We start from the raw sequence: 60,948 nt of genomic DNA on the forward strand, positions 1-60,948 counted from the left end.
CTTTAGAACATATGCTAGTTCATTCCTGGATTTTAAATTTGTGCCTCTTCTCTCAATTATGTAAAGTCTGTATGGTTCTGAGCTCCTTAAAGTTTTGTATAATAGACCAGGAACATAGTACCATAACTTTTTTGGAGATGGCTCCTTCTGGAAGAAACTGACTTGTGGAGACACAAAATTTTGCTCTTGGAAGCCTTGGTGTAATTCTTTAGAATTGTTTCTTTTCCTGCTCTTCAACACAAAGACACTAGATCAACAAGTTGGTGCTAAAATTCAACCAAAAGTTCCCAAATTCACACCTGAAATATGCCAGATAATCATTAAGAAGCTTTTACAAATAAGAGGCAGTCAATGTGGTATAAATAAACTGCTGATAACGTGACAGTGTAGCATAATTACAACTAATAATGTTATATACAACTAAAATAAACAATCTAACTGATGAGAGCTTCCTCTGGTCACTCTGGTTTCCTTCCACAATCAAAAACATCTGGAGTTGGTCCCCAGGCACAAGACTGTGGCTGCTCACCGCTCCTGGTGGTTGGATTGTGTCTAACTGTAATTAGTTTGGGTTAAATGCAAATTTCACTGTATGCATGCACAATAATAATAAAGGCACTTCTCCTGACTTATCACACAGACTGTTTGATAGGGGGAAAATTTTAATTTGAAAGTTTTTAGTCATTTTTATTTTTGTGCTTTCATGTTCTTTTTGTTTAATTTATAATATTTTGTGATTAGACATTATGAGAACTTGGGAAGGTTTTACAACCCCTGGTAAAAATTATGGAATCACCAGCCTCAGAGGATGTTCATTCAGTTGTTTAATTTTGTAGAAAAAAAGCAGATCACAGACATGACACAAAACTAAAGTCATTTCAAATGGCAACTTTCTGGCTTTAAGAAACACTATAAGAAATCAAGAAAAAAAATTGTGGCAGTCAGTAACGGTTACTTTTTTAGACCAAGCAGAAGGAAAAAAATATGGACTCACTCAATTCTGAGGAATAAATTATGGAATCACCCTGTAAATTTTCATCCCCAAAACTAACACCTGCATCAAATCAGATCTGCTCATTAGTCTGCATCTAAAAAGGAGTGATCACACCTTGGAGAGCTGTTGCACCAAGTGGACTGACATGAATCATGGCTCCAACACGAGAGATGTCAATTGAAACAAAGGAGAGGATTATCAAACTCTTAAAAGAGGGTAAATCATCACGCAATGTTGCAAAAAATGTTGGTTGTTCACAGTCAGCTGTGTTTAAACTCTGGACCAAATACAAACAATTTTGGACACTTTTCTTATCCAATTGAAAGGATGTTTGGGGATGATGAAATCTTTTTCAAGATGATAATGCATCTTGCCATAGAGCAAAAACTGTGAACACATTCCTTGCAAAAAGACACATAGGGTCAATGTCATGGCTTGCAAATAGTCCGGATCTTAATCCAATTGAAAATCTTTGGTGGAAGTTGAAGAAAATGGTCCATGACAAGGCTCCAACCTGCAAAGCTGATCTGGCAACAGCAATCAGAGAAAGTTGGAGCCAGACTGATGAAGAGTACTGTTTGTCACTCATTAAGTCCATGCCTCAGAGACTGCAAGCTGTTATAAAAGCCAGAGGTGGTGCAACAAAATACTAGTGATGTGTTGGAGCGTTCTTTTGTTTTTCATGATTCCATAATTTTTTCCTCAGAATTGAGTGATTCCATATTTGTTTCCCTCTGCTTGGTCTAAAAAAGTAACCGTTACTGACTGCCACAATTTTTTTTCTTGATTTCTTATAGTTTCTTAAAGCCAGAAAGTTGCCATTTGAAATGACTTTAGTTTTGTGTCATGTCTGTGATCTGCTTTTTTTCTACAAAATTAAACAACTGAATGAACATCCTCCGAGGCCGGTGATTCCATAATTTTTGCCAGATGTTGTAGAAAAACACCGTCAAATAAATCCTGTTTCTGCTCCCAGCCCCCTGCCCTCCAGTGATCCTGCACCACTCTCTGGACTGTGGTTCTAAACAGGCTTTGGTCTCCTGGGCTAAGCATGTGGATGCCACAAACGTCACAGTCCATGCACATTCCAACCTGGGACACTCAGCTTACTGTAGTTCTGGCACTAACAGCAGCTGCATCCTGAAAGATCTGCAGTGTGGACACACGTACACTGTCCAGGCTGTTGCCAAAGATGAGCAGTGTTTGAGCAAACCCAGCCAAAGTCTGCAGATTGTCACAGGTATGTCAGAGCGGTTTGGCTTCTATAGTTTGTATACGTCATGTCGGTGACTTGTGAGCATTATATGGTCAAATAAAGCATTATAAACTCAGCATTTTAAGGAACGACTGCCATCATATTCCCCATCTACCAGCACCGTGTACTCCTGCATATGTGAAATACAATTATTCCTGTGGGACCAGCATCACTTTACTCAGCTGGGACAACGCTTTGGGCAGAGAAAGCTTCTATGCACAAATCAGTTCTGGAAACTACCGGGATTCGTGCAGCACCACAGAGACCCACTGCTCCATCACCTCCCTGCTGTGTGGTCACCAGTACAATGTGACGGTCACAGCCGTGGCAGCACACTGCAACAGCAGTCAGCCTGCTGCAGCTCAGTTGATAACAGGTAAGAGAATCCTGAACAATCACTGAGCTGATTGGTAGCCAGCCAGATTATTTAAGTTTCCTTCATTTTCCCGCCAGCTCCATGTGCTCCCCAGAACGTCAGCGCCTCCTTAGTGTGTAGCAACAACACAGCGGCAGTGAGCTGGCTGCACAGTCCCAGTGCCAAGTCCTACAATGTAAAAGCAGTTGGCAGAGACGGTGACACCAAATATTGCTCCACCAACAGCACAAGTTGTCTTCTACCCAACATGCATTGCGCCCAGAGCTACGTGATCACCGTCACACCTTTCTCTGACAGCTGCCAGGGCTTCAACAGCACGCCATTTATATACGTTGCAGGTAAGGAGGAACTGACCTGCTAAAATGATTTATTACTGACCGAATGTTGATGCATTTCCTAGAACTACCACAATCATTTTCTTCGTTTCTTTGTTAATGTGTGTCTTATTGGGGGTTTTAACACTCATCCTTTTGTGTTTTCACATCTCTTGCAGGTCCCTGCCCACCCACCAGCGTTCAAGTGTCTCTGCAGTGTGCCAGTAATGTGGGCCATGTGACCTGGACCCCTGCTGCCAAAGCAGACCTGTATGCGGTTACAGCTGTAGAGCATGCTGAAGGCAAACACAAGCACACCTGTACCTCCAACGGAACGAGCTGCTCCCTCACTGACCTCCACTGCGGGGAGACGGTTGAAGTCACAGTGGTCACTATAGAGAGGGGCTGCCAGAGCAAGCCCAGCACCCCAGTCACATTCAAATCAGGTCAGAGCATGGGCACATAGTCAGGGCACAGTCCTGGTGAACAATGATGTACGATGTGAATGGCAGCTTATGTGCCACAAATGCCCAAAGGTCAGGTTTTCATTTCAGCTAGACACCTCAAATTGGTTATATGAAATGTGCCCTTCAGTTAAATCATCTGGTGGAGTGGATGTGTAGAGTGTTTCAGATTGTCTCTGCATACTATATTATATGTGTTACAAATCCTTAAATATTGGTGTTACAAAATATAAATGAACAAGAAAATTTCCATGAAAGTATACTGTACACACACTGTATCTAATATACATATAAAGTAGCAGATCAACACAATGTATTCATTTAATAAGTAATTTCATTGATGTCATTTGATAAAAAATAAGTTTAAACATAAAACAATTATTAAAATGAACTGTTATGACATTTTAATTATGTTTATTTAAAAAGTAATTGATTTTAAATGTTAAATAAAATACATTTTAACATTAAATAATTATTAAAATGAGCTGCTATAACATTTTAAGTACATTTGTTTAACAAAAGGCTAAATACTTTAATAAAAAATAAATGTATACATAAAACGGTGTTTTAATATGAACTGCTATGAGATTTTTTAATTACATTTATTTAAAAAGAATTTTCATATAAATATTTAATGAAAATAATTTTTTAACATGAAACAATTATGACATTTTAATTAACTTTTTAAATTACATTTTATATGCAGAAAAGGAAAAGGTAAAATGATGTGATAATATAATGAACATATAGCTAAGCTGTTATGAACAATATTAATAATAATAACAATGAATAACACCATTATGTAACAGTTATTAAAATTTTGTTGAAATCTTTTTAAAGTCAGTAAAGATGAATTATTTGATTATTGCTATGTAGATGTCTTCTTTCAAAAATATTTAAATATTCTTTTTCTCTTGCTTGCAGCCATCTGTCCGCCAACTGGAGTGACCGGCGTGACAAATTGTGCTACCAATGACATCACTGTAAGCTGGAGCCGCAGTAATGAGAGTGGCGTCACTTACTTTGTGCATTCTCAAAAAGAGGGCGGAGCCAAAGCGAGCTACTCTACAGTCCAGACATCTTACGTGACCACCGGGATGCAGTGTGGCAAGCTGGTTATGTTTACGGTTGCTGTGCAGGACTCTGAATGCACCAGCAATCTGAGCCAGCCCATAAATATCGTAACAGGTAATTATATCATCTGTGTCGCTCGATGAGTCGTGTCAGGCAGCAAGTAAAGACAACTAACAATCACTTACTGAAAAAAGTCAAACTCCAATTACGCCAACTAAACTGATTCATTTTTATCAAAGTATATTTATAATATGGTTGACATAAATTTTTAATTTAGAAAAATTATAAAGTTCTCTCCTATTTTCAGTGTTCATTTACGCTTGCATGTAGCATTAGCTGTTACAATAATTATTAATTAATCATATTCAATTTTTCCTAAATAAACTGACATCTGATACTATTTGTTACGACGGCATTTTAGGGCCACATAGAATTTTTTTTTAGACTTCGAGAATGAAGTCATAATATTACGAGAATAAAGTCGTAATTTTAAGACTTCGAGAATAAAGTCGTAATTTTACGAGAAAAAAGTCGTAATATTACGAGGATAAAGTCGTAATATAATATTTTGACTTTTTTCTTGTAAAATTACGACTTTATTCTCATAATATTTCGAGTTTTTTTTCTCATAATATTACGACTTTATTTTCGTAATATTACGACTTTTTTCTCGTAATATTGCAGCTTTATTCTCGAAGTCCAAAAAAAAAAAAAAAAGAAAGAAATTCAATAAAAAAACTCTAAAACCCTAAAACCCTAAAACTCCATCGTAATTTGTAAATACTTTTCTTCCTACTTTATTTTTTATCTGTATGTTTCTTACGTTATGCACTAAAAAAGAGAATTGTTGGACCAGTTTTAATAAAGCACCTCAATTTGTTTGCTCCAATGAACAAGCAATGCTTATACCAACGTCTTAATTTGGAAAAAATAAATTTGAGCGTTACCGGTTGAAGCAATTTATTTGATTTTCTGTTTTTTTGTTTTGTTTTGTTGAAGCACAGATATTATAGTGTTTGTTTTCTCAATCTTTTCTGACAGTTCCATGTCCACCAATCAACATGACTTCCAAGGCCGACTGTGGCACTAACTTGGGGACGCTTACCTGGAGCCCGAGTACTCACGCTGTGTCCTACACGGCTACAATGACGGGGACCCAAGGCCATGTAGCATCCTGTACCTCCAACACGACATCCTGCTCGGCAAAACTGGAGTGCGGCCATCGGTACTCAGCAGTGGTGGTGGCTTCTAGTATGATGTGCAACAGCAGCGCAGGAGCAAGTTTAACTTTTAATTCAGGTAAATAAAGCCACTTACCTCTGCAGTTGTCTGGCATCAGATTGTCAGTCAATCATCTCATCTTCTTGTTGTCTTGGCCACAGCTCCGTGTCTGCCTAGCAACGTGGCATCACGGTTGGACTGCAGCGCTAACACCTTTGCAGTGTCTTGGAGTGGAAAGACCAGCAATGGCAGCTCTTATACCGCAATTGCCATTGGCAGAGACGGCACCCGTGCAACCTGTAACAGCTCCAACACTAACTGTGACATCCAGAACCTGAAATGTGGCCTCACGTACAGTGTGGTCGTGACTACAGCTGTAGTGGACTGTGGCACCATTGGCGGCTCTGACTACATGGTGCAGTCAGGTACCAGAATTTAGGAGAGGAGCTGTTTGTATTATCCCCCTGCCCAATGAAGCTGGAGGGGTATTATGTGATAACCCATCCATCCAGGCATCCTTCTGTAAATTAGGGATAGACCAATAATTGGCTGGGCTGATGATGTAGGATTATTGGATGATGTACATCAGCCAATAATCCTTCTGGGTACTTTGTAGGGATAGACCAATAATCGATTGAGCCAATAATAATCGGATTAGGTGATAATCCCCCTGGGTGTTCTGTAGGGATTTGACAGATATTCGGCTGGACTGATAATTGGCTGGGCAGATAATTGGCCAGGGGCGATTATTGGCCGATGTCGATAATTGGCATGGCTGATACCCAGCCAGTATTGGCCGAGCCGATTATCGGTCTATCCCTGCTGTAAATGTTTCATTTCTGCACCTTAAATAAAAAAAACAGCTCATCTGATTGAAACCTTCTGGATGGTGTATTGGGGAAGGCTTGAGTAAGGTTCCTTCTGAAAATGGCGATCATCCCTTATCCAACATGGCCACCATTTTGAACTTTGGTGCATGCAATATTTTGTGGTGTATTGATAGAGGTATCCTTTTAAAAATGTCAATACACCACATACCAACCGTAAAGCAGCAATCTTTCACTCTATTTATAGACCATACAGTCTTTAAAGCAAGAGTCTTTCACTGTTGAAATTATTTCCAGACTTTGTTTTCACCTCCACTATAAAACTATACACCAGGGGTAGGCAACCTGTTCCAGAAAGAGCCATGAGGGTGCAGGTTTTCTTTGCAGCCACTGACTCCACCAGGTGATTTCACTGATTAACTGATTCCATCTGCTCAAAGTGATATTAATCAGTAAAATCACCTGGTGGAGTCAGTGGCTGCAAAGAAAACCTGCACCCTCATGGCTCTTTCTGGAAGAGGTTGCCTACCCCTGCTATACACCAACTGAACACAGGGGCGGGGTCATGCAGAAGTCTTAGATTGTCAATCCGTTTCCCATGCAATGCTTTTCATTAATACTTCTGAAACTGTTATTCTTATTTAATGGTAATCATCTAAATTTGTTCAAATTTGTTTGTAATCAATTGAGATATATGGAAAAAAAATTGTTTCAACAAAAACAACAAACCCTGGCCCCCAAGTGTACACCAGTGCTTGAGCTACACTCCCATTTATGAACCAGTTGCGGTTACAACGAACCACCAGGTGGCGCCAAACGCAATCCCGTTGTTAAGCGCTGACATAATGCATCACGTGATAAATCTGTTTCCGGGTCCAAAGACCTCCAAGCTTACAATTAAAGTTACGTCTGTTTGATCCTTTTAAGGATTTACAGTTTAAGTTTAGTTTGTGTTTACATTGTGCGCAAACCTCCGTCTCTCCCTTCTCCGCCTCCACCTCCGTTAACCGCATTCGTCTGGTTCTATGGTTAAAACACTTAATAAAACTTTTTTCTTTTACTTTACATATTTTATTATGCACAGGTAAAATATGCATGTATGTTTGTTAATAAAAAATTATTTATTACAATAAACAGGAAGTTAAAGTGCAAACTTCTCTTTCTCCCCGAATGACATTTAAGCGATTGCAGCTCACAGCAACTCCCATTGAAAATAATGGAGAAACAACATGAGCGTCTGACATTTTTACATAAATCAAACGCAGTAACAACGTCTACAAACCCAGTTAATATATCCAGGAGAGTTTTAGGCACAATATACAAAGAGTTTTATGTCGCAATGTTAATCCTGTTGTCCGTGTGCAACCTGATCAGATCGTCTCAGTGCAGTTCTCAATGATAATGACAGAGCCAGAAGTTGAAAATCACACGATGCGTTACGTCACACTTACAACCAGATACACATCTGTTTGCTATGATAGCTAATGGTGAGTGACAGTCAGATGTCCCCCAGAAGCTCTCAGCTTTACATTAACACCTCATTTGTGTGAACTGACCGAGTAAAACCACGAGATTGCTTGGTTTTATGCAATGCCTGATGCTTCCTAGCATACATTTTTCATTGTCTATTTTAACCTTGCAAAGCTTAAAGGGACAAACAAGAGTCTTGCATCACATTTTTCATCCCTTTAATCATTCTGTTATTTTAATAATATCTATCCACCTTGTCGTCATCAGGCCCTTGCAAACCAGAGATGTTGACTGTGGCTTTGGAGTGCAGCACAAATGTTGCAGCAGTGAGATGGGAAAATGCAGGTTTAGACCAATCCCATGTGGTATCAGCTGTAAACAGCAGAGGGGTGCCCACCACCTGCATCTCCAACAGCTCCAACTGTACCTTCAGCCAGCTGACCTGTGGGGAAGTCTATGCCATAAGTGTGATTGGGAAAACAAAAAATTGCAGCAGTGATCCCACCGTTGCCCCTGACCTCCACACAGGTAATTATGTGTGAACATGTTGCAAGCTTTCGTACATAGGTCAGGAATTAAAGTGACACTAACATGTGTCTCTCTCTCTGCTCCATTAGCACCGTGTGTTCCCACCCATCCCGCAGCAATCGTGGACTGTCAGTCTGGCATCACTTCGGTGACATGGAATGCATCTCTAGGTGCCACAGGGTACAGTGTCTACGCTCGGGGCAGTCTTGGCCACAACGATGTCTGTAACAACACTGACACTAAGTGCTACTTCCCGAGGCTGGCGTGTGGGCAGGACTACACCATCACGGTGGTGGCTCACCACTCCACCTGCCGCAGTTTGGCCAGCAAACCCATTACTGCTACTACAGGTAAAAACAAACACATCTGCCAGTAAATGTTCTTTGCACTGTGATAGTCAGGGCGTGAGTACTTGAACAGTTTTTTTTTTTTTTTAATTTTGCCTCTGTGCACCAGCACAATAGTTGACTTAAAACAATGAAAATGTTCTTGTAAAACCAAACCACAAACAGATTTTTACACATGAGAAAAAAATCGGTGATGATAAGCAGAGGCAATTTTAGACTTCCAGATTTAGGGGTGCTTAGCACATTTTTAAAATTTTTTAAAATCTAGATGTCCAGAAATACAATTTCCCATGATTTCAGAGTGAAAACATTGCTTGTAAAAGCTGCATTCATTGTCAGAATGCTAAAAAACAAAACGCATATTAGCAATGGATAACGGCCCATAACTTAGGAGCAGGTCTGAAATATTCAGAGGCTGAGTACAGTATATTATCCTTGTTTTTATATTAGTCTTATGAGCCTATAGTTATTGAAGATTTTTTATTTCATCTTAACAGAGTATTATGTCATAGTACTTAGTACAGAACACTCACCCTGGTATCACTTTTCAATTCAGTTTTAGGCATTACTTAGATTGTGTTTTAGTTTTGGCTATTGATTTATTTATTCTACACACTGATTGATGTCTTGGTTTTTCTGGCACCACGCACATCCACGTCGTAAGTCAGAAAAATACAGCAGTTGCAGTTGTTCTGATCAGTGAGGTTTAGTGCCGTGTGCAGGATGACCTGGTTTAGCACAGCTACAGCAGCACTCCACTATAAGGCTGGATGGAGAACACAGATGGTACACTGCACATAAATGGGTTCAGGATAAGAAATATATGAATATGAATTATTTATTGAATTAACAGCAAAGTATAGAAAGGACAGACAAGATCTAATGAAGTCCTTAAAAGTAAGACAAATAAAAATGTGTGACTTAAAAGTCAGAATTCATACCAAAACACCAATAACACAAGTAAGACACCTCCACAGTCTGATGCACATATTCAATTTACCCTTAGCTTCACTTTCCATCTTTTGCTATTCTCAATGTCCATATCTACTATCACATAAGGTCTATAGAGTGCACAAACCTCACCTGAAGCTTTTTTTGCTTTTGAAAAAAATACTCTGATATCCATCACTGCACATACATATATATATGTATGTATGTATGTATGTATGTGTGTGTGTGTGTGTGTGTATATATATATATATATATATATATATGTATGTATGTATGTATGTATGTATGTGTGTGTGTGTGTGTGTGTGTGTGTGCTCAAGCACCCCTAAAAATAGGCTAACTCCGCCCCGATGATAAGAACAGTGCGATCTTGTCTGTTATTCATCAAAAAGTCGCTCTTTGCATAACAGCAACTTGTGTAAATAAACATGCACTTTATGTTCTTGATGATACTATTCCCAAAAAAGTCTGGACGATTTTGCAGCTTCAAAATGCAATACAAAAGATGGGGATCTTTTGTAAACTTAGTTAAACTGCATGTAATTGCTCTTACCTTTCTTTTCCATAGATGGCACTAATACTCCAGCAGGCGGTCCATAACTATGAAACATCTCCTTTGTTTTTTCAACCGGGGTCACCTGGATGTTGAACTGGCAGAGGTTTTACACCGGATGCGCTTCCTGAAGCAACTCCACATTGCATGGAAAAGGGTGGAGGGGTGGGGTGACCTTCCACAATGAAACCAAGTGCACTAACCACTTGGTCACCAGTCACCACCCCTACACTCAGAAAAATGGCTCTTTGGATGAACTCAGTTCAATTATGTGCAGGATTTCCAGCACAAACTCAAATAATGTGCATCCATGCAAGATAATGTCATTTAATTGAGTTGGGGCTACATATATTTATTAGTTGGAAATCCTGCACATAACTGAATTGAGTTCATCCAATGCAACAGTTTTTTGATCTGAAAATCTTAAAATTCAGTTTTGAAAGCAAGTGAAATTATGATTTTTTTTTTTTAATGTGACATCACCGTGATCAGATCTAAGCAGAATTAAAACTCAGAAGCAGCAAATTTATTGAATCAAATGATTAAATTTTTCAGCAACGCCTTTACTCAAACTGAGAGTATTTAACGTGGTCATTTTTTAAATTTGTTATATCCAATATACAGAGTACTTGGCAATGTTTTTTTTCTTCCCCAAACTGTGTTTTCTTTTAAACACTGATAAGCCTCTGTCTCCTGGTCTCCTTCTATGTCCAGCTCCTTGTCCTCACACTGATTTGAAGACCTCCTTGGATTGCAGCACGAACGCAGCAATGGCGTCGTGGACGCCAGGCAGCGGGATACTCCATTACAACGCCACCGCTGAATCTTTGTCTTCCTCCCAAAAGTTGAGCTGCTCCACAAACGGCTCCAGCTGCAATATCAGCTCCCTGCACTGTGGGGAGAGCTACAAAGTCAGCGTGAACGGACAGGGACGGAACTGTGAGAGTCCTGCTCGCTACTGGTACACAGTCAATACAGGTAACGTATTAAGGTTGGTTTGTATCTGTAACAAATGAGAGGGGGGTGGTGCTGTTCACATTTATATTTAAGGAGTTTAAAGCTATAGTTTGAAGGATTTATGGGTGTTAATTAAAAGAAATCCAACAGAGCACTAATAACCATATGTTAATTAGTGTATAATTAATTGCAACAGTAATTACCTGAAACCCCGTCGCCAAAGAAGTGAAAACATGAGGGGAATCAAAATCATGCCCGGAGAATACATACTGCAGTCTACAATCTCACCACTAGATGACACTAAAGCCAACACACTGTAGTTCTAGCAGTACCAGCAACTTCAGAACCACAAAAGCATGCATCAGTAAAAGTATATTTACACTTGTCATAGGAGCACTATCTCTGTTTAGCGATATAATGAGGTATGAAACAATCATATTTGCTTGGTGGATTTTATGATTTGTAAAACGTACAACAAACTATGACGTGTTAAAATCCCAAAGTCAATTATTTTAGATTTGATGAGTTCTAAAGGTGTTGTTATGTGATATCTGATAGTTCTTGTTGGAAGCAAGACATATACAGGACACACAAAATGTAAATTCCCGCTGTCCAAACATGTATTTGAGGCATTTAAGGAAAGTCCACCATGAGACATGGATGCTCTCTCCAATTAGAAGAAGAATTTGACTGATTTTTGTCTCTCTCTTGCAGCACCCTGCCCTCCCACCCTCAAAACAGTCAATTCGTCCTGTCAATCAAACAACATTACGGTGTCATGGGAGGTCTCACAGGGCTCCGTGACATACATGGCTGTGGCCAAGGACTCAGAGGGCCACAAAATGTCCTGTAACACCAGCACCACCACTTGCCAGATAACTGGTCTCCTCTGTGGACAACATTATGAAGTTTATGTTGTTGGCGTCAATAAAAATTGTGTCGGGTCCAAGAGCACCAGTCAGATGATTCAAACAGGTAGGCATTTTGTTACAGGTGACAGATAAATTTGACATAAAATGCAATAGGAACTGTAGTTATAAAGTTTATCAGAAGTAATGCGAAACAGCTGGTGATGCCTGTGGCACATGAAGGGCTGATGATCTGCCCGAAAAACAAACAAAAAAGTGAGGACATGGGAAGAAACACCAGACAAACTACAGACTTGAGTGTTAATGACACAATACAAGGCAGGTGCGTGATTGCAGTGAGACTCAGTTGTGGAGCCAAGACAAAGTGCACACTCACGAACAGCACAGAGGAACATAACCACTGCACGGAAGCTAAATGTGATTCGTTTGTTTCTTTGCAGCTCCATGTGTGCCACAGCATGTGCACCACCACCTCGACTGTTCGTCCGGTGACCTCAACATCACGTGGGAATCGAGCGGTTATGCCGTCTACTTCCACACCACCGTGCAGAGCACCAGCGCAGACATTAAGACCTGCAAAACAGCAGAGCACCACTGTGTGATACCCCGCATGCAGTGTGGTCTGACCTACAATGTCACAGTGCTGGCCCACGATGGAGTTTGCAATAGCTCCCGCAGTGCCACACTGCAGGTCACGACAGGTAAGACAGTATAATTACAATATAATTAAGTGAAAGTGAAAGCAACACCTTTTTTTGGGCATGACTTTATTTTTTTTTATTTTTTATCTATTCACCCTTATACATCCTTTTTGTTTTCTTTTGCTGTTACTTTTACTTAATTTACTTTTGCAGTGATGGTTGTAATTTCAGCTTGAACTTGTCAGAGTGGTGGAGGGGAGTGGGAATATTTGGGCCTGATTTATATAGAAGTGCAACACAATTCAGTTTTCTTAAATTTCAAAATCATGAGATAGGATGCATTGCAAGAATAAATTTGTAGTCCTTTCAACTGAAGAAATTTGGTGGGGACACTCTTTGGGGCCTGTCTGGTTATGGAAGTTTGGGCTTATGGATTTAATTTCCCTGGGTTCCCCAAGAAGGGCAAAAAAGAAAGAAAGAATGAAAAAGAGACAATTTTTATAAATGAATTGCTGAAACAAACAAACACAAAACTGTCCTGTAACTTTGCATAAAGATTCTTTGGGAGGCTGCCTACAGACAGAAAAAAAAATTAATTGTCCTTGAATTGTTCCAAGGGGCCCCCAGAGCCCCACAAAAGGGCAAAAACTAAAAAAAGGAGAAAAAACAAAGAAAAAGAAAAAAAAAATGTTCACACTGTCTGATTCATTGCAGAAAATCTGTTCATAGATTTTAATTTTTATTTTTTATTTTCTGAAACGGTACAAACACTCCTTGGGGGACTGGGACTGTCTCATCACGTATTAGACTTTCTCATTTAATCCCAGAGGTGCCCCCCCAGGGGTTCCCAAAAAGGGCAAAAAAAAAAAAAAAATGCAGGTGGATACATACAAATGACTTCATGTCACTTTCTCAATATTTGTTCAAAATTACTGATATCTTTTCTTTGTCCAGTGGCCTTCAAGGTCTCTTGACCCTGTTTTTCTAAAATTTAGTCTAAAGCTCAGCTCCAGTCTGGAATAGAAACCATTAAATTTGGGTTAAGTCCAGATGATGGTCAGAGACAGAAACTCTTTCATGACTTTTATGGAAGATTTGGGTTTGGGACAGTCAGAATCAGAATCAAGTTTATTGGCAAGTAAGTTTTCACATACAAGGAATTTGCTATTTTTGCTGTGTTCTGTGCAAATAAACACAAGTTCAAGACAAGACACTTCATCTGCTTTGTCTCAGTCCACCTGTCTGTAAATGGGTACCGATCTTGCCTCGGGGGGGGTTTAACTTGTGAGGAACTGATATTTCATCCAGGGGGAGTCGCAGACTCTCATCTGCTTCATGAGACAGAATCCAGGGATGCACCAATGAGCCTCAGGGCCTATACAGGATGTAAGAAGTGGAGCGTAGGGCGATTTGGACCGTGACAGATTCAGCCCCCAGCTGTGTTACGATTTCTGTTTGGTGCTTTGTTACAGTCAGACTTGAGTTTGACATCATGCTCGTACTGACTGTCATTTCCTCCTTCACTCACCTTCCCTCCCTCTCAGCTCCCTGCCCGCCCATGTCCTTCCAGCCCACTGTGAACTGTCTCACTGGTGTTGTCAGTGTGACCTGGCAAGACAGAATGGCGGGAGTCCTGTACATGGTTTCAGCAGTGAACTCCAGTGGTCAAGTGCACAACTGCAGCAGCAGCACCGCGAACAGCTGTAATCTCAGCACACTGGAGTGTGGCACAGAGTACAGCGTCACCATCACACCATCCAGAGATGGTTGTGTGGGCAGAACCAGCCCACCCAAGACATTCAAGTCAAGTAAGGATCAATACCGTAGTGATGAGTAAAAAACGGTTAGATGAAACCGAAATCATGAAGACTTTTAAGCAGGATTTCCCTCATTGAGATGGGGTGGATTTCTGATTGGCAGGTCCTTGTGTACCCCACCTGACTGGTGTGGAGATCGACTGTCTGACAAACTCAGCCTGGGTCATGTGGGAGGAGTCTGCTCCGGCTGAAGGTTACGTTGTCCTGGCGACAAAAGACGGGCTGTCATCATCCAATGCTACCTATAGTTTTTATTGTAACACCACAGAGGACAGGGTGTGTGATCTGCCACCGCTGAAGTGTGGCGAGAACCTCACTTTCACTCTTCAGGCTCGTAACGGGTACTGCACCAGTGTGCCCAGTAACGCTGTCAAGACTGAAACTGGTAAGAAAAAAAAAAATGCAATAAAGAGCTTAAAATATTTACTCACGTACCCATATAAAGACGATTACATCAGTTTTACTTACAATGAAAATATGTTACCACTAAGGTGAAAATGATAGTAAATACCACCGTGCAAACTCTATAGGCACATATACAGTCAAGTCCATAAGTATTTGGACAGTGATGGAATGGTTGATGAATGAAACAGTGATGATGATGAGACTTTCAGTTTTAATTAATTGGACGTCACGTCAACCACCATTTAGGAGTTACAGCCATTTTTATACCTGGTGCTTTCAATTTCAGAGCCCATCAGAAACAGATTTTTTTTATTATTGTTATTTATAATTAATCACTCAGACAGCCAACTTATTTTTTCTAAAGTCATGGGATGGACTGAAGTCACTGAATATGTCTTGGACATCATTTCCATCAATTATTAAGACAAATAGTGAGGTACTGTTTGGAGGAGGCAGTTCTCAAAAATGGAATAACTGTGCAAAAATCAGACTAGTGAGGGAAGCCACCAAGAGACCCATGACAACTCTGAAGTCTTTACAGGCTGTTGTTGCTATGACTGGAGAAACTGTGGGCTGTGCAACTACTTTTGTCTGTTGTATCACCATGCACACAGGTTTCTGGAAGAGTGGCACAGAGAATGAACAATTCTAGGCTCAGTTCTCCCGTGCACTGTAAAACCTAACAAGTTGACTTGACTTTGTTAAAAAAGGAAATCGATTGCCTGGAAAAATATAAGTAAGGAACAAGTATTTTTTCATGTACAATATTTTTAAATGAAAAAAGCATTTGTTAATTACTTTTTCCAGGCAATCAGCTTTCACATTTTTTAAAAGTAAAATCAACTTATCTGGTTTTACAGTGTGTGCCTTCTGGCAAAGCGTAGGTGAAATTTGGCTTCTTCTTTTAACGAAACTCCTTTTGTATACCACTCCAGCAGGAAGCTGTATATAACTGAGGTTGCAACAGACAAACGTTTTACGATGCACAGTTTCTCCAATCACAACCAGAGGAGATTATAGTACCTCCTTCAGAGTTACCTGGGTGTCTTGATGGCTTCCCTCATTTGTGTCCTTCTTGCATGGTAACTCAGGTTTTGAGAACTGCCTGTTTCGGACAGATTTACCATACAGAGCCATACATTTAGTATTATCTCTGGACCAAAGCAAAGTGTGGGTTTGGGTGGTGGTTCATGTTCAAAATAATTATCACATAAATATTACGGATTATTTGAAAATCACTGTACACATTGAAGCCCAGAAGCCCCAGCAGTCTTAATATTGATCTAGGGGCACTTTTCTTTCCTCAGCTCCTTGTCCTCCTGAGACCATTGAGCATGCAGTGGCTTGTGAAAATGGCACAGTTGAGATGTCCTGGTCAGCAAGTCCAGGCGCAGTGACGTACACAGCCACACTGGAGAAGTCCAATGGGGACCACACTTGCTGCACCACATCTGACACCAGCTGTAAACTCACCGACCTCCCGTGTGGAACCGCATACGTTCTGCTTGTCATAGCTGAGGGACGGACCTGCAACAGCACCCCGAGCTGGGGAATCTTAGTCGAGACAGGTATTCGACTTGCCATACAAAGTCCTGTTGTAGTGCACACGTTGGTGAAACACTCTCAAAGAGACCCTTGACAAGGAGGAAGTACTTAAAGAAGTAGGAAACTTTTCAGAAACGTTCCTGTCTTTAGGACCAAAGAACCTGCCACACTTGAACCAGTGCGTGCTCCCAGACCTGAAGTTAAAATTGAAGTCTTTCAGCATTTGGTGTTTTATGTTTGCTCAAAAAACACACAACATGATACAGTATCAAGAAAAGTCCAAAAGTGACCAAAAAATAAAGAGGATCTGGAAACAGATTTACAGACATCCCTTGCTGTAAATTCACACATTCTTAATGCTACGTGAAATACAATTCAACTGCAACAAAGGCACTTTCAATTTCAATTTATTTAGTTTATATAGTGACACATCGCAACAGAAGTAAGTTGTAACATTACCAGCCCCCAGGGTCCCAAGCACACAGGCGACAGTGATAAGGAAAACCTCCCTCTGATGATACTGAGGAAGAAACCTCAAGCAGACCAGACTCAAAGGGGTGACCCACTGCTTAGGCCATTCTAACAGTTTTATAAAACAGAACACAACACAACAAAAGAAGATGCATTTGATGAGAAGTCTATGCAGGCGTCCAGTCCACAGGCAGGGGTCATCCAGCAGTGCTCATGCCACTCAGTGGGCCTGTTCCCATGACATGTTTCACATTCCACGTCCATTTCAGAAATTATGAAATTATGCAGCACTTTTTGCATGAATTACATAATTCCAGTTCAGGAGTCTTAAAGTTGGTTCTAACATGGTTCTGTATGATTGGAAATAAAGATTGTAACTTATCTCACATTCAGTTTTCTTCAGAAAAAAAGATCCAGAGAATAGCTCTTTAACAGGAACTGTACTCTGATTATGGCAAACAATTCAAAAATAGCACACTCTGCCAAAACCCAAAATAACATTTTTTCCCCCAACGCAATGTCTTATAACATTTTTTTGAGATCAAACGTTTACTTCCACCTCCCGAAAATAATGGTAGCTATTTAAGACCTGGTTTGTGATTTTCAGAAGGTTTTATAAATGTACATTTATTTGAAAAACGGCCAATATTTCCATCCATCCATCCATGCATCCATCCATTTTCTTCTGCTTTATCCGGAGTCGGGTCGCGGGGGCAGCACCTCAAGCAAAGCCGCCCAGACCTCCCGATCCACACACACCTCCCCCAGCTCCTCCGGGGGAACCCCAAGGCATTCCCAAGCCAGCCGAGAGATGTAGTCCCTCCAGCGTGTCCTGGGTCTTTCCCAGGGCCTCCTCCCAATGGGACGTGCCCGGAACACCTCTCCAGCGAGGCGTCCAGGGGGCATCCGGAAAAGATGCCCGAGCCACCTCAACTGACTCCTTTCGACGTGGAGGAGCAGCGGCTCCACTCTGAGCTCCTCCCGAGTGACCGAGCTCCTCACCCTATCTCTAACGGAGCGCCCAGCCACCCTGCGGAGGAAACTCATCTCGGCCGCTTGTACTCGTGATCTCGTTTTTTCGGTCATGAGCCAAATCTCATGACCATAGGTGAGGATCGGAACGTAGATCAATCAGTAAATCGAGAGCTTTGCCCCCCTACTCAGCTCTCTCTTCACCACGACGGTCCGATACAGCGACCGCATCACTGCAGATGCTGCACCGATCTATCGATCTCACGCTCCATCCATCTCTCACTCGTGAACAAGACCCCGAGATACTTAAACTCCTCCACTTGAGGCAAGGACACTCCACCGACCTGAAGAGGGCAAAGCACCTTTTTCTTGTCGAGAACCATGGCCTCGGATTTGGAGGTGCTGATTTTCATCCCGGACGCTTCACACTCGGCTGCAAACTGCCCAAGTGCACGCTGAAGGTCCTGATTTGACGAAGCCAACAGAACCACATCATCCGCAAACAGCAGAGACGAGATTCTGTGGTTCCCAAACCAAACCCCCTCTACACCGTGGCTGCGCCTAGAAATTCTGTCCATAAAAATAATGAACCGGTGACAAAGGGCAGCCCTGGCGGAGGCCAACGTGCACTGGAAACAGGTTTGACTTACTACCGGCAATGCGAACCAAGCTCCTGCTGCAGTCGTACAGGGACCGGATAGCCCTTAGCAAAGGACCCCGGACCTCATACTCCCAGAGCACTCCCACAGGGTGCCCCGAGGGACACGTCGAACATCTTCTCCAGATCCACAAAACACATGTGGACTGGTTGGGTGAACTCCCATGAACCCTCGAGCACCCGATGGAGCGTGTAGAGCTGATCCAGTGTGCCGCGACCAGGACGAAAACCACACTGCTCCTCCTGAATCCAAGGTTCGACCATCGGTTGAATTCTCCTCTCCAGTACTCTGGAATAGACCTTACCGGGGAGGCTGAGGAGTGTGAAAAATGGCCAGTCCTTCCATTTTACAATATATAAATAAATTAAAGAAAAACAATCCCAGATGGAAATTAAAGAAACTGACAAACTCATTTGAAGCTACAAGTAACTTCAGCCACACCTGTTCCTAATTTCCACCATGCATGTGATGAGATTATCCCCTGTAACAAATCCAAACATGTCCAGCAGGTGGCAGGCTCCTAATTTCTATTATCTGTCCAGCATCCACCCACCACCCAGCAGGTGGCAGTGTTCAGCATAAGAAAAGCAAAGTTTCTTGTTGATCTGTTCCATCAAAATTCACAAAATTTTATTTGGTTTAATTTGTCATTATACGTTTTATAAAACCAGAGATACACAAGATAATAACATTTATTCTTTTTGAGTCTGAAAAGTGTGAACTTGTTAATTTATCTATCTGTGTATTCATTCACTCATTGCGTTGAAGCCTTGGAAAACATAAATAAAAATCTTTTACAAATATCCAACTTAAGTTGCTTTATCTGGATGTGACCCAAAATTTTAAACAACACTTTCCAGGAGAGATCAAACTTTTAGCACTATATTAAATGGGTTTGATAGTTTGAGGAATTGTGCAAAGAAAAGAAAAAAAAAATCCAACAAGTAAACCAATGTGTGAAATCATACCCCCACTTTCAGAGGGAATGAACAAAAGTCAGAAAACATCTGGATTTTAGGAGAAGGAATGTTTCTCCAAAACATGTCAAAGCAGTTCCTAAGTGACTGTGTCCCCACAGAGCCATGTGTTCCAGAGGAACTCAAGGTCAGTCTGAGCTGCATCACCAACGTGGCCTCCATGTCGTGGAACTACAGCGCCCGAGGCCTGAATTACCACGTGATGGCTGTGAGCGATAACGGCCACACGGACGAGTGCAGCTCCCCTTTTAACAGATGTGACCTGAGAGGCTTGCAGTGTGGACGGTACTACAATGCGACGGTGGTGGCAAAGGGCTTCAGATGCACCACCAAACCCAGTGACAGTGTGTCCATCAAGACTGGTAGGTGGAGCTTCATGCTGAAATAGTGTCCAGAAGTTAAAAATGATTGAATGAATAAAGAGGATTATTAATTATTGCAGCTTTAAAGCATTAAAAAAAAATGTATGGAACACCCTCACACGTTTAGTGTCTCTTCTCACCAGTGCCATGCACCCCGGCAAACTTCTCCTCTGTGACGGACTGTGAGGCCGGTTCTCTGGTTATATCCTGGAGAGAGAGCTCAGGAGCAGACTCTTACCTCGCCACAGTGCACGACAGCATCGGTCTGTCCACGACGTGCCTGGCAACAACCCAAGGCTTCTGCAGCGTGCTGGGAATCCACTGCGGCCAGATCTACCACACCACTCTGGTGTCTTCTGACGGATACTGCGACAGCCCACCTACACCTGTGATGGACACACATTCAGGTAGGAAAGAGGAACACCTGGTTGATGCAGCTCATGGGCTGTGGATGGAACACATACTGTAAATTCCAGAGTGTAAGTCATGCGTGTTTAAAAAATGCCTCTTGAACAGGAAAAAAACTCGCACTAGAGTATATGTCACACCTGTTTTTCTATTATTACATCTTTAATTTGGGAGTTTCATGCATTGCTATGGTGTACTTTCTATTATTGGTATTTATTCTTTTATTATTAGTTTATTTTGTTTAGTGTTTTGATTCCTGGGAAAATCCTATATAAATAGTCATAATAATTATAACAAATGTGTGATTTTTCAGTATACATGTCGTATCGAAGTATATGTCGCAGCATCTCCCAAAGTAGTAAAGTGCAACTTATATTCCAGAAAATAAGGTATTTAGCGATTGATGCACTCGTCTGTACAAGATCTCATATTTGCAGACTCGTAGCAAAAAACATCAGGGGTTTTCTCTTTGTAAATGTGAATAAAAAATTTATGAAAAAGTATTTCACCATCTCTCTATCAATTAAGAAAATCATTTGAGTCCTTCAATCAGAGACTCTGCAGAGTGCTAGTTCACTGTGGGAATAGTTTTGTTTATTATTGTGATGCCCTGCGATAAACTGGCAGCCTGTCCAAGATGTACCCCGCTTCTCACCCAGTGACCCCTGGGATGTGCTCCAAGGCCCCCATGACCCTTAATTGGAATAAGCAGGTATAGAAAATGAATGCATGAGTGAAGGAATTATTTTATTATCATTTCAAGGCAAAAGCTTTTTTTTTTTTCCCAACATTTTATTTATAAAGGGACCATGTACAATAAAAACATAAATGTTTCCATTTGATGCATTGTACCAGAGTTAGCTTAAAGCTAATTTACATCTGCAGTCCCTTGACAAATCACAGTTAAAACATAAATAATAAAACATCACAAAAATATAAACTCAAAACTGCAAATCTATAAATCACCCACACAGACATATACACTCACATCCACACAAACACATTCACACAATCCTATTTACATAATGTTTCAAAAAAATCAGTGGTTACAGAATTGAGTACCTTTCAGAAAATTTTTCAACTTGTTCTTGAAACTTCCAGTAGAATCAGAGTTCTTGATGCCGTCAGGGAGAGCATTCCACTGAGTCGTGGCTTTCACAGAGAAAGCTGACTGACCAAAAGCAGTACGACGGAAAGGCACAGAACAGTCTCTTATTGAAGATATTCTGGTAGATCTTATGGACTGCACCGGACAAATATTAACAAATTCACATAATGGGGAAGGAGCCAAGCCATTCAAAATCTTGAATGTAAGACACAGATTAGAGAACAGTTTATAGTTCTCAAAACTAAACAAATCTTGCAGTGGTGATATTGCATAGATTTTTTATCTAAAGTTTTTAATGTTTGTTTATATAGAGATTCCAGTGGCTTAATAGTTGTTTCTCCAGCCTGCCCCCAACATGTGATACAATATGACAAATGAGGAAAAAATCATAGCATGCATAAAGGTCTTTGCAGCATCCATTGAAAGACAGCCTCTAATATGTCTAAAACGCATCAAATTATATCTGATAGTTTTGGTCATTTTTTTCACATGACTTAAAATTAAGATTTGAATCAATTACAACCCCTGGCAAAAATTATGGAATCAACGGCCTCGGAGGATGTTCATTCAGTTGTTTAATTTTGTAGAAAAAAAGCAGATCACAGACATGACACAAAACTAAAGTCATTTCAAATGGCAACTTTCTGGCTTTAAGAAACACTATAAGAAATCAGGAAAAACAATTGTGGCAGTCAGTAACGGTTACTTTTTTAGACCAAGCAGAGGGAAAAAAATATGGAATCACTCAATTCTGAGGAAAAAATTATGGAATCATGAAAAACAAAAGAACGCTCCAACATCACTAGTATTTTGTTGCACCACCTCTGGCTTTTATAACAGCTTGCAGTCTCTGAGGCATGGACTTAATGAGTGACAAACAGTACTCTTCATCAATCTGGCTCCAACTTTCTCTGATTGCTGTTGCCAGATCAGCTTTGCAGGTTGGAGCCTTGTCATGGACCATTTTCTTCAACTTCCACCAAAGATTTTCAATTGGATTAAGATCCGGACTATTTGCAGGCCATGACATCGACCCTATGTGTCTTTTTGCAAGGAATGTTTTCACAGTTTTTGCTCTATGGCAAGATGCTTTATCATCTTTCCTTTCAATTGATGGGATAAGAAAAGTGTCCAAAATATCAACGTAAACTTGTGCATTTATTGATGATGTAATGACAGCCATCTCCCCAGTGCCTTTACCTGACATGCAGCCCCATATCATCAATGACTTGAAATTTACATGTTCTCTTCAGGCAGTCATCTTTATAAATCTCATTGGAACGGCACCAAACAAAAGTTCCAGCATCATCACCTTGCCCAATGCAGATTCGAGATTCATCACTGAATATGACTTTCATCCAGTCATCCACAGTTCACGATTGCTTTTCCTTAGCCCATTGTAACCTTGTTTTTTTCTGTTTAGGTTGGCTTTTGTTTAGCTTTTCTGTATGTAAATCCCATTTCCTTTAGGCAGTTTCTTACAGTTCGGTCACAGACGTTGACTCCAGTTTCCTCCCATTCATTCCTCATTTGTTTTGTTGTGCATTTTCGGTTTTTGAGACATATTGCTTTAAGTTTTCTGTCTTGATGCTTTGATGTCTTCCTTGGTCTACCAGTATGTTTGCCTTTAACAACCTTCCCATGTTGTTTGTATTTGGTCCAGAGTTTAGACACAGCTGACTGTGAACAACTAACATCTTTTGCAACATTGCGTGATGATTTACCCTCTTTTAAGAGTTTGATAATCCTCTCCTTTGTTTCAATTGACATCTCTCGTGTTGGAGCCATGATTCATGTCAGTCCACTTGGTGCAACAGTTCTCCAAGGTGTGATCACTCCTTTTTAGATGCAGACTAATGAGCAGATCTGATTTGATGCAGGTGTTAGTTTTGGGGATGAAAATTTACAGGGTGATTCCATAATTTATTCCTCAGAATTGAGTGATTCCATATTTTTTTTTCCCTCTGCTTGGTCTAAAAAAGTAACCGTTACTGACTGCCACAATTTTTTTTTCCTGATTTCTTATAGTGTTTCTTAAAGCCAGAAAGTTGCCATTTGAAATGACTTTAGTTTTGTGTCATGTCTGTGATCTGCTTTTTTTCTACAAAATTAAATAACTGAATGAATATCCTCCGAGGCCGGTGATTCCATAATTTTTACCAGGGGTTGTACTACTCCAAGATATTTAAATGTCAATCCTCTCAGCCTTTATAATGATTTCATCGCTCACACACTGGTTGGTTTTAGAAAAAAGCATACCTTTTTATCTTATGTTAAGGCTGAGACATGACTGGTCAAGCCACTCCATAATCCTTTCCATAGCAGCTGTCAGCTTCCTAGCTGCTAGTTCAGCAGTTTTTGCATGTGTGTATAAGACAGTATCATCAGCATACATTTGCAGATCCATGCCCTGACACACCTGTGGCAGATCATTAATATAAAGACTAAAGAGAAGGGGGCCCAAAACAGAACCTTGTGGCACACCCATTGTACACTTAATGTTATCAGAGAGAACATCCTTAACTTTAACACATTGCATCCTATCAGATAAATAAGAAGCCATCCATTGCAGCGTTTCTGATGAAATATTAAAATTTGAAAGTTTTGAAATAAGAACACTATGATTTACCGTATCAAATGCTTTTCTCAAATCCAAAAAATACGGCACCAACTAACACCCCCCCCCCCCCCCATCTAATTTAAATTTTATGTGCTCGATGAGATGTAAAACAGCTGTTTCAATGGAGTGATTGGGCCTAAAGCCAAACTGCAATGGATGTAAACAAAATTTACTATCTGCGAGCTGCCCCCCGCGACTCGACTCCGGATAAAGCGGAAGAAAATGGATGGATGGATGGATGAATGAAGATATGTAGTCAGTTGCTTCATTACAACCTTCTCAGCAACTTTCGAAAGCACTGGAAGGATACTTATTGGTCTGAAATTACTCGCTTCATGACGGTCACCAGACTTAAAGATAGGAGTGACAATGGCTGACTTGGAAAAACATTATGTTTTATTGATAAATTGATTAAGGTGGCACTAAAGTAGCCTGGTGTTTTTAATAAACATGGTATCGAACTGAAAAACATCCCTACAGTTGGAATTCTTTAAAGAACTGATAATTTTATTAGTTTAAGTATAGCATCAATAAAATGCAATTTCCTCATAACACATTTCATTGTTTGATGGAAATATGACCTTTGACCCCAAATAATTTTACACCGGTTAACTTGGAACTTCAAACACTTGAGTGACCTTTGGCATTGTCAAAGTCATTCTGGAAATCTGCCTGCAAATATCTCCAAATCAGGTTAAAAAATGTAGTCCTTGTTCATGACCCAGTGACCTTTGCCAAAATGAACCCTTTTAGTGCAGTTCAGGGGTCAACCTTCATCCACCTGTCAGGTTTGGTATTAAGTGACCAAATGGAAGGGGAAGGCCAACAAACAGAGAGACAAACAGGAGCTTGACCCAGGGATTGACCTTTGGCAAATTTGATCTTGGTCTCAGTACTTCTGGAACTCACCTGCATATGTGCACCAGGTTCACTGCAAACATGAGTGAAAAGTAAAATTACATTTTTATTTCAAAGGATTCAAAGGATTCAAAAGAATTTTATTGTCATATGCACAAAGGACATGTTCCCTGCACAATGAAATGTGTTTACTGCATTTAACCCATCCTAATTGCCAGTTAGGAGCAGAAGTCGCCTTTAGGCGCCCGGGGACCAGCTCCAGATGTATATCCTGCCTTAGGTCAACAGCAGGACTGAGCAAACTATGACCGGCCTCATGACGACAGACGACACACACAAACAACACACATAAGCCGGCCCGGTACATGAACACATATAAAAAGCACACACAAGGTAAAAGTTATTTATTTATTTATTTTAGATTAGTTTGAATGTTGGCCTTTGTTCCCAATGACCTTTAGCTTTGCCAAACAGACAAACATTGTTCAAATTATATATATATTTATAGTTTGATTTTTGGGGAAAGGCAAAATGTCATTTAAAAGTTTGGGTCCAATGGTGAGTAGAAATTATTAAATTTTGGTGCCAATCAAGAAAACAGGCAATTTAAACCTACAAAGCAAACAGAAAACAATATTCATCTGAAAAGGTCTGTTCATTTCTTGAATAAAATTGATAAAATTCTCAGGCTGAGCTACTTATAGGATGTTCCTGCAAAACTGGTTGTATTATTATGTATTGTTGTTGATCCTTTAAACGATGCAGTTAGTGATGACGATCATAACCGTCCTTTTTCATTGCCTTTCAGTCCCTTGTGTCCCAACTCATATCGCTGCCGGGATGGACTGCAGTATGAAGACAGCCATTGTGAGCTGGTTCCGGAGTGAAGGAGCTTTGTCCTATTTGGTCACAGCCACCGCGGCATCAGGCCACACCGCCACCTGTAAGGTCAACACCACCCACTGTGAGCTGGTGGCGCTGCTCTGCGGGCAAAGCTACTCCATCTCAGTAATGGCGCTGGCAATGAACTGCAGCAGCATCGCTCACATGTCAGGACAGCTGCTCACGGGTGAGAAATTAAAGCTGCTGTGTGCAAATTTTCAATACTTGAAGCCATGTTTGAAATAATTCCTAGTGTTTATTAAAGTGCTGTCCATGACGCACATACGAGGTGTATTAGATAAGAAACCGACACTTTCATTTTTTTTTTAACTATATGGATTTGAATGACGTGCGATTATCCCAATCATGCTTGAACCCTCGTGCGCATGCGTGAGTTTTTTCACGCGTCGGTGACATCATTTCCCTGTGGGCAGGCCTTGAGTGAGATGTGGTCCCGCCCTCTCGGCTGAATTCCTTTGTTTCACACGCTGCTCGAGACGGCGCGCGTTGCTTTATCAAAATTTTTTCTGGACCTGTGAGGAATATCCGAGTGGACACTATTCGAGAAATTTAGCTGGTTTTCGGTGAAAAGTTTAACGGCTGATGAGAGATTATGGGGTGTTTCTGTCGCTGTAAGGACTTCCCACGGAGCGGGACGTCACGCAGCGCTTCCAGGCGCCGTCGTCGGCCTGTTTCGAGCTGAAAACATCCTAATTTAAGGCTTAATTCACCCAGGATGTCGTGAGAGAACAGAGAAGATTCAGAAGAGGCCGGCATGAGGACTTTATGCGGACATTCCACTGTTTAAGGACATTTTTTAATGAAAGACGTGCGCGCAAATTCGCCGAGTCGTTTCCGTGATGACTCGGCGAATCTGTGTGCGCCACGACAGGAAAAACACCTCCGTGTTGAAAACCATTTGTAAAATTCAGGCGGCTTTTGATGGCTTTCAACAAGTGAGTAACTGAGAAATTGTTTAACAGCTTGGGCATGTTCCAACTTGCCCGTTAAGGTTTCCAAAGGAGGTGTTTTTCCTGTCGCGACCCCCCGCGGTCGGGTCCGGCCCGACATGTGACTCTGCCCGCACGTTCTTTCATTACAAAATGTCCGTTAACAATGGAATGTCCGAATAAACTCCTCATGCCGACTTCTTCTGAAAGTTCTCTGTTCTCTGATGACTTACTGGGTCAACAGAGCCTGAAATGTGGAAGTTTTCAACTTGAAACGGTGAGACGCTGCCGCCTCGAAGCGCAGATCGCCGTCAGGCACCGTGGGCCGTCTTTAAAGCGACACTACCAGACCAAAATCTCTCATCAGCTGTTAAAATTTTTACCGAAAACCAGCTGAATTTATCGAATGGTGTCCACTCAGTTGTGCCTTACAGCTTTTGAAAAAATTTTTATCAAACAAAGCAGCAGTCTCTGAGCCATTCCTAAACAATGAAAAATCGACGAGAGGGTGGGCCACTCCTCACTCAAAGACTGCCCACAGGCGAATGACGTAACCGACAGGCGTGAAAATACTCTTGCATGCCCACGAGGGTTCAAGCATGTCTGATGTAATCACACGTGATTCAAATCCATATGGTTTTTGAAAAAAATAATGTCGGATACTTTTCTAACAGACCTCGTATATGATTCATGACCTTTTTTTTTTTTTTTTTTTTTTTTTTGCATGACGACCTGCAGATTCCATAATAAGTGACATTTCTATTTTCTCAGAGCCGTGCATCCCTCAGTACATCGTGACCCAGTACAGCGTGGGCATCGGCCAGGTGATGTGGGATGCGAGTGCTGGTGCTCAATATTACACTGTGGAGGGCCAGACATTACAGGGCCTGATGACTTCATGCATGACCAACAATACCAACTGTGCCTTGTACAACATGGCCTGCGGCCAAAAGTACATCATCAACGTGACGGCAAACAACAACGTGTGCAAAGATGTGTCTACCTCGTCTGAATCAGTCGTTATTGAGACAGGTTAGAAAACATCTTACCTGTTTTTGCCAACTGCTTCCCCCAACAGCCACACAATATATGCACTAGTGCACCTACACACCGTGCATTGACTGTAGCCTTGAGATATTAGGTTCATTCATTCATATGGATGCATATTCCTGAACTGTCCAGCAGGTGTCAGTGTCCAGCAGACGGAAGTATGTCACATCATGTGTTCAATCAGTGGTGGCCCCCCTAGTACAACCAGAGACTCAGAACTTTTAAATCATGATGCAAAATCTTTATTTTCTGACTTGAATGTTTCAATCATGAAGACTGTTGAAATGTCATTTTCCATTGCATTGAATCTTTGTCGATTTTTGTGTAAAATGTTTCTTCTTCTTCTTCTTTTTCTTCTTCTTATAATAATAATAATAATAATATTTGGTGTTTGTTTTGATTTCATGTAATACTGAGTGTCTGCTGATACCGAGTCCCAATCTGATGTTTAGATTTTCCTCAATATTATACTTATACAGTGCAGAGTACAACCACATAAATGTCGACCCATTGTATATGCTTGTCAATTTAACAGCTCTGCCATGTATTAAGAAAAAAATACCTTCAATTCAAGTTGCTTCTTAACATTTGTATTAATTTTTTTAATTAAGTAACCATACTTTGATATGTCTCATCACGTCTACTTAGTGCTGATTTGTAGTAGTACAAATAGACACTAATCATGACTGAATGCATTGGATTTGCATTTTCATTATGATACATCATAGATGAAAAATGTCTCACTTTTTCATGCACTATGTTACAATCCCATCTGCTGTGGCAGAACTTTGTGTTTTACTTCACTTATGCAGAATAACACACTGCACCAGCTGCAACAACATAAGATACACAGATATACACACAAACGTCTGATGGGATGAAACGAAAATATTAACAGACCGTCTACATGATAATTGTTATTGTTTATCCTACGCTGTTTCGTGTGGTGTTTTCAGAACCTTGCCCGCCCACTAATGTGGAGACCAGTGTGGCGTGTCAGGGCAGCATGGCGACTGTGTCATGGGAGGGAAGTCATGTGGCAGTGGGCTACAGCGTCAGTCTTTCTGGACGTGATGGCCACTCACTGTCCTGCTACTCCACGGACACTTTTTGTACTGTGAAAGATCTCCACTGTGGTACCATCTACTATACCAGCGTCGTCGCTGTTGGAAAGACGCTCAACAGCACCAGCTCCACCACTGTCTCATTGACTTCAGGTATCACCTTAAATTGTTCAATATACTTCCCTCTTACCACTGGCCTCTCAAAATACTGGTAATCAAATTGTCCATTTTCCAAGATGTCTGCCACGCTTGGTATGGAAATTCTCCTTCCGCTGATAAATATACACACAGACTTGCCCAATATTGATGATCCTAGCAACCAACCATACCTTGTTAACTATGAAGAATCCAAATATAGAGCTTCGCAAATCATCTCAGGCAGTATTACTTCAGTCTGCCAAGCATGTTGCCATCCAGTATGTAGACCTATAAGCTCAAGTCCCAGTTGTGCTACCTGTCTATGTCCTTGGACAAGCCATTGCATCACTGCAGTCCAACAACCTGCAAGGTTTTCAGAATGCACTGGACTTTATATGCCCGCATGAGTGCAAAAGGGATTTGTGACTTGGCATCGTGGGTGATGGAGCATAAAACTGATAACTGCATCGGGCGGACATTAGCAGTAAAACTTGTATTATGTTGTGCAACAACATGGGCCTTAATGTTTCTCCATGTTTCTTCTCTCTGTCGTTAGCTCCCTGTGGTGTTGAAAATGTGAAGGTGGATGTGGACTGCAACAATGACACAGCTCATGTGTCTTGGAGCTCAGCCGATGGAGCTAATTCATACTGGGTGACTGCCACTGGATCTGCTGGACACTGGACTTTGTGTGACACAAACACAAACTCCTGTTATTTGACAGACCTGCAGTGTGGTCAGACTTATAATGTCAGCCTCACCGTTATCAGCAAGGACTGTCAAACTGAGATGCACACCAACACCAGCTTCAGCACACGTGAGTCAAGTGACATCTCATTGGAGTGAATGAAGAAGCCTGTGATACTTCATATTTTACATCCCAGTACATTATTTTGAATGAAAGCTGAACTCTTTTTCAGGGCCTTGTCAACCTATGCATGTTGGAGTTGACCTGAAGTGTGGATCAAGTACAGCTAACCTGTACTGGGAGGAAAAAGAAATGGAGCTCTACGTGGCTACTGCCACCTACAGCACAGGAACAACACTGCAGTGTAACTCCACCAACTCCACCTGCCAGTTCAGTCACTTGGAGTGCGGAGAAACCTACACGTTCTCTGTCACTGCACACAGTGACACGTGTCAGAGTGCAGTCAGCAGTTCTGTGGAGATTCAGACAGGTATTAGCCAATTGTTAGTGATGTACTGATTAGCTGTTGGTTTACTAATTACGTTTTTATCAGGCTCAGGAACCAGAGGAGGCTGGACACAAGTGCTTAACTCTGACTCAGGCATTTGGTGTTCAAAAGGGTTTAATCTGGTCACAGGTGGGATTCGGTACACAAGAAGGCAGTCAAAGATCAGCATCGGTAACAAGTACATTAGGCAGGGCGTGGTCCAGAAAACAGGCAGGTGGTCAAAAACACAGCAGGCAATCAGAACTAGGACTTGGAGAAAAAACTCAGAAGGTAGGCTGGAAGCGAAGGTGGTTAGGCACAACGATTTGGTGTTGAAGGACTGAAGCAACAAGACTTGTGCGGGAGACAAGCAGGGGAAGGGCGTGACAAACAAAGGGAACAGATACACCCCAAACCAAAGCCCACACCGAAAGGCAAGAGAGTGCAGTCAAAGAAACACAAACCAAAAAACAAAACCACGCAGGAACTGAATATTAGATAAAACAGAACATACCAACAAACAAAACCCCAGTCATGACATTTTTAAAAATGTTCTGCCGTCCAGCCGAGAGGACAGTAGGAGTGTTTATTCTTTTATATGTCCTTCTTCTGTGTGTCTTCAAAAAAATATATCTTAATAATCTTTACCAATTGGTGTGAAAAAATATGCAAAACAATATGATTAATGTGTTCTGGTTTTGACTGCATTCAGTGCTTGCATGGACTGGGTGTATTGGAGTCCAGCGACTTGGATGGTGTCTGTCAGGAAAGTTTCACTGATCTTGACCTTGCAAATGATGCTGTGATCTTTGTTAAATCAATGATTGCAGTGCTTGAGATTTTGAGTGTGGACAGTCTGGTTTTGTGATTGTCCTGGATCAAGACTAAGATCCAGGCTTTCAGTGATATGACTCAGTCATCATGTGGCAAAACATGTTGAGAGATTCACATCATGGTGACATTGGTGACTTTGGGAGTTTGGCCTATGAACTTGAGGGATTTCTAATAAGAGTTTAGGGAGTCATGAGGTTGCTGGATTGAGGTATTTGATGATGCAGATACCTTTGCCGGGGAATGAAGGTCCACGTCTTCAGGGTCCATGTGCTTTCTTTCTTACTGTATTATTGTGAGACCTGGACTCTATGGATGTTGTCGGTACTTGGTCTCACCGGAGGACCTTCTGGTTCTGCTGGAATGACTATTACTTGTGTTACTTGCAGTGTGTGGCCACATGGTAGGGTTTTCTGGACATGATCCAGCAGGTGCCTCAGTGTTGAGGACAACAAATAGAGATGGCTACCATCGAGAAATGGGGATGGAGTAGTTGTCTCCCTGGGTGTTTGCCAAATAGGAACCAGGGTAGTGCTGCGGTGCGGTGAATGTAGAGCGGCACCAGAGTGCTGAAAATTAGCTTTACATTTTGGGAAGTCTTCAGAAATCCAAAATAAGCAGAAATGCTCTGTTGGGCAACGCAATTAAATACATTGGAAATATACAGTAAAATATTGTCTAACTTTCTCTCCAGAGCCCTGCCAACCGCTTGGCATCACAGTTAACGGGTCATGTGACAGTGAGACGGTGTTTCTGGATTGGATGGAAGCAAAAGGTGCAAAAATGTACGTGGTCTCAGCCATTGGAAATCTGGGCTACATCACGGCTCTCCAAACCAATGATACGATGGCAGAGCTCGAGTTGCCCTGTGGACAAATTTTCACCTTCACGGTTAAATCCCAAGATGATCAGTGTGACAGCCATCTGAGCCTGCCCAAAGATTTTAAAACAGGTGCACAATTTCTCTTTTACGTTTTGCCATATGAGGGTCATGATGTTGCAGAAAATTAACTTCTGTCTCCTGCCTTCTTAGGGCCCTGTGTACCGCAGCATGTACGGCGCTACACACACTGTGAGGACAGCAAGGGCTCCGTCAGCTGGGCCGTGAGCGACGGGGCGGAGTACTATTTGGCCTTTGCAGAGGCAGAGGATGGACATATACACACGTGCACTACAAACACCAGCCACTGTACCTGGAATGATCTGCACTGTGGCAAAATTTACACCGTTCATGTAATTGCCAGTGATTACATGTGTAGCAGCGCGCCAAGCAACGTCACTACAATACGAATGGGTACAAAAGATACTCAGTTATCTTGCATTAATTTGCTGTATCTGCTATTAGTCCGCCTTAATACTTATCTTACTTTATCGGCTTAATGGTGAGAATATATCTGCAACATAGCCCTGCTTTCAGATATTTTACTTTCGTGGAGATTCTGCTACCAAGTTGGAAAAGAAAATACAGAGAATCTGCACCAAATTGTGTGATAACAAATTGCCAAAACCACCTTGAAACTTTGTCTCGCAAAATCCCACCCCAGTAGTGTGGAACAGCCTTCATTCCTGAATCCAGGCCGACATGATCACCAAAATCAAACGAGGTCTTCCTCTTGTAAAATCCAATATTTTCACCAAATGTCATACAAATCATTTTATAGAGTATACTGTACTTCCCGGAGTGTAAGTCACACCTTTTTCTGTCTTATCAGCTCTTTGTTTTGGGGTTTTCATGCATTGTTTTAGTGTACTTTTATTATTGGCATTTATTATATTATTATTGTTTATTTTTTGTGCTTTAATTGCTGGGAAAACCCACTATAAATAATATTTATATTCATAACGAACAATATATAACTCACACTGTAATGTAAGTCACAGGACCTCCCAAACTAATAAAAAAAACATGACTTGTACTTTGGAAAATACAGTACTCCTGCTAACAAACCACCCAAATTTCCTTCAGTTTCATTCAGTGGTCACCAAATCCATGTTCTATATGTTTTCCATGTGCACCTTCTGATTAGTAAATGCTGGTGTTTCCGAGCTCTTGATTGATTGAACACAATTGTGGAATAATTAACAGTGGGTATAAGAGGAAGGGATGAAAACATGCAGGGCGAGTGATCTCCAGGAGCAAGGTCGGTGACCCCCTCAGTTCTAGTTTAGTATTCTGTTGTTTCGGTTCTCGCCATGTCAGTTTGTCTGAATATTGACCGAAGCAAATCAGTGTCACCTCTGATCCTTCCCACGTTTCCATATTTCTCACTGATTATGAGTTAAAGTTACATTTTTAATAATATTATAAACTCTTTAATAGTGTTAACGTTCTCACGTATGAAATTGTATTTTCAAGACACCTTTGTCTTCTGTTTTTAGCACCATGTGCACCCCAGAACTTGATCTCATCTCTGAACTGCTCTACAAAGGTTAATGTTTTACCTCGTTTTTCAAAGCAATTCTCTGCATGTTCCTGCTGAAATCAGCACTAAGCATTCTCTTCTGTTTCTTAGGTGGGATCCATGAGCTGGAACGCCAGTGAAACTGCAGACATTTATATCGTAAAAGCGGAAAGCAACAGCGGCCACAAAGTGGAGCTCAGCACCAGGGATACCTGGGCTTACATTTCTGAGTTCATGTGTGGGCAGGAGTACTACATATCTATTCAGGCATTTGACTATGTGTGCAGAAGCATCCCCAGCCAACCATCAAAACTCATAGCAGGTAGGGTCCAAACCCAAACTCTATACACTGGTGATTTGATTCTGACTGAACTCTCTGCTCTGGTTTCTCAAAGAAAAAGGGAATCAGTATGTGTCATTTCATGCAAATACAGTTTGTCACCACAATAGTCACATTATTGTAGCGCTGTGGTAGAAGTAATACACTGGCCTTATTTTTCATTGAGAGTGCTTTCCGTTTCCCCCCCCAGAACCCTGTAAGCCCACCGGTGTTGCCAGCATCATGAAGTGCTCTGCTAACCTAGCTATGATATCATGGACCTCCTCGGCTGGGGCACAGTTTTACACTGCCACCATCACAAATGAAGACGGCCAATCGAAAGCATGTCTGTCCAACGTCACGCAGTGTGGCATAGCAGACATCCGCTGTGGACAGACGTACACAGTCACCGTTGTTGCCAGCAACCAGCAGTGTGACTCTGAGCCCAGTGATCCTGACGCTGTAGAGTCCGGTGAGGCATCTATTCTATATTCTGTCATAGTTTCTACTTTGGCAATTGTATTCTATCGAAGTTCATGCAGGTACAATAGAATTTTGCCAAGAGCTCTAGTGTTAGACATTTGGGGTAGATTACCCCGATTATGGGGTACACATCTCATTTACTTAATGGTATTTTATGTTCTGCCTGCACGCTGAATTCTGTTAGAGTATATCTTTAAGTGTTTCCAGCACCGAGAAGTCTTGTGTCTAAAGCATTAGGTCATATAATCAATGTTCTTTTCCAAATATCATCTCTTCAGTGCCTTGTGTTCCTACTGATGTGATGGTGAAAATGGACTGCTCCAAAAACATGGCACACTTGTCCTGGAATGCCAGCAAAGGAGCCCTGTCTTATAAAGCCATGGTTGTGAATTCACGAGGACATCCCGTGTCCTCCTGTGAGGTCACTGACCTGATGTGCTACATCACCAACCTGGCCTGCGGCCAGTCCTACTCCACTGAAGTCGTGGCACTGGACGATACGTGCTCAAGTTTGCCCAGCAAAGCTGTCAGCTTCAACTCAGGTAGAACAACTTCAGCAAACATTTGTCAAACTTGAACACCAGCTTTAAGATATCAACAACAGTTCTTACTCAGATTTACGCAGTGATATAATTAACTGCAGACGAAACTTACTGCAGAAAGGGTTTTCATCTGTGGAAGCACATTCTTGCATTCAAGGATAATGTACATCTAATGTCATATTTCTGTCATATTAAATATTTTCCTACAAGTTAACCATTTCTTCCCTCCATCCAACAGTTCCCTGTACACCTAACATCAGCTCAGTGGCTTTGGACTGTTACACCAACTCAGCCCTGTTGAGCTGGGGATATGCTAAAGGCGCTGTATACTACACCGCCACAGCCCAGTCTGCTAACAGCCATGTTTCTACGTGTCAATCCAACTTCACCAACTGTGAGTTGCAGAAGCTGATGTGTGGACAGACCTACACTGTGTTCACTATGGCCTCAGATGGACAATGTGACAGCCCCCCAAGCACCAGTCTACAAGTCGATTCAGGTAACTCCTACCAAATTCTTGTCAGTCATTCTGTCTATATCCTTCTTCTATCACTGCATGATAAATGTGGCTGATCCATACTAGTCATGAATTTCAGTTTTATTATCAAAAGACTAGTGTTTGTTATGCAGATGAAAAAATAGTACCCAAAATGCAGACAGCCACAAACTGACTGGGTAAAATAAGTGATTTAATTTACCAAGAGTCCAAAGGCTAGGTATCTGTCCAAACAGTCCAAAATGTACCACAGGCATGGGTAGAACAGATGTTGAGGCTAGGCATAGCCGGTACAGGAGGTGCATGAACAAACTAGTAAGGACTGGATGAAGGAGCTGGTCTTTTAAACTGCACAGGAGAAGATGATTGATTTGCAGGTGCTGAGAGGCCAGAAGGTCAGCCATGCCCAGCCTAAGACTCACAAGACAAACAGAAAATGGTCAAATCCTCACAGAAAAAGGCCAAATCCTCAGAAGACAAACAGAAAATAAATCAAATCTTCACAGTGTTAGGACATGGGCATTAGAACTCTGCAAAATAACATAATCTCAGTATAAAATATGTGTTCTTTTCATTTTTATTTTCAGCTACATATCATTAAATGGGGGAGGGCAGGATGAATTATCTGTACTGCAGCCAGCCAATAAAGGGCGGTGAACACATTTTGGCTTCATTGTCATTATCTCTTCTACCATCCTTCTGCCCCATTTATGATGTAAAAATTAATGCAAATTATGTATAATATTTTGAAACTGAAAGAGACATAATACGTCAGTGGCTTCTCTGTTGCTAGGGAGCAGGAATGGCAGCATTAACAATTACCTGCCAATGTAATGTCCAAGTATGGACAAAAATATCAATTTTGAAGGTCAGAAATGTCAGTTATGAAACAAGAAGCCACTGACATTGATTACCATTAAAAGAAAAACAACACCTCATGTGTTATGAATTATGTATTTAGGGACGTGGAAAGTGTATTTCCTTTATGTCTGTCAGAATTTATACAGAAGAGAGTACCTTTAAATAAGCATAATACCAATAAGCATGGTGCACATACTAGAGATTTGCTATAGTTTAGCCACTGACCATGCTAGAACCTTCTATTTAAAGTGGTGTCTACAAATAAATTAAAAAAATCTAACCATGCAAGAATTTGCACTTTCTTATTTAGTGTTTTCACTCACATTGTCTCTTTTCTTCCAGTGCCGTGTGCTCCTGAGGCTGTCGTAGCTGAAGTGGACTGCACTATGAACTCAGCCCGCGTGGAGTGGCAGAGCAGCATCGGGGCCAATTCCTACATCGTCCAAGCCATCGGCCTGCAAGAACACACATCTGGCTGTGAAACACACTCCCAGTCCTGCATCATCTCAGATCTCATGTGTGGTTTCACCTACAACATCAGCGTGCTCGCCGTGAACAGCGTGTGCAACGTGACAGAGAGCACTGTCACACAGCTGCAAACAGGCGAGGATCAGAATCATTGAATTTGTGATTATTCTGTAATCTTCCATATTATTTATATGGATTTTAAAGTGCGTCTGCCTCTGTGCAGTGCCTTGTGTGCCCCAGCAGGTGGAGGCCCGGGTTGACTGTAGTTTTGGTGATGTGGCCGTCTCTTGGGAGCACAGTAAAGGGGCGTCTTCCTACACTACTGTTGCCATGGGCAACGGTGGTTACGCAGCCACATGCAACAGCAGCGAGACGTCGTGCCACTTCAGCAATTTACTTTGTGGTATTTCCTACTCCATCACCGTGTCGGCATCAAGTGACGAATGTGCCAGTGCCGGAAGCACTGCCGTGCAGATCGACACAGGTAGAATCAGCATTTAGGAATTTTTTTCTTTTCAGACTAATGCAGCTCTTTACAGGTTTTATCCAAAAAAGACTCATATCAAACTACTGTATTAGGATTATGAAATCCAAGTGAGTGAATTCTCTCTTCAGACTTCAGACAACTTTATTGATCCCAAAAAAGGGCAATTATGTTTACACTCCAATTACCTCAGACAAGATACAGCAATTAATTCACAATTATTACTTGTTTACCGTAATAATGGCATCAGAATTAATATACATTTGACATTGTTTATGTGCACTAAACTTGAAGCAGTCCGTTATCCGAATTGAGGTAAAGTGGGTGAAGGCCGCTGCAACTGGAGTCGCGCCTCCGCTAGCTTGGGGGGAACAGGGACCTCCCGCAGCTTAAAAACCGCGCAGCCCCCGGAGAGGGAAGGGGTGGCGTGAGCAGCGACCGGGATGGGGTGGGGGAGCAGGAAGGGAGGTAAAGGGAAAAATGGAGCATGCTTCAGTCTTGTCCATGTTTAAGTCTGTCAGTTTATTGTCTTTGTGGGTTGAGATAAGAAGGAGCCGAATAATCTCACCAGAGCCTGAAGACATTCCTCTGGAGGAAAACATTGGGCAATTTGTCCTTGAGGCTAGATAAGGCTGGAGTGTTGTGGTTGAGCAGTGGAAAAACACTTTTAACAGTTCCACTTGAGCAACCAAATCCCAATTATGAATTAAGAATATTCCCAATTCTGAATTAAGAATATTCACCGGCCTCCGAAACTTTCAGCTTAAACTGCAATGCACGCATCAGCTCCAAGATGTCATCCAATTTGCGTCTGAGTTCAAGAGTCATCACAGTCTGAGAATGCACTGCCTTGCCAACCTCATTAATAATGACGGACAAGCGAGGGGCTGTGGTTCTTGATGCCGCCGTCTTGCCAATTTTCCAGTAGATCAGGGCAGCACATAAGCCAAAAAGTACCAGCCCTGCTACCATGAGACCAAAAATTAATAAATCCTCGATGTCCTCAACGGAGAAAGGCGCCAATCATTTACCAAAGATTAGAGACAAGCATACATGCTGAGTTGTTCTACAAGCTCACTATAGATGGTTGGAGTAAAATTGCAACCTGGTGGAGTTTTACATAAAAACGATCATTTTATCAGCCAATTTGACAACACAGGCAGCAGCATGTCTATTCTGCAAAACGTGATCCAGTGACACCTACAGTATGATCTGTGACATATCAGGATGAAATAGCCTGGATTTTTATTGTCAGCATTCTGTAAAACAGCCTACCAATAAAGCCTTTTAATAATGTTTAAGTCTAACCGCCAATCTGCTACTGTCAGCCTGACTGACAGTGTTGCCCTTTCACAATAAAGGTCTAAAGGTGGTCTGAGTGCAGCTGCCACTGGTTTGCATGAATATGCTTTTGTTGTGAAGCAAATATGAGTAATCAGTAACAGGTGGCAGAAGGTGGCAGTGCTATTAGACTACACAAGGAAATACTTCTTCAGACTCACTCAAGACTAGTAAACAATTTAGAAAGTACTAAATTTAATGTAATTCTGTTAAACCCTACCCATTCTTCATTTTATGTAGAGTTATCCAGTGTAAAACACATGCCAAATCACTATGCAGATCCATATTGGACCTGGACAAAAAAAGGAGAAGCCAGAAGAACTTAACTACTATTCATCTCTGACCAGTGATGCCGGTAACGCATTACTCTAATCTAACCACTTTTTTTAGTAATGAGTAATCTAACGCATTAATCTTTTCAAATCAGTAATCAGATTAAAGTTACTTCTCCAAGTCACTGTGCATACTATTATTTTTGTATTGTGAGTCGATAGCAGCATTAATCTTGGTCCATGGGCAGGAGGTCGGGGTTTGACTGAACTGCCCACTTTAAGCGAGCTGTGAGCTTTTCATCCGTGGTTTTCTGCAGCAGCTATGACTCGTCCTCACCTCTTAAAGCGCGGTGACAACAGCACACCTGCACTGAGCTTTACAAAGACATTTTTATGCTTTTTCTTCTTTAATTTAGAATTCTGAGCTGAGCTGCTCCGTATCTGCTCGCTAAAAACAGCTGATCCTCCGCGACACATCAACAACTAACACTATTTTCCACTCAAATGCGCCTAAACTCTCTTTCTGAGGACCACATGATGTGAAAACGCAATAAAACTTTCTTACCTGTAAATCTGGTCATGTTTTCTGCATAAATAAATGTTATCCATTCTTTGTGCTCAAACGCCAAAGCAGGGGCGAATCCAGATGGAATGGGGGCGTGGGTGATGTGCCCCCCCACAACACCCCTAGATTAAAGGTCCAGTTTTGAAGCCTTTTTTTTTACTACAACTACTAATACTACTTATAATAATAATAATTTCGACAAGTAAAATGTTTAGAGAGAATTTAAATGTTAGAAAAATGCTAGAAATAATTTAATAGTTACATTTCTAAACAATCTAGGTTAGAAATGGCAAGTTTTGCTGTTACAGTGCTGTCAGCAGTTAAATATGAGGTCAAGAAAGAGGTCTTTATTTTACCTTTTATAAAACAAGTATTTATTTTCATTGAAGTCAAGAAAGGGTGACTATGAAGTGAGTTTTGGCAAAACAGGTATCATTGTCATGTTGAAGTGGCAAAGGGTTGTTGTTGGCAGCTGGGGAAAGTAACTAAAAAGGTAACTAGTAATCTAACTTAGTTACTTTTACAATTGAGTAATCAGTAAAGTAACTAAGTTACTTTTTCAAGGTGTAATCAGTAATCAGTAATTGGATTACTTTTTCAAAGTAACTGTGACAACACTGGCTCTGACATTTTGAAATTCTAATCCATAGAGATGAGAACCAGTGAACCTCCTATTTTGGGTCAAGTTGACATATTCTACAATGTAAAATGACCAGAACATAAAACAGAGAAAAAAAGACTTTAAGTGACTGCATGGTGAGGAAATAGAAGCATCTAGTGGTGAGCCTGTAGTGCTATTTGTTGGGCCGTGTGTTGTTGTTTGTCCTGTATGAGCTGGATGGACAGATGAAAGATAAATGAGCACCAATAAGATGTATCACAGAGGGATTTTACTGACACAACGTACAAGCCAATATTCCTGAAATTTGAGGATTGTTTTGTTTTATGCATCTTATTCTGTAGATGGTGTGCTGCGGTGCTTATAGTAGCTGATAACAAAAAACACATTTAATTATCCAGTATTTTATTCTAGTCAAGAACGTTGCTGTTAAATATTAAATGACGGTTTGAAGCAGGAAACAATATAAAGACATACTGTGGAGAAGACGAAATAATGTTGTTGTTTTTTTTTTTTTTTGTTTTTTTTTTGCAGTACCCTGTGTGCCTCAGAACGTGTTCGCTGAGATAATGTGCAGTAACAACACAGGACTGGTGTCATGGGAAGAAGGAGACGGCGCAACATCCTACATGGTGCATGCTTATGGACTCGATGGTCACAGGACCAAGTGTAACAGCACTGCAACCAGCTGCCAGCTACCCAGCATGCACTGCGGGCAGCTCTACAACCTGACATTAACAGCCCAGGATGGGCAGTGTGATAACAGCAACGCCTACCTCAGCCTGCAGTCAGGTATACACGAAGAATAAGACCATAAAAATAATGACTTGATGACTCGTTAAATGTCTCATTTTGGTGATTGACTCAAATTTAGAAAAATGTGATACTTCCAACAACAATACAACACCAATGAGATTTTGAATAAGATCAGCTTTGGGGCTTGAGATTAGCACGTCAGCTAAGGTTTCTGGGCCAGATATGATCAGATATTAATTTGTTCAATTTATATCAGATCATCACAATAATGCAGTCAAGTTTCAAACTATCAATCGATGTAAAAGCATCAGGATTGCATTTGGGCACAGACTTCTGCCACAGTCTTCTCTTCTATGATATACTTTTGTAGCACTTCTGTTGCCATAAAGACTGAAACCATTTCCATGAAAGGATACTTTGCTCCATTAGAGTATAACGCTTATGTGCAAAAATACGTATAATGTGTAGGATCTGTGAATCTTACACATTCAGAGATGTAAATATGTTTGAATTTTCAAATTTCTTCAAATATTTTCTGTGAAATTTATGAAAATGCCCAAAATTCTATATGTCTCAATGTTAAGGAAAGAAAAATTATTGGATCCCTCTTAATTCATTGAACTCTTTCTTGGTTCCCCTACAACAAATTTGGTGAAAATCAGCCCTGTAGTTTTTGTTTTAAATGTATTATTATTATTATTATTATTATTAAACATTTCCTTGTTTTATTGATTAATTTTACCACAGAGATGAAGAACACAAACATCATAATTATTGGTTATTAAAAAATTACGTTAATGTTACTTCACGTGCAGGCCTTCCTGAGTTTCTTTGACTTGCCTCTGTGTGTGAATAAAGGTTTTGTTAATTTTTTAAAGGAAATCTATTGATAGAGTTTGCAAATTTGATCTAATTCAGTTCGGTTTATGATATATTGTTTAAAAACGTTAAACAAAAATCCAAACGAGAATGAATTCTTATATTCCTATTCGTGATGTGCTGTTTCCTTTTTTTTAGGGGTTGACCAATTATCGCTACCGATAATCGGCCAGGCTGATATTTGGTCGACTTAAGGCTGATAATCGGGCGACTTCTTCACTTTTTTCACTGAGTTCTGCCTGTTTTTAACCTTCCTGCTGCTGTTCTTCGGCCATCCCTCACGGTATCACCCCCTCTGTTTGTTTCCCCTCAGCACCCTGCAGCCCGACAAATGTCAAAGCTGCTTTGCAGTGCCACTTAGACTCCGCTGCGGTCACATGGGAGCAAGCCAGCGGAGCATCTGCATACCACGCAGTGGGTGTCACAGCAGACGGTCACTACAGGCAGGAGTGCAACAACACGGAGACCTACTGTGACCTGAACAACCTGCTGTGTGGGCAAACCTACAACGTGAGCGTGTTCAGCCACGACGAGTCCTGCAGCAGCCTGGAGAGTGACAGGGCGTACGTACGCACAGGTACACAATCCCCCCGAGCGCCGTAAAGACCCGTTTTACTTTTCTACTTATAATATGCAGAGCTGAATTTTTTTCATCAATTAATTAATTGATTACATAAGTAGTAGTCAAATATTTTGATTGTCAGTTGATTGTTTAAGTCATTTATCAAGAATAAATGTGAAATTTTATAATCTACTTCAGTAAACTGTTCCCAAAAACCAGGACAGACTGGTTTCTGTTGCTTTCAAACTATTTCCAGCATGTTTTAAATTGTTTTAACTGATTTATAATTGTTCTAAACAAGTGCTAAAATGTAGATAGAGCTCTAATAATCACCTAAATAAACACAAGATTTTGACCATGTCTATATTATCAGCCTTTAATCCATTTTGAACTTTTATCCAAATACAACTTGGTTTTGAATGAAACATTAAATCACTGGTAAACTAATCTAAACTTGATTTAAACTTGCTACATTTCAGAAAAACCTGAATATCTTTCCATTACATGCAGCTAGTTGGATAATTCCTGAGTCCTTTATTTTGTAATATTTATGCTATTTTATGCTCTAAAAAATTAACAATGAAAATACTGAGCAGATTAACAAAGCAGTATTGATATTCAGAAGGGAACTTAGCAGATGCTAATTGCTCAACTTTTATCCTTGCCAAACCTCCACATTTTGTCCTCATTGCAAAGATTACTCATCTTGTTCGCGGAGCTTTGGTGGTGATCATTGGTCTTTGCTTGTGATAGCTGAAATTTTATGCTAACCTCTGAACTTTGATCTTATTCATACCTCCACACTGTGTCCTGATTACTCAACTTTAATCTTGATTGATGAACTTTGATCATCATTCACCTTTTTTCATGATTCCTGATCTTTGATCCTGACAGCTGAACTTCAACCCTGATCACTAATATTTAATCCTGGAGGCTGAACTTTAAACATGATCACTGACATTTAAGATCCTGATTACTAAGCTTTGATTCTAATTATTGGATTTAAAACAGCTGGGCTCAAAGTCCAGCTTTAAGAATCAAAGTCAGGATCTGCTCTATGATCATGATCTGCTGCCAAATTCATCAGCTCCACCCCTCCGTCAAGTTTCATTTAGGGTTTATTTCAACCTTCAACAAACCATCCAATACCCATACTGGTGACCTTCTCTGTGCTAGTACTTTTAGTGATCATAACTGTAATAAACATGGAAGATGAAATAATAACTTTAAGAATTACATAGTTATTCCTCATAGTTATTAGAATCATTTGCACAGTCATTGAATGATACTGTAAATATTTCAGTATACCTCCTGAGGAATTCATGAAAAGTGTTCACTTTTGGATTCATTTTCCTTCTCCTCTCTCACCTCCTGTCAGTTCCCTGTGCACCGCAGGATGTGGCAGTGGCTGTCAGCTGTGCTGAGGGTGCAATGACCATATCCTGGTCCCCAAACCCCGATGCCGAGTATTTCCATGTGCTGGCAGTGAGTAACAACTGGGCAAGGCTCCACTGTAACTCAAGTGGTTCTGCGTGCACCATCAGAGGCCTGACATGTGGACAGAGCTACAACATTACCGTGATATCTGTAAGAGATGGCTGCGAGAGCAAGAAGAGCGCTGCTGTGCACGTTTATTCAGGTAGATCATGTCATAACACTCTAGATTTTGTGTGTGTGTGTTTTTCAGAATTAGAGCCTGGCCAGCATGGATTTTTGGGGGACCAATACTGATATTAAGGAGTAAAAAAAAAAAAAAAAAAAATCATAATACTGATATATATATATATATATATACGCAACACTTTTGGTTTTGCTCCCATTTTGTATGAGATGAACTCAAAGATCTAAAACTTTTTCCACATAAACAATATCACCATTTCTCTCAAATATTGTTCACAAACCAGTCTAAATCTGTGATAGTGAGCACTTCTCCTTTGCTGAGATAATCCATCCCACCTCACAGGTGTGCCATACCAAGATGCTGATTAGACACCATGATTACTGCACAGGTGTGCCTTAGACTGCCCACAATAAAAGGCCACTCTGAAAGGTGCAGTTTTATCACACAGCACAATGCCACAGATGTTGCAAGATTTGAGGGAGCGTGCAGTTGGCATGCTGACAGCAGGAATGTCAACCAGAGCTGTTGCTCGTGTATTGAATGTTCATGTCTCTACCATAAGCCATCTCCAAAGTCGTTTCAGAGAATTTGGCAGTACATCCAACCAGCCTCACAACCGCAGACCACGTGTAACCACACCAGCCCAGGACCTCCACATCCAGCATGTTCACCTCCAAGATCGTCTGAGACCAGCCACTCGGACAGCTGCTGAAACAATCGGTTTGCATAACCAAAGAATTTCTGCACAAACTGTCAGAAACCGTCTCAGGGAAGCTCATCTGCATACTCGTCGTCCTCATCGTGGTCTCGACCTGACTCCAGTTCGTCGTCGTAACCGACTTGAGTGGGCAAATGCTCACATTCGCTGGCGTTTGGCACGTTGGAGAGGTGTTCTCTTCACGGATGATGTGAAGGAGATGTGTTGCACTGCATGAGGCAAATGGTGGTCACACCAGATACTGACTGGTATCCCCCCCCAATAAAACAAAACTGCACCTTTCAGAGTGGCCTTTTATTGTGGGCAGTCTAAGGCACACCTGTGCACTAATCATGGTGTCTAATCAGCATCTTGATATGGCACACCTGTGAGGTGGGATGGATTATCTCAGCAAAGGAGAAGTGCTCACTATCACAGATTTCGACTGGTTTGTGAACAATATTTGAGGGAAATGGTGATATTGTGTATGTGGAAAAAGTTTTAGATCTTTGAGTTCATCTCATACAAAATGGGAGCAAAACCAAAAGTGTTGCGTTTATATTTTTGTTGAGTATATATATTTACAAGGCCAATAGTGCCTGTAGTTAAAGAATCACCCATATATATATATATATAGTTAAAGAATCACCCATATATATATATATATATGGGTGATTCTTTAACTACAGGCACTATTGGCCTTGTAAATGTAATTTCCACCACACCAATGCCTTACAATATAAAGCGCCTTGGGGCAACTGTTTGTTGTGATTTGGCGCTATATACATGTGCTCTGATGTCACTGTTTATCTCCATAGAAACTACCCAAACAATCTTTCATACAAACTGTTTAAAGGGACATTACAGTATTGTGGTGGAAATTACGGCAATAGTGTGGGACAACTACATTTTGTTTAAAAAAAATCACAACAGTTGTATGACATTGAATACCCCAATTATGTTTTGATTATTTTACTGATATTTTATTCAGAGATATTTTAAAACATTAGAAAAAACGTTTCTTTACCATTCATTTTTATCATTGAAGATCAAAAGTCTGGGTGTGGGACAAGCACAAAACGGCAATATTTGCATATAATGATGCTGAAAAAGGTGAAAAAGTCATCATAGACTACTAGAACAAATTTCTTAACACACTTTCATTGTAAAGATAACTATAAAAGTGTGAAATTTCCCCTTTTTTCTGTTTTTCATACAATATGATCAAAGGACATAATAAGTGCCCGTAGTCTAAGAATCACCCATATATATATATATATATATATATATATATATATATATATATATATATATATATATATATATATATATATATATATATATATATATATATATATATATATACGAGGTCTGTTAGAAAAGAAACCGACCTTTTTATTTTTTTCAAAAACTATATGGATTTGAAACACGTGCGATTACATCAGACAAGCTTGAACCCTCGTGGGCATGCGAGAGTTTTTTCACGCCTGTCGGTTGTGTCATTCGCCTGTGGGCAGGCTTTGAGTGAGGAGTGGTCCACCCCTCCCGTCTATTTTTTCATTGTTTAGGAATGGCTCAGAGACTGCCGCTTTGCTTGATCAAAATTTTTTCAGAAACTGTAAGGCACATCCGAGTGGACACCATTTGAGAAATTCAGCTGGTTTTCGGTGAAAATTTTAACAGCTGATGAGAGATTATGGAGTGTTACTGTCGCTTTAAGGACAACCCACGGAGCCGGAGGGCGCGCCGCACTCCGAGCCGCCGTCGTCAGCCTGTTTCAAGCTGAAAACTTCCAAATTTAAGCCTCTGTTGACCCAGGACGTCGTGAGAGAACAGAGAAGTTTCAGAAGAGGTTGGGATCAGCAGTTTAGCCAGACATTCCACTGTTAAAGGAGATTTTGTAACGAAAGATGTGCGGACGGATTCGCGCGTCGGCAGGCAGCCGCTCATGGCCCGGCGCCACAGAGAAACACCTCCGTGTTGATAACCATTCGTAAAATTCAGGCGGCTTTCGATGGTTTTCAGTCGAGTGAGTATCTGAAAAATTGTTTAACAGCTGGGCATGTTCCAACTTGTCCTGTAACGCTTCCAACGGAGGTGTTTCTCTGTGGCGCCGGGCCATGAGCGGTGTTGCACCCTCCGGCTCCGTGGGTTGTCCTTAAAGCGACAGTAACACTCCATAATCTCTCATCAGCCCTTAAAATTTTCACCAAAAACCAGCTGAATTTCTTGAATGGTGTCCACTTGGATGTGCCTTACAGTTTCTGAAAAAATTTTGATCAAGCAAAGCGGCAGTCTCTGAGCCATTCCTAAACAATGAAAAAAAAAGACGGGAGGGGTGGACCACTCCTCACTCAAAGCCTGCCCACAGGCGAATGACGCAACCGACAGGCGTGAAAAAACTCTTGCATGCCCACGAGGGTTCAAGCTTGTCTGAAGTAATCGTACGTGATTCAAATCCATATAATTTTTGAAAAAAATAATAAGGTCGGATACTTTTCTAATAGACCTCGTATATATGCCGACATTCCTAACATTTCGTGATCAAACCCTTATGGCAAAGAAATGTATTTGAGGCTTATTGTTTTCCAGTTTAAACATGAGCTTTATTATAAACATCTATAAATATAGCCAACAACCAACCAACGTATGTAACATTGCCGTCACGCTGCATTCACTCAGAATGGTAGTCAGCATGTCACATCGCTCAGCATTTGCATAAAATAGACTTCTCATTTATTTTGGCCCCGCCTTGCTGGTGGCATAGTGACCACTTGTCTCTTGTTTGTGTTTGAAAATAAATGGCAACTGGTCGCTTTGCCTCTGTGTCATATCGCTAATATGACCAAGGAGTGATGGGGGTCCCAGCCATGCTTGACAGTATTGTAAGCAATGCTGATGAAGTGCCATCTGCTGAACAGAGTATGCAATGACACCATTTCCAACAGCCAAAATTTTTTTTCTGCCTTGTTTATATGGTAAAATGAAAGTTGTCATATCGGCAAATATAGCACCGATACTGATATGGTCATAAAAGGCTTATTTTGGTTAATATTATTGGCCAGCCGGTATATCAGTCAGGCTCTAGTAAAAATTCAAAGACTCACTCCCTCAAATTTAAAATTATTGGGGTTGTCTGCAATTTGCGCTTTTGTGTCACTGTCATCCCTATTGCACAACTGACAGAACTAGTAGCTAATTTTGTGTTTCTCCCTCCGTAGCTCCATGCGTGCCGACAAAACTTTTCAGTCGTCTGGACTGTGTAACAAATAACGCCTGGGTGACCTGGGATACTTCAGATGGAGCCTCCAGCTACTTTGTCCTGGCACAAAGTGGAAGGCACAGTTCCAGCTGCAGTGACTCCTCCTCTACCTGTAGCGTGCCGGATCTGAAGTGCTCCACACTTTATTCCTTCTACATCACTGCCATCAACAAAGACTGCCACAGTAACCAGAGCAGCCCCGTTACGCTTCAGACAGGTATTCAGAAAACCAATACTATAACCATCCAGTAGCCAACTGTGACTAATTCCGATGAACTGAGCTTGTGTTTTAGCATATTCACAAACCTGTCTTGTTTTGACGTATCATTCCCTGTCCTGTAGGTCCCTGTGCTTTCACATCCATCAGCGCTGTGACACAATGCAACAGCGACACAATCCTAGTTGAGTGGGAGGTGATGGGCAACACGCGGATTTACTTGGTGACAGCTGAAGGCCATGACCAAAGCATCCTTACCTGTAACACCACCTCAAGCTCGTGTGTGCTCCAGGATGTACGCTGCGGCATGCACTACAGCATCATTGTTGCAACAGCGTCCGATAAGTGCAGCAGCCTCAGAAGCCCTCCGAAGAAAATCACAACAGGTGCGTTTCAGCATGCCTTAGCTCACACAGAGTGTTTGATGTCTCTTTGCTTCTGCAGACTGATATATGAAAATGTGGTTTCTGTGTCACACACAACCTGTCATTCTGTAGTTTTTGGTCATAGTAAGCAGACTTTAAGATCGAATGAAGCAGACCAGGTACCTCATTGGTAAAAGTTTTGGACTACTGCCCAAATGACTGGGGTTCAGTTCTTGCTGAAGCTACCTGTCTGAGTCTTTCATCTCCATTGTCCCAGTCCACCTAGCTGGGGATGTAACCAGCAGTGGACTAGCATCCCATTCAGGAGGAACAGTAGACTTTCATCTGCTTCCAGTCATGGGGATAAACACTTGCCAGATGGGTCTCAGGGCCTGTATCAGACTTACTTCTTGTAACCAGGTGAAGTCCAGATTGTTCCTACTAACTAACAGCTAGTGGGGAATCCCACTTTGGTTGACCTGGTAGCGTGTTGGCCTCATGAGCGAGAAATCTGGCATTCAGACTCCACCGGAACCACAAATATCTATCTCTCGGTTACATTAGTTTGAGAAAGAGCAACATCTGGTAAGAGCTTATGGACAGATATTAGACAATGCTGATATATAGGGACCCAGTGCTGCAAGTCCTACTGTATAGTGTGAGACTTGGACTCTAACCAGATGATACTTGGTTGTGGCTGGATTGACTTGGTCTCAAATGAGCAGTTACTTGGACCGACTACGGTACTTGCATTTAGAGCAAAAATCAGATACCACACTACACCCATGTGACATGTTTCCATGATATAGTGCTCTGCTGTGTTGGTGTTGAGGACCCCAAGCACTGGACAGATAGATGGGGATGGACCAGTAACAGGCCTGTGTGGCTGTCAGTCAAAACCCAGAGTGGGTCCATAGTGAGGTGGATGCAGTGACATGCAGTACCTCAACATTTCCTCAGAACTGTCCCGACCTAACACCAAAACTGTGGTGGAGATTCAATGCAATTTGTATTTTGTGCACTCGTTAACATATAATTGTACTTCAGATTAAAATGTTTTGATGATTTTTTTTTTTTTAGATAGGCAGCTCTTGAATATCAATCAATCAATTCAATCAATTTTATTTATATAGCGCCAAATCACAACAAACAGTTGCCCCAAGGCGCTTTATATTGTAAGGCAAGGCCATACAATAATTACGTAAAAACCCCAACGGTCAAAACGACCCCCTGTGAGCAAGCACTTGGCGACAGTGGGAAGGAAAAACTCCCTTTTAACAGGAACAAACCTCCAGCAGAACCAGGCTCAGGGAGGGGCAGTCTTCTGCTGGGACTGGTTGGGGCTGAGGGAGAGAACCAGGAAAAAGACATGCTGTGGAGGGGAGCAGAGATCAATCACTAATGATTAAATGCAGAGTGGTGCATACAGAGCAAAAAGAGAAAGAAACACTCAGTGCATCATGGGAACCCCCCAGCACTCTAAGTCTATAGCAGCATAACTAAGGGATGGTTCAGGGTCACCTGATCCAGCCCTAACTATAAGCTTTAGCAAAAAGGAAAGTTTTAAGCCTAATCTTAAAAGTAGAGAGGGTGTCTGTCTCCCTGATCCGAATTGGGAGCTGGTTCCACAGGAGAGGAGCCTGAAAGCTAAAGGCTCTGCCTCCCATTCTACTCTTACAAACCCTAGGAACTACAAGTAAGCCTGCAGTCTGAGAGTGAAGCGCTCTATTGGGGTGATATGGTACTATGAGGTCCCTAAGATAAGATGGGACCTGATTATTCAAAACCTTATAAGTAAGAAGAAGAATTTTAAATTCTATTCTAGAATTAACAGGAAGCCAATGAAGAGAGGCCAATATGGGTGAGATATGCTCTCTCCTTCTAGTCCCCGTTAGTACTCTAGCTGCAGCATTTTGAATTAACTGAAGGCTTTTCAGGGAACCTTTAGGACAACCTGATAATAATGAATTACAATAGTCCAGCCTAGAGGAAATAAATGCATGAATTAGTTTTAGAGGTATGTGTCCTCTGGCTTCATGGATAGATAAAGCTGGGTATCATCTGCGTAACAATGAAAATTTAAGCAATGCCGTCTAATAATACTGCCTAAGGGAAGCATGTATAAAGTGAATAAAATTGGTCCTAGCACAGAACCTTGTGGAACTCCATAATTAACCTTAGTCTGTGAAGACGATTCCCCATTTACATGAACAAATTGTAATCTATTAGATAAATATGATTCAAACCACCGCAGCGCAGTGCCTTTAATACCTATGGCATGCTGTAATCTCTGTAATAAAATTTTATGGTCAACAGTATCAAAAGCAGCACTGAGGTCTAACAGAACAAGCACAGAGATGAGTCCACTGTCTGAGGCCATAAGAAGATCATTTGTAACCTTCACTAATGCTGTTTCTGTACTATGATGAATTCTAAAACCTGACTGAAACTCTTCAAATAGACCATTCCTCTGCAGATGATCAGTTAGCTGTTTTACAACTACCTTTTCAAGAATTTTTGAGAGAAAAGGAAGGTTGGAGATTGGCCTATAATTAGCTAAGATAGCTGGGTCAAGTGATGGCTTTTTAAGTAATGGTTTAATTACTGCCACCTTAAAAGCCTGTGGTACATAGCCAACTAATAAAGATAGATTGATCATATTTAAGATCGAAGCATTAAATAATGGTAGGGCTTCCTTGAGCAGCCTGGTAGGAATGGGGTCTAATAGACATGTTGATGGTTTGGATGAAGTAACTAATGAAAATAACTCAGACAGAACAATCTGAGAGAAAGAGTCTAACCAAATACCGGCATCACTGAAAGCAGCCAAAGATAACGATACGTCTTTGGGATGGTTATGAGTAATTTTTTCTCTAATAGTTAAAATTTTATTAGCAAAGAAAGTCATGAAGTCATTACTAGTTAAAGTTAAAGGAATACTCGGCTCAATAGAGCTCTGACTCTTTGTCAGCCTGGCTACAGTGCTGAAAAGAAACCTGGGGTTGTTCTTATTTTCTTCAATTAGTGATGAGTAGTAAGATGTCCTAGCTTTACAGAGGGCTTTTTTTGTAGAGCAACAGACTCTTTTTCCAGGCTAAGTGAAGATCTTCTAAATTAGTGAGATGCCATTTCCTCTCCAACTTACGGGTTATCTGCTTTAAGCTGCGAGTTTGTGAGTTATACCACAGAGTCAGGCACTTCTGATTTAAAGCTCTCTTTTTCAGAGGAGCTACAGCATCCAAAGTTGTCTTCAATGAGGATGTAAAACTATTGACGAGATACTCTATCTCACTTACAGAGTTTAGGTAGCTACTCTGCACTGTGTTGGTATATGGCATTAGAGAACATAAAGAAGGAATCATATCCTTAAACCTAGTTACAGCGCTTTCCGAAAGACTTCTAGTGTAATGAAACTTATTCCCCACTGCTGGGTAGTCCATCAGAGTAAATGTAAATGTTATTAAGAAATGATCAGACAGAAGGGAGTTTTCAGGGAATACTGTTAAGTCTTCAATTTCCATACCATAAGTCAGAACAAGATCTAAGATATGATTAAAGTGGTGGGTGGACTCATTTACATTTGAGCAAAGCCAATTGAGTCTAATAATAGATTAAATGCAGTGTTGAGGCTGTCATTCTCAGCATCTGTGTGGATGTTAAAATCGCCCACTATAATTATCTTATCTGAGCTAAGCACTAAGTCAGACAAAAGGTCCGAAAATTCACAGAGAAACTCACAGTAACGACCAGGAGGATGATAGATAACAACAAATAAAACTGTTTTTTGGGACTTCCAATTTAGATGGACAAGACTAAGAGTCAAGCTTTCAAATGAATTAAAGCTCTGTCTGGGTTTTTGATTAATTAATAAGCTGGAATGGAAGATTGCTGCTAATCCTCCGCCTCGGCCCGTGCTACGAGCATTCTGGCAGTTAGTGTGACTCGGGGGTGTTGACTCATTTAAACTAACATATTCATCCTGCTGTAACCAGGTTTCTGTAAGGCAGAATAAATCAATATGTTGATCAATTATTATATCATTTATTAACAGGGACTTAGAAGAGAGAGACCTAATGTTTAATAGACCACATTTAACTGTTTTAGTCTGTGGTGCAGTTGAAGGTGCTATATTATTTTTTCTTTTTGAATTTTTATGCTTAAATAGATTTTTGCTGGTTATTGGTGGTCTGGGAGCAGGCGCCGTCTCTACAGGGATGGGGTAATGAGGGGATGGCAGGGGGAGAGAAGCTGCAGAGAGGTGTGTAAGACTACAACTCTGCTTCCTGGTCCCAACCCTGGATAGTCACGGTTTGGAGGATTTAAGAAAATTGGCCAGATTTCTAGAAATGAGAGCTGCTCCATCCAAAGTGGGATGGATGCCGTCTCTCCTAACAAGACCAGGTTTTCCCCAGAAGCTTTGCCAATTATCTATGAAGCCCATACACCAAAATGTCTCCCAGAGACAACATTAAGACATAGACATGCCTGACAAAGTTTATGTTTGGTCTGTTTTAGCACCCTGTGTCCCAGAAGACGTGGCAGTGGCGCTGACATGCGAGGACGATGGGGCCACAGTGTCCTGGGCCCCCTCTGATGTAGCCATATCATACCAAGTGACAGCCAAAGCAATGGACGGACAAGATTTGGGCTGTGTGACATCATCGAGCAACTGCAGCCTGCACGGTCTGCACTGTGGCCAAACGTACAACTTAAGCGTCACTGCCAGTTCACACAACTGCAGCGGGGAACCCAGCATCAGCTCTTTCAGAAGCGGTACAGAGTCCCTCTCAGAAAAATCTGTGTTTATGTGCATTTTGGGTTTGCGTTGTCATCCCTGCTGCCTAGTTTATATTAATTATTATAAGCCTGGCAGTATTTTATTTTCCTTTAATCTCTTTTGAAATGATGACCAGTGAAGATAAGTTCATAGTATTTTTTATATGAAGCACTGCAGAGCCTCCTCATCTTATGTGAATCTGAAGTGTTCCTCTTTGTCTCCTCAGTGCCCTGTGCACCTGTCGGTCTGGCAGTGGACATTCAGTGTGAAAACAACTCTGCCATCCTGTCCTGGAATGCCACAGAGGGCACCGTGGAGTATTTCGGCTGTGCTCAAACAACAGATGGCGACATGCTTTACTGTGGCACTACTGATGCAACATGCACCATCGAAGGCCTCGAATGTGGTCACAAGTATAATTTCTCTGTCGAAGCATCGACTGGAGTCTGCAACAGCTCAGTTGGTGCGCCTCTACTGGTCGGAGCAGGTAAATGTTGGAGCTCAAAGAGGAATCAGTCATTTGAATGATGAAGAAAAGATGGTAGATGTATGAGTTTGGGAATGAGTTTGAATCAGTAAGTTAGCCCAAATGTTTTAAAGATGCTAAGTTACAAGTGTAGTCTCTGCCCTGAAATAGTTTTTAGCTATGAAAAATCGTGTTGCCTGTGCAGCCCTCGCCTATTCGCCCTATTAAGATATCACATAATCCCTTGCGTGGCTGAGATTGCTGTAGTCAAAACAATATAGAGAATCCACATGACAAGAATTGTAAATGAACATTATACAACTAAAATGTATTTTTTTATGCTTTTCATCACGTTAATAAGAGATTGCTGTATGAGACCCTGAAAACATGCTAAAACAAATATTCCAAATAATCTGTGTCTGCTATGTTTAACCTGTGTGGACTTTAATAAACACAAACCAAATTTCAGACATTTTATATATATATATTACTCTGGAACAAACTGGACAAACAGTGCTGTAAAGGACAATAAGCAGGACGTTAAAGAGCAAACTTCACTTTCCCCCAGAATGACATGAACAGTAAGCGACCGCAGCTCACAGTGATTCCCATTGAAAATAACAGAGAAACAACCTGAGCTTCTCGCGTGTTTACATAAAACAAACACAATAACAGCTTCTAAAAACCCAGAGAATATATTCACGAGAGTTTTAGGCACAATATACAAAGAGTTTTATGTTGCGATGTTAATGCTGTTGTCCGTCTGCAGCCTGATCAGAGCGTCTCAATGCATTTCTCAATGTTACTGACATCTCGCAGCACGGCGACCTCTTCGAAGTTTTGCAGGATTTGAAAGCTCAGTACGGCAAACTTACGGGTTCACCCACAATTTTGCGCATTTGGGTGGACACGCCACAATAGTGCTGAAACAACTAATCGAGCTAATCGATTAAAATTGATTATTAAAATAGTTGTCAACTAATTTAGTCATCGATTAGTTGCTAAATAACTTTGTTTTACCGCAAACGTTTTGTTTCTTCCATATAATCAACCGAGCTTTGCTTTGAATCTTGAACCAATGAAGGAGTGCTTCGAGCTGCTGCTTCATTGGTTTCATTTGTTTTATTTCTCTTTATCTTAATTTTTCACCACTAAAACCCTAAAGAGCATATGTCTGTGAGGAATATTTACCTTTTTATGTTAAACTGACCTGTTATGGTCTTCTGAAACAGTTGATAGATGTATTTTATACTAACTCCAATGCTAACATGTTAGCATGTCTGTGGCGTTTTCAGTGTTAAAGTTAGCATTAAGCTGCTGGCATTTCAGCATGTTTGTGCATTTGTTTTCTGTATAATAATTAATAGCTCAGCGTTTGTTGTTGTAAAAGAGTCAAATGTATTACAAATTATATTTGTAATTTATTTTATTTATATATTAACAATAGCAACAATAATAATAGTAATAATAACTAATAATGCTACAATATGGAATGAGCTTCCCTGTGCCCTTCGTTGTCTGGACTGTATAGATACTTTTATAAGGCAACTAAAGACGCATTTCTTTAAGTTAGCTTTTTAGCCTAATATTGTATTTTATTGTTTTTATATGTTATTTTTAGATTATTTTTGTATGCCATGTGCAGTGCTTTGTGACCCTGGTCTGTGAAAGGCGCTTTATAAATAAAGTTTACTTACTTACTTACAATACAATTTTAGAGAAAGAGACATGAGTCACATGTGTCATTGTGAAATGACCAAATAGTTTACAAGTTACACAGAGAATGTTGCACATATAATGAGTCAGGCTACAGTGTTTGATTTAGGTTTTATGGTTAACTGCTTATGCTAATTGCTCATTTGCAGCAACAAAGTACCTCTTTTTTCACCATATAGTTTATAACATTTATATGTTTCAGTGTTGTTTTATGGCAACTCAGCACTTTGATAAAGCAATGCCATTTGGAATAACTATTTTTGTTCTTTATTATAAACTGTTTTATTCTTTATTATTTTATATTTCAACAGCCAAGGGACATTTGATAATTTGTTGATTTTCAGCTATTTCAAATAATGTTCTGTTGTTAAATAAAGTGATGGATGGAGAGAAAAATTGTTTCCCTGGCACATTTTTAAAAAATTCCCCACTAATCCGATTAATTGATTAATCATGTCGAAACCCCATCAGATTCATCAATGATCCAAATAATCATTTGTTGCAGCCCTACGCCACAAATTGCATATTTATGAATGCAAGTGAGTTAAATGGCCATTGTGCACTATTTTGTGCATTTGGAAATGAAATCCTCAGTGCACATCATTAATTAATCCGCATGCACACCTTTTTACATATGTAAGCATTTAGCCTTTTAGGCTAGACTGAAACCTTCATATTGATTCTGCACTCTAAAAATGTAATGTTTCATTTACTTAAAATCGTCATCCAGTCTCACAAAACTGAGTTCAGTAACAACAACAAAACACAAAAACATGTAAGAATGCAACTTTTTGTACATTTACCCAGTTCTGTAGGACAGGTTGACATAACTAATTTATTTAATCCCAGTGTTTCAAATTTATGGCTGGTGCAGACTGAATCTGCACCCATAATTAAACATCTCCCATCGGAGTGATCCGGCTAGAAACGGTTGTGTCAGGAAAAGGCATTGATTGAAAATTAATGTAATAAAATACGGTCTGACATGATCCTGGCTACATCTGGTGCATCTCCTGTGGACTCTGCATTGGCTGTTGATCTGAGACAGATTAACTACTGAAGATGAGGTCCACCATCTATCCTGCTTTTGAGTCTGGGTTATCAGTGTTCATTAGTTCAGTGCAATCTGATTTAATACTTAGAATGTAAATAGATAATAATAGTAAGTCCCTTCGGCTGCTCCCTTGTTTGCACTCGGGGTCGCCACAGCAAATCCAAGGTGGATCTGCATGTTGATTTGGCACAGGTTTTACGCCGGATGCCCTTCCTGACGCAACTCCACATTACATGGAGAAATGTGGCAGGGGTGGGATTTGAACCCAGAACCTTCCGAACTGAAACCAAGCGCATTAACCACTTGGCCACCACCCCGCTAATGTAAATAGATAATAATAATTTTTTTAAAAATCATTCCACTACTGTAAGCTCATCTCCTTCCTCCTCAGTTCCATGTGCGCCGAATTCCGTGGATGTCCGACTGCAGGAGATCGATCAGTCTCAGTGGGTCATGGTGACATTCGAAGCCATTAACTGTTCTGATGTTGAGTACCTGGTGGAGATCTCCGGACAAATTGAAGGCAGTCAGCAGGCCCAGATAATGCTCTCTTCTTATTGGACATCCAGGATATACTTTGAATTCCCAGTGCCCTGTAGCACATGGTTTATTGTTATTGTACGCTCCAGAAACTCAGCTGGGATTGGCAAGAGCTACAACGCGTTCACTGGGATCACAGGTAACTTTAAACTTTTGGATGCTAGGTGATAGTACTCATGAAGACACATTTGACCTTAATAACCTTGATTGTCACCCAAATGATTGACCTCTGACTGATCTTGCCAAGCCAATTATGGAATCTGCCTAAACTATGCCACCTTTGGTCCAAATCAGTTTGGAAACCAAATTCTTTGTCCTTGACCATTGCCAAAATTTAATTGTTAAGGATAATTTTGGGATCTACCTTGACTGACATGCAAAAATTGGTACAACAAGACCTTTGGCCCAGATGACTGATCCCTGGCAAATTTGACCTCGTCTGCGCAATTTCAGAACCTACATGCATATGAATACAAGGACTGATTTGCTTATGACAAGCACAACTTATAGTTGTAAAAAAACAATGAATCACACAGCTTGTATTTGTAAAGCACAACACTCACCAGTTAACACCCTTTTTTGATCGTTTCCTTTCCAGCCCCTTGTCCTCCACAGAATGCGAGATACACTGGTGACAAACAGTCAGCCGTGCTGTCGTGGGATGCGTCAGTATTTGCCCAGCACTACACTGTCTACAGTACTTCCACAGGAAAACGCGTCATGCTCTGTGACACCACTGCGCTCTCCTGCCAGCTGACCAACTTCGATCCCAGCACCACTGAAGTGACAGCCAGCAACGCCGCGGGAGAGAGCAACCCTCAGCGAACTATTACAGGTCAGATTAAGCTTTCTAATGATCTACAAGTTTGTCGTTTTCTTTTAGCTGCTAGTTAAGCAACCGTACGCAGAAAATAGAAAAATTTTAAATGTGATATTTTATTAATATACTCACAGACCACTAGGGGTCTCTTGCCGACCACTGTTTGAGAAAGGCTGGTGTTTGCCAACAAAAAAAAGGCTGATTTCTATCTAATAAATCTACTTAGCACAAATTTAAAGTACATCCGTGCAGTATAATTTTGTTGGAGTTGAGACTACATATAGTTGTTGGATGGAAATCATGTACAAAATTGAACTGAGTTCATCCAGTGAGGGTTTTTATAATGTATGCTGCTGTGATTAGAAAAAGCTCCAAGCCTGTCCGTCTTTCAAATATGTCATATTTTCAGTATGTCACATTTCAAACAAAGTTCAGTCCAGTGGTGACAACACTGATTTCATCTCCTTCCTCTTTAATTGATTAGCCAGTTATTTTACCAGAATATTGCAGCAATATATGAGTTTGATGTTCAAATATACAGGACTGCATATTATATATATATTTTTTAAGTAATACGTCATATATATTGTTCTGTTAATAATATAACCATCTTATTTTTATGAATTTATGTTGCACCTAGTTTTGTTCTCTTTTATGAAAAACCTGAGATGCATAACAATTTCCAACTTTGCACCACGATTTATTCTGTATAATGAATTACTTAATCTCATCTTTTGAAAATCAAATTTTCTGGAATCTAAAATATCTCTCCTCATGTCCCTCAGGTCCAGTGATAAATCGTGGAAGAAGGGATTTGCAGGACATTCATGGTAAATTAATCTTAAAAGTGAAAAATAAATCTTTACTGTTTTGTGTTTATGCCTTGATTTAAGTGTTATCTGTTAGTGTCTGATAACTGCTGAATGAATGAATGAATGAATGAATGAATGAATGAATTCTACCTCACAAACTGCAAACAAATGGAGTGCCGAGTAATATGAGTTATTCCCTATCTTTACTCAAACGCATGGTCTTTCAGTTTGAGAGCATGAATTGTTCTGCTCTGGAGTGTCGATTGGACAGTACCACATTCAGAGCAGTATACAGGAGCAGCTTGTCAAGTGTGTAGACAGTGCCATCTTGTGGTTGTAGGAGAGGGTGAGGTATTTTTAATTAACATGGGTAGCCAAAGAAAACCCAGACCTTATGTTCAGAAGAGTCTGTGACACATGGTCTCCACCTCCTCAGTCAGTACCCGTGTTCGAATTGCCAGTTAGGAACTTGGCTGTGATTTGGAAAGGAATCTGGATCACTGGCATCAGAGTTCAATGTGCAAAACATTACACAACCACCTCTTCAAAGATGATCAGATGATCCCTAGAAATGATAATCTATATTTTCAGCATATAAGTCACTTTGAAATAGAAGTCGTAGGTCCAACCAAACAAGTAAAAAAAGAAAAGTGTAGTTTTTTTAGTGCAGAAAATATGAAGTTAATATTCCTTCAGCAAATTACAATATAGTTACAACTTACAATATATTCTGAGTAAGATTTGTCTGTTTCCTTCTTTACTCATGCTGAAGTGAAGAGGTGATTTTTGAACCACTATTGCATCTTTAGTGTTGCAAAATGAAACCAAACGTTTTTTTCACAAATCTGTGTGTTTGTGATGTTTGGCTGTTTCAGACGGAGTGAATGTAAAATTATAAGGTGATTCTTGAACGTGGACTGAAGGTACGTGAAGGATACAGATCAGGAACCACTCGACACTGAAGAGGAACAAGCCAGACAGGCATAACCAATAGTGCCCCCTCCACAGATAGACACCGGACTCCGCACAATCACTGGCTACAGTGTGTGATATCTTTGTCTTTGTCCGTAAAATTCTGTTGCTTCCACTTCAACTCTTTCTGGGGGAAAAATGTAATAATAAAAGTTACTACAGCTACAGTTCTATGAGTTTTCTGTAACAGAGTTCTGTATCAAAATTCTTCTGCTGTTTGGGATGTTTTATACATGTCACAAATGAAGCTCCCACCTGAGGGGCGCCTGTAGATTGTGATGCATATGATGAATCTTTGTCTTACTGTTAGCATTGGGTTGTATAAATTGTCAAAAATGTGGCTGGTATCATAGCATATAGCTGTTTAACAAATTCTAAATTATATTTATCAGATGTTTCTATTTTTCAGATAGGCCAAGTCTTTTTCACATCTTCTTGGATCCTCTGGATAACTGTTAAAAATAGCATAAGCAAATAAAGTGATAATTTATCAAGCAATATTTGTAAAACCGTGCAGTATATTTCCTTTTTGTTGTACTATATGACTTCTCATTTTGTGAAAACTTTGACAAAGATCTTTTTTTAACAGTCACAGCAAATATTAAATAAATTGTAAATGTGAAAAAAATTCTTCTGTATAAAATCCAGTGCTAATTTTCCCCCTTTAGGTAACAGTGCAAAAGCTGAAAAGAATCTTTGTGGATTTTACCATTTATGAAACAAAAAGTCAATGAGTTTCTGGTTTTTGCTCATTAAACATAACACTTGTATGATTTAATCATTGTAAATTAAATATATTTACCTCCGGCAATGAAGATGGAGGAGGTTGTTATTGCCCCTGTTTGTTTGTTTGCCTGTTTGTTTGTTTGTGAACAACCTGGAGCCCACAATTGTTCATATATTGTTATGAAATATTTTATTGAAGATTCATATCCTAGATTCATAGGCAAGAACTGACACAATTTTCAAGGTCATAGTTCAAAAGGCAAAGTCAGGAAAAATCTTGGAAAATGAGAAAAATCCCTATCTTTAACATTGAATGCATTTTCAGAAATTCATGACACCCTCAAAAAAGATGTTATGTAGTATGGTATCCTTTATCGACTGATAATGGTTAATCCAGATTACAGTCCAGATTACAGATTTTGTTACCATTTAAACTTAACATTGAAAACCCCATTTAATACAGTTGTATGCAAACGTTTGGGTACTCCTGATAATTTCCATGATTTTCCTTTAGAAATCATTGGTTGTCTGGATCAGTTTTCAGTTAAATATATCATATAGCAGACGAACACACTGATATTTGAGAAGTGAAATGATGGAGTTTCAAGTATTTACATAAAGTGTGCAATAATTATTTAAACAAAATTAGGCAGGTGCATACATTTTATTTTATTGGTTTGAATATATTTAGCACTAATTATTGGAACACAATATTGGTTTG

General features: G+C 40.6%; 2 protein-coding genes across 2 annotated transcripts; both read left to right on the forward strand.

Moving 5' to 3' along the window:
• Positions 1–11,144: 11,144 nt before the first annotated feature.
• Positions 11,145–33,567, forward strand: LOC117519450 (fibronectin type III domain-containing protein 7). Its single transcript, XM_034180795.1, has 16 exons — positions 11,145–11,352; positions 12,046–12,306; positions 12,641–12,901; positions 14,314–14,649; positions 14,762–15,043; positions 16,371–16,631; positions 19,789–20,049; positions 20,193–20,456; positions 25,852–26,112; positions 27,647–27,907; positions 28,882–29,142; positions 29,684–29,944; positions 30,048–30,305; positions 31,828–32,085; positions 32,167–32,299; positions 33,513–33,567. The coding sequence occupies exons 1-16, from the start codon at positions 11,145–11,147 to the stop codon at positions 33,565–33,567; spliced, it is 3,882 nt and encodes a 1,293-aa protein (XP_034036686.1).
• A 554-nt stretch (positions 33,568–34,121) lies between these two features.
• LOC117519451 (fibronectin type III domain-containing protein 7-like) lies at positions 34,122–57,791 on the forward strand. Its single transcript, XM_034180796.1, has 15 exons — positions 34,122–34,326; positions 34,616–34,879; positions 35,118–35,378; positions 36,579–36,839; positions 36,928–37,188; positions 40,520–40,777; positions 41,934–42,197; positions 43,561–43,821; positions 47,722–47,979; positions 48,105–48,365; positions 52,860–53,117; positions 53,348–53,608; positions 56,749–57,036; positions 57,496–57,732; positions 57,781–57,791. The coding sequence occupies exons 1-15, from the start codon at positions 34,122–34,124 to the stop codon at positions 57,789–57,791; spliced, it is 3,609 nt and encodes a 1,202-aa protein (XP_034036687.1).
• The last annotated feature ends 3,157 nt before the right edge of the window (positions 57,792–60,948 follow it).

Source organism: Thalassophryne amazonica, chromosome 10, assembly GCF_902500255.1.
Source record: "Thalassophryne amazonica chromosome 10, fThaAma1.1, whole genome shotgun sequence".
In the NCBI taxonomy this organism is placed as follows: Eukaryota; Metazoa; Chordata; class Actinopteri; order Batrachoidiformes; family Batrachoididae; genus Thalassophryne; species Thalassophryne amazonica.

Coding starts and splice junctions, on each gene's coding strand:
- LOC117519450 (XM_034180795.1), top strand. CDS start 11,145: ATGGCGTCGTGGACGCCAGGCAGCGGGATACTCCATTACAACGCCACC. Junction 12,902..14,313: donor CACACTGCAGGTCACGACAG/GTAAGACAGTAT, acceptor GCTTTGTTACAG/TCAGACTTGAGTTTGACATC. Junction 20,457..25,851: donor TGTGATGGACACACATTCAG/GTAGGAAAGAGG, acceptor ATTGCCTTTCAG/TCCCTTGTGTCCCAACTCAT.
- LOC117519451 (XM_034180796.1), top strand. CDS start 34,122: ATGATATCATGGACCTCCTCGGCTGGGGCACAGTTTTACACTGCCACC. Junction 43,822..47,721: donor TGCTGTGCACGTTTATTCAG/GTAGATCATGTC, acceptor CTCCCTCCGTAG/CTCCATGCGTGCCGACAAAA. Junction 53,118..53,347: donor CATCAGCTCTTTCAGAAGCG/GTACAGAGTCCC, acceptor TTGTCTCCTCAG/TGCCCTGTGCACCTGTCGGT.